The 66,080-nt window shown below is 44.1% G+C and overlaps 1 long non-coding RNA gene and 1 other non-coding gene across 3 annotated transcripts; both read left to right on the top strand.

The window, feature by feature from the left end:
• Window positions 1–13,257: 13,257 nt before the first annotated feature.
• LOC145721872 (uncharacterized) lies at window positions 13,258–42,537 on the top strand. 2 transcript variants are annotated; one of them, XR_014145859.1, is made up of 6 exons: window positions 13,258–13,991; window positions 15,468–15,544; window positions 17,374–17,559; window positions 30,795–31,087; window positions 35,911–38,799; window positions 38,896–42,537. It is a non-coding gene; the product is annotated as an uncharacterized LOC145721872 (long non-coding RNA). The 2 variants fall into 2 exon arrangements; XR_014145858.1 differs by lacking the exon at window positions 13,258–13,991 and having other exon boundaries at window positions 15,197–15,544.
• Window positions 38,077–38,149, top strand: TRNAR-CCG (transfer RNA arginine (anticodon CCG)). The gene has a single exon. It is a non-coding gene; the product is annotated as a tRNA-Arg (tRNA).
• Window positions 42,538–66,080: the final 23,543 nt, after the last annotated feature.

Below are 66,080 nucleotides of genomic sequence, written 5' to 3'. Positions count from 1 at the left end.
AAAAAAAAAAAAAGAAAGAAAGATAAATCGGTTTTTCCTTTAGCATGATTGAATATTTTTTTATTGTTGTTATATTAGAAAAGGTTTTTCCGCTGGTTATTGGTAAGTCATGTAAATTTTTAAGATTGTTGTCAAATTTGGGAAACCCTCTATCAAATTTCTTTCATATATGAGCTGTAAGATTTCATGCACAGGGGCGCCTGGGTGGCTCAGTTGGTTGAGCGATTGCCTTCGGCTCAGGTCATGATCCTGGAGTCCCAGGATCGAGTCCCGCGTCGGGCTCCCTGCTCGGCAGGGAGTCTGCTTCTCCCTCTGACCCTCCTCCCTCTCATGCTCTCTGTCTCTCATTCTCTCTCTCGCAAATAAATAAAATCTTAAAAAAAAAAAAAGATTTCATGCACATTTCAAGTTTTCTTGCACAGGAACTAAATTTAGATACTTTTTGAACTGATGACTCTCATTAACCAGTTTGCTTATGGTAACCCCATGGTGCTGGTGGCTTATGATGCCAGGATTCATGTTAGATCAAGAATAGACTATCAAACAATATAAAAGCCTATTCTTTACTTCTATTCAAAATGTATTTCTTCCTCTTAATGAATTCCTACTTTGGGTATAATTTGAAACAATTTATTATTTTGGCTTATAATGTGCTTCTCAGTGTCAGAATGGTTTCTATTGATTTTATTGCTTGTTTATGACCCCGCTCTTGTTCCCATTCCTAACTCCATCCCATACCATGAGAAATCTCTCACAAACATCTGTGGACAATCTGGCCCACACATCCAAGATATATCCATAACCTCCAGCAACCAGCCATGTCTTGGCCACCTCTTTGACCTAGAAGTATGGATGCATACAGCATGGTCCACTCTCAGAAGGCTGGACTGAGGGGAGAGGCCCATGTAGATCCTGGAAGCAGGCACAGGGCCATTTGGGCAGGGAATTCTAGGGTCCAAGGTACTCAAATATGGGCAAGAATGGGAGGGCAAAAATTCTGGGTGGGCATTTCCCTTTGACGCTGCATCTCATCTCAAGGGCAGGGGTGCAGCAGGAGGAGAGCCAGAGTGAGGCCCTCTAAAGTGTGGGGCCCAGGACAGGAGCCCCTGTTGCTCAGGTCCAAGGATAGAGCTGATACCCACCTCAACTTTCCTTTAACCAGATCTTCAAAATATCCACACCCTCTCCATTCCACCCCACATGACGGGAAGTGTGATACGAATTTTACTAGAACATGGGAGTGTGTTGAACACATTCTTAGGACCCTTCCAGGGGCTTGGAAGGTACCTGCTGTACAAGTAAGGGATTGCTTTGGTGTCACAGTAAGCTGCCTCTGGATAATGTACAGCAATCATCTGGTGATCTGGCACATTGAATGAGCACCAGTCTCAAAGTTCGACCTCAAATTTAAATTTTTGTCCTCATTTAGAATCAAAGTTTTAAGGTAATCCTTGTACTGAGTCTGGGCCTGCATGCTCAGAACCATTCCTTGCCTTTGATTTGCTCTGTATGTCAGGAAGGCAGCACGAGCCTGCAGGAGACCGAGGGGCAAGAAGAAGCCAATGTATTTCTCCCTTTCCCTTTCTGTCTGGGGCCTCTTCTTCCTGCCTCTAACTTTCACTGGACAGACCCCTCTGCCTCGTGGTTCCAGCTTTTCCTGGGTGACCCTGGATGACCCTGGGTTCTGGTAATACCACCTCCTCCTTTCGTCCCTTTAGCTCAGTGTTTCTCAACCGGTAACATTTCTGTCTACCCTCCTCCCTGTTCCTCCCTCCCTACAACTCAAGGGACAGTTAGCAATGTCCAGCAAACTTTTTGGTTGTTACAACTTGCATGGGTGATGCTTCTAGCACCTAGTGGATAAAGGCCAGAGATAAAGGCTAAACATCCTATGAGGTACAGGACAGCCCTCCACAACAGGATTATCTACCCCAAAATATCAGTAGTGCCCAGACTGAGAAACCTGCTCCAGCCTGAGACAGTAGTGGCTCCTTTGGTTGTTAATTTCAGGTTTGCCTCATTGTCCTATTTGGTGCTTAGCTCTCCCATTATGTGTAATCAGTTCCCTGTATTAAATTCTCTCTATTGTAAACACTCAAAGTGGCTTGTTTTCTTGGTTAGAGTGAGTAACGCCTCCCCAAAGTATGAACTTCTTATCTTTTTTCTTCTTTATTCAAATCAGTCAATGATAATTTCTCTGTCATCTCCCCATGGATTCTGGAAACTTTCACCTCCCCATATGTATTAGAGTTCTCAGAGAAACAGAAAAAATAGGAGATATATGTATATATATGTATATATATATAAAGATATATATAACAGATTTATTGTTGGAATTGGCTTATGCAGTTATGGAGGCTGAGAAGTCCCCAGTCCTGCTGTCTGCCAACTGGAGAACGAAGAAAGCCACTGTCTGAGTTCAAAGACCCAAGAACCAGGAACAGCAACCTCTGAGGATAGGAGAAAATGGATGTCCCAGTTCCTGTAAAGAGCAAATTTGCCCTTCCTCTGCCTTTTTGTTTCACAGAGGCCCTCAACAGATTGGATGATGCCCACCTGCTTTGGTGACTGCTTTACTCAGTCTACCAACCCAAGTACTAACCTCTTCCTGAAGCACCCTCACAGACATATCCAGAAATAATGCTTTACCAGCTCTCTGGGCATCCAGTCAAGTTGACACAACCTTTTTTTTTTTCTTAAGATTTATTTGTTTATTTGAGAGAGAGAGAGCAGGGGGGAGGGGCAGAGGGAGAAGAAAAGAGAGAATCTTAAGCTGACTCCCCTCTGAGTGTGGAGCCCGACGTGGGGCTCCATCCCAGGATCCTGAAATCATGACCTGAGCCAAAATCAAGAGTCAGCCACTTAACCGACTGAGCCACCCAGGCGCCCCAAGTTGATACAAACTTTTTTTTTTTTAAAGATTTTATTTGTTTATTTGAGAGAGAGAGACACAGCGAGAGAGGGAACACAAGCAGGGGGAGTGGGAGAGGGAGAAGCAGGCTTCCTGCTGAGCAGGGAGCCCGATGCGGGGCTGGATCCCAGGACCCTGGGATCATGACCTGAGCCGAAGGCAGACGCTTAACCAACTGAGCCACCGAGGTGCCCGATACAAACTTAACTACCCACCGTCTCACTGTTTCAGTCCAGAACTTTACAGTTTTTATAAATAACTTTTTTTTTAAGATTTTATTTTAAATAATCTCTACACCCAACGTGGGGCTCAAACTCACAACCCCAAGATCAACAGTTGCATGCTCCACCGACTCAGCCAGCCAGGTGCCCCCAAACTTTTTATTTAATACACTATTTTATTTAATAATGAGACTCATCCAAATTTATAAAATGAGCAGAAAAAAATGCTTAACTTTCTTTTACTGAATAAAAATATAGCATTCAAATTAATATAATCAGTTTCTACATACATTATCAAAATGCATTGAGTTAATTTAGTATCACTAAAAATACAAAATGTCGATTAATTTAAACCTGATTAAAAAAAGTCTTTGGAGATTCTTTTCAATTCCCAGGCAAAATTGAGGAGAGTGCTCTTTTTTTTTTTTCCTGTATTTTTTCATTCTTTAGCATAAAGAGTTAAGTTTATAGAGTGCCAAAGTGACAAAGCAAATTTGGGCTCTCTCCATGTTGGGGAGTGTATTCATTTCCCAGGGCGCCATAATAAAGTACCCAAAACCGGGTGGCTTAAAACAACAGAAACGTGTTGTTTCACGGTTCTGGAGGCCAGAAGTCCTAAATCAAGGTGTCACAAGGCCAGGCTCCCTCTGAAGGTGCTAGGGAAGGCACATTCCAGGCCTCTCCTAGCTTCCAGCAGCCTCAGGCACTCCTAGGCTTATAGATATTCCATTTTCACATGGCATTCTCCCTGTGGCTTCCCTCTGTGTGTATCTGTATGTCTCTGTCCAAATTTTTCCTTTCTATAAGGACTCCAGTTATATTGGATTAGGGCTCACCCTATGGGCCTCATTTTAACTTGATTACCTCTATAAAGACCCTATTTCCAAACAAGGTCCTGTTCTGAGGTATTGGGAGTTAAGACTTCAACATATTTGGGGGTTTGGGGGTGAGGGACACAATTCAGCCCACAGCCAGGAGTGTTGGTAGCTTTTAAGATGATTTTTTGAGTGAGGGGACTTGTATGTGTATTCAGGTTCAAAAGATACATTTTAACTTTGCTTTTCCTTTAAGAATTGTTAGAACTTCTATTTGAAATAATAGTCTTTAGGAAATTTATTCAACAAATACCTAGTAGGCATCTCTTGTAGATTAGGTATTATGCTGGGCACTAATGATGCACGGAACACAGTCCCAACTATAAAGAACTTCATAGTCTAATGGGTGAGATCAATCGGGAAACAATTCTTTTTTTTTTTTTTATTTTAAAGATTTTATTTATTTGAGAGAGAGTGCACATGCATACAAGGGGAGGGGAGGAGCAGGGGGAGGGGAGGGGCAGAGGGAGGGAAAGGGCAGAGGGAGAAGCAGACTCCCCACTGAGCAGGGAGGCCAATGTGGGACTTGATTCCAGGATCCTGAGATCATGACCTGAGCCAAAGGTAGATGCTTAACCGACTGAGCCACCCAGGTGCCCCAACTGGGAAACAATTCTAATGCAACCTGAGGAGTGCTGTATTAGAGAGCCAAGCAGGGGATTTTTGTGAGATCCTAGAGAATGGCTCAAACAACATGGTCTGGAGGTAGAATCAGGGCTGGGTCAGGGGGGCAGCATCCATCAGGAGACAGGCAGGTCCGCGCAGGTCCAAGAAACTGCACAGACCCAGAGAGCGGTGTTGCTAAGAGAGGCAGGACCAGCCTGTGGTTGCTGCTCAGAGGAAGCTTGGGCAAAGGAGTGGGGAATGAGAGCAGATGGAGGCCAAGCTGGGAAGAAGCAGGCCAATATGCCTTGCTAAGGAGTTGGTGGTGAGCCACGGAATTTTGTAATCAAGGGAGTAACATTATCAGATCTGTTTTAGAAAGAGATCAGTCTGCTAGCAATGCTGTAAAGAGTAGATTTTTTTTTCCTTCCTAAATGTAAAGCTCATTTCACTAATCTCTCACAGCTCATACCAGAGCCGACTGCTTCCTTCTTTTTGAAATATTTTTCTCTCTTGCTATCTATCACCTCAACTCTTCTCATTCCCCTCCTGGGTCATGGCTTCTCTTCCTGGCTAACTCTTCCTCTATGAGTCTCAAGGCTCATGCGGGAGAGCCTCGAGGCTGGGGCTTTCCCCCTTCTCTTATTTCCCATCTTTCCTGATGATCTCGTCTAGTCCCATGATCTGCAGTTTGTACCCTAGCCCTGAGCTCTCCCTTGAGACCCAGCCTTGTTCATCTGACTGTCTAATCCACTGCCACCTGGTCCCTATAGGCACCTCAAACTCAGTACCTTAAACCTGTTTCTTCCCAAGACTTCTCCATCTCAGTAAATGGTCCCACATCCGCCCAAGTAGTTGCTCAAACCTCAGAGTCAAGATTTATCTTTAATTCCTCCTTTTTCCTCCTCTCCCACGTAACAAATTCATCCCAGGGGCTTCCTGGTCCTACAACCAAAACATATCTCTAATCCATGCATTTCTCCCCATCTCCACTACCACTGCCTTAGGCTATGTCCCCACTGTCAATCACAGATTATCACAATGGTCTCCTAGCTGGTCTCCCTTCACATGCCCTTATCCATTCTGTTCTACACCGGATAATTCTAATGATCTTACTAGAATTTTAACCAGGTATATCACTGAGCATGGAACTTGAAACTCTTACTAAATCTTGGAAGGCCTTTTCTTTTTCTTTCTTTTTTTTTAAAAGATTTTATTTATTTATTTGAGAGAGAGAGAATGAGAGAGAGAGAGAGAGCATGAGAGAGGGGAGGGTCAGAGGGAGAAGCAGACTCCCTGCTGAGCAGGGAGCCTAATGTGGGACTTGATCCTGGGGATCATGACCTGAGCCAAAGGCAGTCACCCAACCAACTGAGCCATTCAGGCACCCTGCAAGGCCTTTTCTGATCTGTTTCCCATCTACCTCTTTAATCTCACCATTCCAGCCACTGGTCTTCCCTCTGTTCCTTGAATATGCCCATCCCTTTCCTGCCTCAGGGCCTTTGCCCTTTCTGTTCTCTCTAGAACCCCCTCCCCAAACTCTTTGTCTGGTAATCTCTCTGCCTTCAGGACTCAGTTCATATGTCACCTTCTTAGGGAGGCCATCCTGGTCTATCCTATCTAAAGGAGGCTTCCACTCATTATCAGATTTTCTGTTGGTGGTTTTCTTGTTTACTTCCATCAGAGCACTTTTCAGAATATGAATCTATGCTTGTTAATTTGTTTATATATTTTTTCTTCCTTTTGTCTCCAAACACCACTCCCTCCCTCCACCCCACAAGTTAGGAGCCTGTCTACAATATTTGTTATACAACATGATACCTCAGGGAGATTTCTAAATACTCACATCCACCAAGCACCTCCAATTCTCCCAGCACTGTACTTCTTTGTTTACATAGTATCATTTTATCTCCCCAACAATCTTGTGTAGGTGGAATTATTATCCCCATGCTACCAGTAAAGAAACTGTCTTAGAGAAGGTAGATGACTTGTTCAAGGCCACTAAGACATAAGGGAGACAGGATTTGAGTCCATGTCTGGGTGGTTCTGAAAGTCTCTCTCTAACGTGCTGTATGCTTCAGAGGAGCCCGATGCAACACAGAAAAAGCATAACTTACAATGCTACTTCTTTTCTTCTTTTACTTGACTGACTTTAAACATCATCCCTCTGACATTTTGGTGGACAAACACTGATTAGCCCATCATTCTTTCACTGGGGAAACTACCTTCTCCCATGCCGTGGTAATCCTGCTCAGCCATATGGTGCCAAGGAGACTAACACTGCCCCTCCCTTCCCCACCTAGAGAGTACACATGTGACCTGGTCTGGCCAATCAGATTATTCCTTTCCCAGTCTCCATACAAGTATAGGAATGAGCATGTGATCTCAACCAAGCCAATCATCTTCCCTGGGACTTTGCTGGAGTTTGGGGGATAATCGTTCCTCTGGGATCATTATTTATTAGCACCACAGTAGTCAGGAGCTGCAAGTGGCCATCTTAGTCACATAGGGAGAGGATGCTGGAAGAGGAAGCCAAGGAGAAGACAGCAGAGCTAAGAGATGGATGGAGAGAGACAGAATCAGAGACCTAATAATGTAATTTCAACACTCAGCCCTTACCATTTATTTATTTGATTATTTGGTTAACATCTATCTCCTCACTAAACCAGCTCCACGAGGGTAAGGATTATGTCTTGCTTTTGTTCACCATTGTCTCCCCAGTGCCAAGACAATACCTGTCATAGAGTAGGTGCTCCATATGTATCGAATGATTGAGAATATTGTTTCTACCAGCAGTGTCTGAGCTCACAGCATAATAATATCCAAGAGAAATCATTTCTATCTCCAGCTTTTGGAAAAAGCTGCGTGGGCATGTGAGGCTTGATTAAAATTGGAGGAAACTTGGGGCACCTGGGTGGCTCGGTTGGTTAAGCATCTGGCTCTTGATCTCAGCTCAGGTTATGATCTTGGGGTCCTGAGATCAAGCCCTGTGTCATGCTCCTCGCTCAGTGGGAAGTCTGCTTGGGATTCTTTTTGTCCCTCTCCCTCTACCCTTACCCCTTGCTTGCTCTCTCTCTCTCATAAATAAACAAATAAATCTAATAAATAAATAAGTAAATAAAAATAAAATTGGAGGAAACTTTAAAGTCACATTTGACCTTATGATGTATAATGGGTCCTTTAGAAAAAAATTTAGGCTATAATGCATTCTGGCTCTATTCTTTAGAAATGTATGTGATGTTTGAGGCGTCGTAATTTAATTTGCCTTAAGTGTGCCTGTAAGCAGACTGTCGGATTATAGCCTGATTCATCACTCACTTGGAGGCTAAAAATAGAGGCTGATACAAGAGGTTAAATCACCTAGCAATGAGCATTTTCTCAAAGGGACAGATGGACATAAATCAGAGGCAGCCCATCACTCACTCCTGTCCAGTGCCACAGGCTGGGTACGCCTCCTGCTTGGTAATTGTTTCAGAATAAAATGGACTCTTGCGCTAAAACTGCCGTCCCTCAGGAGAGGCAGTTTGAGGGGGTTTCAGAAGATGTGATGACTGGAAATCCAGGCCCAGCTGGCTCCTGCTGAACACTGTGGGCTGTGCAGGGGTTCCTGATTGCCAGCTGCCGCCATCTGGTTTCCAGAGGGAGCAGTTCGAACACTGGGAAGGACTGTGGGAAAGGAAGAAAATTTGGAATTTCTCTCGAATTTTCCCGGAAAAACCATTGATCTTGCATCGTGTCTCAGCTTTCCTCTTAGTAAAATAAAAATGGTTCACGTTTCCGTCTGGAGTCAGCCAGGTCCTCAGAGTCTCAGAGGACGGGCATACAAAACTAGAGGATGCAAATTATAACAGTGCTAGCAAAAGAAAGGAGAGTGCTGACCTTTGACAGCTCAAATCCACACAGCAGAATGAATGCAACTCAGCAATTTCTGCTCACATGGGGGCAGGCAGAGTGCAGGACTAGAATCGTGGAGGAGGGAAGGAAACCGACACGTGGGGAACATGGACCCGTGCTCCAGGCATGCTAGTAGGTATCGCCTTAATAGGGATTATCTGTTCCGTATTACCTGCTTACCTAATAGGTATTACAGGGCTTATGGTGTTACCTTATTGTTGATGGGAACCTATTCTTCGGCTGAGAAAATGGACTCTCAGGGACGTTAAGTAATTCCTCAGCTAGTAATTTAAAGAGGCAGCATTTCATCTCCAAGACTGGCTCTTAACATCCTTCCTCTTACCATTACATCGTGCTAGCCCTCTACGTCTATGAGACATGAAAATGGGAGACAGATTTGCCCGAGTGTGATGATGACTCCAGGCTAATTCTAGGTAGGAGTGGGCACCTGCTGTGCAGGACAGTGATAAGAATAACTATGGGGGCAACTGGGTGCCTTAGTGGGTTAAGCGTTGGACTCTGGATTTCGGCTCAGGTCACGATCTCAGGGTCGTGGGATCGAGCCCCGAGACAGGCTCCCTGCTGGGCGTGGAGTCTGCTTAAAATTCTCTCTCTCTCCCTCTGCCCCTCCCCCACTTGCTCTCCCTCTCGAAAAAAAAAAGAAAGAAAAGGAAAGGAAAGAAAGAAAAGAAAAGAAAGAAAAAGAAAAGAAAAGAAAAAGAAGAATTACAGGACATGAAATTTTATTATTCGCTGTTTCAGGGAGCACTATACTATAGGGGTGAAGATGTGAGCTTTGGGGCCTGACAACGTTAACATTAGCTCTGCCACTTCTAAAGCTTGGATAAGTTACTTAGTCTCTCTGTGCCTCATTTCCTGAGCCATCAGATGGAGATAATAATAGTCCTTACTTCAAAGGGGTCTCGTGCAGATTGCACGGTAGAATCCATGTAAATCCATGTAAAGTATTTGGAATGTTACCTGACACATAGTAGGTGCTCAGTACATGTAGTGATTTAATATCTGTTCTTTGTAGGCTACCCGTCGTATTCAAAACAGTTCGTACTTGGAATATCCAGCCAGTGGCTCATGGTATGACCTTTCGACAACACGCAGTGGCCCGACTTCTGCTTCCTGTTGCTCTCAACCATAGAAACCTATCCCTCAAGGTCCAGAACCAAGCAGCCTCCTCTGAGGGCCAGCCTTGAGTTTTCTTTCTTTCTTTCTTTCTTTTTTTTTTAAAGATTTTATTTATTTTACAGAGAGAGCACAAACGGGGAGTAGCAGGCGGAGGGAGAGGGAGAAGCAGGCTCCCCGCTGAGCAGGGAGCCCGATGTGGGGCCCAATCCCAGGACCCTGGGATCATGACCTGAGCTGAAAGCAAGCACTTAATCGACCGAGCCACCCAGGCACCCCCAGCCTCTAGTTTTCCATCAAAATCTCTGCCCATGCCCTTCAATTTCTGAACCAGGAGGCTGCAAGGTGAGCATAGAGGCTTTGAATCTATACACATCTACTTCTGTGATTCATCAGGTAGGTGATCCTAGACAAATTGCTTACCTCTCTTAAGTCTCAATTTCCACTTCTGTAAGGTGCCTTGGGAATTTCTGTGATGATTGGATATAATGTATTTAAAGTATGTAGATCAGCATCTGGACCATGGTGGCCAATCAATCAATCATGACTTTCTCTAGAAATACCTTAAATAAAGTTGGTATGTTTCCAAAAGTTGTCCTATTAAATTGATGCTAATCTATTTTGGAAAGCTTTAAGCTAGGCAGTTAAAGAGTTAATAATTAATTAAATATGATGCCCATCACTTTTTAAAAGTTTAGCTTTAGACTCTTGATCAGGAATGTCAACCTGTTATAATATACCTTCCTCAAGAAAATCAGGTGCAGGGGGCACCTGGGTGGTTCTTTCGGTTAAGCATCTGCCTTTGGCTCAAGTCATGATCCCAGCATCCTGGGATCAAGCCCTGCATCAGGCTCCCTACTCAGGAGGGAGCCTGCTTCTCCCTCTCCCACTCCCCCTGCTTGTGCTCTCTCTCTCTGTTAAATAATAAATAAAAATCTTTTAAAAAAAGAAAATCAGGTGCAACAGAAGGCTGTCCTTAAAACGCAAAGAATGAAACCTTTTACAATTTAGTTTACTGCCTATTTCTATTTTCATAACTTTGCTAGGTATAAGCCAAACAAATGATTCTAACTGGGAATTCTAGGGACCCTCCTCCTGTTTGTTGGGAGGGTTGCTGTTCTGCAGTGCCTAGGATGTTTCTATAGGAAAGGCTTTGAGTATGATTTATGAACAGGTTTAGCTCAACATTACTGTATCAAGGCAGGCCACATTGTAATAAGTCCCAATCATTTAGCGGCATGAATATGGAAGTTTGTTTCTTGCTCATGAAACTACCCGGTGTGTGTGTGTTCCCGGTTGGTAGGTGGCTCTGTTCCACAGAGTACTCTGGGACTTAAGCTCTCTCCACCTAGTGGCTCGCCCTATCAAAAGACCCATTATTGTCTGCATGGTCTGAGTGGCGTCTCCAACATCCAGATTCCAGCTGGTGAAAAGGAAAGGAGAATGTGACCGAATGTGATGGTTGCTTGCCCAGAAATGGTACACGTCACTTCCTGTCATACATTATAGGCTAATCTGACCATATCTAACAAGGGAGCCTGAGAAGAAACCAATTTTGTCTCTACCATAATAGGTAAGGAAGAATTCTCTCTTGGTGTCAAGGGTCCTCTGGCAGATCCCTGACCTAAGTTCTAGAACTTTGGCTCTGCCAAGGACAGCTTCATGCCAGGGCATGGGAGCAGCTAACAGGATACACACCCTCACTCTATAACCCCACTTCCAATTATCCCCCTGATACTTGTGCTGTGTCACCCATGGTAGCTCCCTTTGCTCTTGATGTCCTCTTTTTATAAGCACGGGCAATTAATCGTTTGTAGAACACCTGGTTCTTGCAGCCCTAAGAATGACAACAACAAAAAAAGAGGTAGGTATTAACTATTGTTGTTAGCCCCATGTTGTTGTTGTTGTTGTTATTATTATCATCATCATCACCATATTACAGATAAAGAAACTGAGGTACAGAACAACGAAGTCATTTGTGCAAGGAGAGTCTCCAGGGGCACTTGAAAAGGAATATTTTAATCCCTTTTGCTGGGTGAGGATTTTATTCCAGAATCTGGCAAGGAGCATGCTGTGAAAATGCTCCCCTTGCCAAATTAGCAATCTTTATTCGTCAAGGATTTCTTTTTTTTTTCAAATTTGCAGAAGCATTCTTTCCTAATTGTTGTTTACTATTTGACTTCATCTATGAAGAGCTGTTTCTTTTTCCCTGATGGATAGAAGTTTTATGTTTTTATGCAGTAAAAACTGCTGATCTTTTCCTTTATGATTTTTTTTTCTCCTTACTTCCAGGCATAAAAAAATCGCCCCCCCCTTGAGAATGATGATAAATAATTTTATTTTCTTCCAGGTTTTTACTGTTTGATTTTTAATATTATTTACTCTTATCCATTTTGAATTGTTTTTGTCTGTAGCTGTGGAAAAATGAAGATTCCTCTTGTATTTGGATTGGAATCTGCCAAAGTGTTTATTTCAGACAGACTTAAATGGCGGAAGCTAATACAGTGACTGACCACCGGGAAATCTATACCATACGGACAGTGGTAGATCCCTTCATACCAAGCTCGTGGGGTTCTAGACAGTGGGTTACTCATCCCCAGGCAAGTGCGTTCATTTTGCAGCTGTAGGGGGCTTACTGGCTGCTGCGGGTGCGCCCCCCACATGCCTTGTTTGGCGCGTGCCCCCCCCCACCAGGTGCTGTGAGCTGGGGCTGCTAAGCATTCCCTGCTGCCCCCTTCTCTGCAGAATTGCCCTCAGCCCAAAGGGAGCCACCCCACCCAGGAAGTTACACCCATCCCTGGTGGGAACCAGCAGCCAATGACCAGTTGACACAGAGGTGTGAAGGCCTGGTTCCCTGACCACAAAATGAGACCAACTCCGTGATGCAATTCACACTGCAGAGCTTCCTGTGGGATCATTCGGAAGCTCCTCTCCAGCTGAGACCCTGCCTTGGCTTAGCTCCTTCTCCTGCCCTGTCCTCCCTCCCTCCCTTTCTCCCAAGTGTACTCCTTTAGTAAACTGTGTGCTTTCCAATCCCTGTCTCAAGCTCTGCTTCTAGGGAGTATGATCAAAGACAGTAAGAACATCTGATTTCCCATAACATTCCAATGCATGTAATTTATAATCTGATACATATAACAAACGTGTTTTACAAACTTTGTAGATGTTATAGACTCAAGGTTAAAGGTTATGTGTATATTTTTAAAGATTTTTAGGGGCGCCTGGGTGGCTCAGTCGTTAAGCGTCTGCCTTTGGCTCAGGTCATGATCCCAGGGTTCTGGGATTGAGCCCCGCATCGGGCTCCCTGCTGAGAGGGGAGGGCCTGCTTCTCCCTCTCCCACTCCCCCTGCTTATGTTCCCTCTCTCGCTGTGTCTCCCTCTGTCAAATAAATAAATAACATCTTTTTTTAAAAGATGTTATTTATTTTGAAGATTTTTATTTTTAAGTAATCTCTACACCCAGCATGAGGCTTGAACTCACAACCTCAAGATCAAGAGTCACATGCTCCACCGACTGAGCCAGCCAGGTGCCCCTCAAAGTTATATTTTTGAAAGTATTCACATGTGTATAATAATTGTTAGCTATATTGGAGAGGTTTTTGTTAAGACTCTATTTATTTAGAGAGTGAGAGTGCGTGCGTGCACCCGAGTGTGGGTAGGGGCAGTGGGAGAGAGAGGGAAGCAGGCTCCCTCAGCTGAGGGTGGAACCCTACTTGGGGCTCGATCCCATGACCCTGAGATCATGACCTGAGTTGAAATCAAGAGCCAGAGGCTTAACCGACTGAGCCACCCGGGTACCCCCTATGTTGGAGAGTTTTTTACCCTGAAATATTGAAACTGTAGTGATCAGGATTATGGGAGATTAGATTTTTAACCTAAGATATTTGACCCACCTGGATGATATTTATTGTTCCTTGTTTTTCTGAGGTTTCTGGGGTATAAATACTCTCTAATCCCCTTTCCTCATTTTACTGAGAAGAGTAATATAAGCCCAGGATTTTGAATTCCCCATGTACTTTTGTCAGGGAGACAGAGGTAAATACTGCCTAGTGTGTTACCTGCAGTCTCGTAGTTTCAGTCAAAGCTGAATGAGAGTATTTGCACAGCAGCATGAGTTGCTTCGGTCCCAGCTTGTACCCTGCCCCAGCTGGAGAATAATACTTCCCTCCCCCTCACTGACTGTTTTCCAAAGCAATACCGCTCGGACTCCAGCCTTGCATTTTCCTTTTCATTCCAAGCTTGGCCTCCGAGGATTTTGCTTATTCTCTACCTCACATCTGAAGAAGCAGAGATGCCGTGACTTGCGGACTAGAAGGGCCCTTTTCATGCTCGGAATTGCAGGTTCCAAAGGTGCTGTTGATCCTTCCTAGCCCCAAACAGCACCTCCGTTTGCTGTGTTTGCCTGCTTGCGGATTCCGCCACTTACGTCCGTGTCATTGATCTGCCAAGCAGCGACCCTCGCCTCAGTTCCGTTCGATTCTATCTCACTCCACGGGTCCATTAAGAATGAACACTGCATGCACTGTGTTTTGAAAATGAACTTTAGCACTCCTGGGCTTTGTTTTGGGTTTCTCTCTCCATTCAGACAGAACAGCTGGAAGATGGTTCAGTATCGATTTACTTGCTTTTTTGATTTAGATTGTTTCTTTTTCCTTATCTCCAGGGTACTATTCAAAAATCTTCTTAAGCAGCACACTGGAGGAACATGAGAGGTGGGGATGGAGGGAGGGGAGAGCTAAGAGACGAAAGGGTTAGTTGAGGAAGGGAAGGAAGCAAGGCTAGTGATTTTCTTGGGTTGGCGATTGATCTGACCCCTTATTTCCGAGCGCTGTTGCATTTCCCCCAGCCAGGCCTGTCCTCCCTGCCCATCCTCCAACCCACCGGGCTGTGCAAAGAGAAGTGTATGAAAAAAAGCATCAAATTGGGCTTTGGAGTGACTTACAGCTGGCTTTGAATCCACTGCTTGCTATATGCTGACCTTTGGAAAGTTACTTACATGCTCTTGTATCTTTCGAGGTGCAAGTATATTATTTGGTCTTTGGTGTAGGTGGGTTCATGTTAGATGGACCTTTTCCAAAAGCGGTTAGAGAGGAAGTTATCCTAAACTTGCTGCTACCCCTGCCCTTAATTACTCAGCCACTCTGGTTTATGCTGCCGAGGCCCAGCCTGTTGGAGGCAGAAAAGGAACATCTGGACATCTCGCCCCAACTGCAAGTGTCAAAGGCACCTGCCTTGACATTGGCCTCACAGGCTTGTCAGTAGAGTCAAAGTAGGTGACGGCCTAGGAGATGACATGGGCACTGTTATTACCAGCCTCTCCCTGTTATATTTGTATAAACTGAGACACAGAAAAGTTAAGTAACCTGCCCAAGATCACACAGCTAGTAATGGACATAGTTAGGATTTGAACCCAGGCACAGCTCACAACAGACCCAAATTTAGAATAAATACTAAAAATAAAATAAAATTATGGGACAGTTTTATTTTTTCTTACATGTAAGGTTAGATTATCTAGGTTATTTTTGCATCCAGGCAATTTTCTTACAATGAAAAAAAAAAAAAGAAGATATATTTTGCTGATGTTTTTTTCATTTTATTTATCCCAAAATGGTATGATTAGCAGGATACATTTTATACTTAAATTGCCCAACACGATCAAAACAAGAATCAGTTTTGCAAGATTATTTGAGGGCTTCATCAGTTTTCCCAAGAGCCTCTTCTAAGGCTCTGGTACTCGAATAATTTTCTTTCTCTCTTTGTTTTTTATTCAAATAATTTTCTTTCGAGGCACTTGTGTGATTGGCTTGATCGTTATTTGCATTGCAGACTCACACAATGAGCAAGAGGCAGCTCTTGGCAAGATGAGACAGACGAGGACGTACACTAGCCTGAAGAGGAGAAAGGTTTGTTTGAGTGGGGACTAATTTAATATTAGTGAATATTTTTATCTTAAGATGACCTTTGGTTCCCTGTGCAAACTGACAACAGCAGGGACTTAGTGAAGTCTGAGCTAATGAGGATCCTCTGGCCTTTCTCAGCCATTAACTATTCTGCCTTCTTTAGAGAACGGCTACAGCTTACATGATGAGGGTATTTACTGGCGAATTATGGAAGCAGACAGACTCTAAGATGGTGCCCAATGATCCCTGCCTCTTTGTATCCATGCTTTTGTAGAATTCTCTGCCCTTGAGTGTGGGTGGGTCCTACGTTTTGCCTTTGACCAATAGGTAATGGAATGTATGTGATGACACATATATTAGTATGTTACGTAGGTTGCAATGTCCCTCTTCCTGACAGACCCTCTTCCGTGCTGGCTTTGATGAAGCAGGTTGCCACACTGTGAGCTGCCCTATGGAGAGGGCCACGTGGCAGGAGCCGAGGGTAACCTCCCACTGCCAGCAGGCAAGAAACTGGGGTCCTTAGCGCAACAACCCGCAAGGAACTAATTCCTGCCAACAGTCATGTGAGCTTACGTGTGGAGAGTCCCCCGGTCGAACCTTGAGGTAGGACTGCAGCCCTGGCCAAGACTGTGATTACAGATTCCAGGGGGAGACCGTGGTGTAGAGGACTCAATGAATCCATGCCTGGAATTCTGACCCACAGAAACTGGGAGATAAATGTATGTTGTTCTAAGCTGCTAAATTTGTAGTAATTTGTTATCCAGCAATAGATAATACTGATATATTCAAAACCAATGGGTCATGAATGCCAACATTTATTGAGATAATCCCAGGTGCAGAACCCTGCACTAGCTCAGGGGATACCTTGGTGAACAAGAGAGAAAATGGGTCTTCATGGAACTTAAATCTAATGGTATGGATGACTGTGATACTGTGATTTATATCAAGAAATATATATTTGGTCTTCATCTCTGGCTCCTAGTACAGAGCTCCTAAAACGCTTGGAATTTCCTAAGTGATAGGAGTGTCGTATTATTCATAAGGAGCCCCTTTTGAGCACACCGGAGTTGATGTTAAAGAAGTGACCTAGGGTGGGACCCCTAAATAGCCTCAGGACGGGGATGGCCACCAGAAAGACAAGTGATTAAAAGTCTGGAACTTTCAGCCCCGTCCACCAACCTCTGGGAAGGAGAGGAGGGGGCACTGCAGATTAAGCTCTGTGAAAACTGTTGAACAACAAGATTTGATGAGCTTGGTGAACACACTTATACCTGGGAGGATGGTGCACCCCAGTTCCACGGGGACAGAAGCTCCTGAGCTCAGGACCCTTCCATATCTCTCCTTATGTACTTCTTCCTCTGGCTTCCATTCATATCCTTTATAATAAGCTGGTAAATAGAAGCAAATGTTTCTCTGAGTACTGTGAGCTGTTCTAGCAAATTAGACTTGAGGAAGGAGCTTTGGGAACCTCTAATTTACAGCTAGTTGGTCAGAAGCACAAGTGGAAGCCTAGACTTTTGATTGGCATCTGAAGTGGGAACAGTCTTATGGGAGTGAGCCCTTAACCTGTGGGAACTGACGATTATCTGCAGGTAGACAGCATCAGAATTGAGTTAAATTTGTAGAACACCCAGTCTGTGTCTGCTGAGAATTGGAGAATTGGTTGATGGTGTTGGAAAAAATACATCAGAATGTCATTAAACAAATAATTACCATATGAACTCTGCACTTAATACTACCATCCACATTTGGGTCAGTGACCAATATAACAAATTGGATAACCGTAGATGAATATCACTGAACATTCACCACGATCATAATTTCTTTTTCAGCAAAGCATCCACAGAAAATCTACCTTTAAGCCATGCAGTTTCCTACAGCCTGAGATAATGCCACTATTCCTTGTAAAAATGTGAACACACTCGCCCTCTCTTCAAAAGGAGGGAACTAAAGTCACAGCAGTGTCTGACTCTGGCTCTGAGTTCAGGATTTCTGACTGGTGGACATTCTTTCTCAAGGTTAGTAACAAACCCATCATGTTATTCTGTGACCTTTGGAATACGTTTTAAGGTTAATCATCATTAATACAACCTATATAAAATAGTTGTATTAAAGAACTTACAAAAAGAACTTGTAAAAAGAACAAAAGGATATAAAATATAAAATCAGTTAATTGCATAAAAATATACATGATAAAGCAAGGAAGGTGATAATAGCAAACACTACCTTCCAGGTACTTTATCTGTGAGCTCATTTAATTTTCATAAAAATGCTACAAAGTGGGACTATCATTTTGTAAATGGGGAAATTGACCCAAAGACAAGTTAAGAAACTTGCCCAAGGTCTTCTGCTAAATCTGAGATTTGAACCCATGCAGTCTGGCTTCAAATCCTATGCACATACCCACTATCTATACTCCTCTCACTGTGAACAGCCACGACAACCGTCATTTCTGCAATATTCACAAAGGCACCATCGGTGTTTAGAACCTCCTGCCTCCACCACCTGTTTTCTGTTACTTCTCTCTGCAGCAAACATCTCAGTTGATGTATGGTGTATGGACTGTAGGTCTGCCTGGGTTTGAATCCAGTCTTACTGGCTAGGTCAACTTGGGCAAATTGCTTAGCTTCCCTGCACCTCAGTTTCCTCCTCTGTAAATGGGGATGATAATAGATCCTATATCACAGGCTTATTGTGAAGATTAAATGATTTAATATATACAAAGCACCTTTATTATTTCAGTATAGAGGGATCGTTCCAGAGACTTCCATTTAACCCTTCCTACCATAGTGAGATTCACATCACAGGTCAGGGAGCCAGCGGTGACTATTCTGCTAGGACTTCAGCTACAACTAAGCATTCAAGCACTGTGGAAATAACTATAGAATGGGTTCGAGGATCCATGAGTCTCACTATGAATGGTCCTGCTGTGAGTGAGCCCTGCTATCACCTGTTTTCCATAAATTTGCTTACACCTACCAGAGCTAACCAGAGGTGGCATTTGGAGGCTCTGGGGATTAGCATTAGCTAGGAGATAATAATAATCCTGTCAGGGCCCAGTTGCCCTGGTAAATGTGGTATATATATATATACACAATGGAATATTACTCAGCAGCGTCGTCCTCAAGAGCATCTGGTCTTCCCTTTCCTCAAGGGGCTCTGGGTCTGGAAGGTGCCTCAGGGCTGGGAATTGGGTGAAGACTGATTCTCCATCATCATGACTAAAGTCAGTCCTCTGTTCCCCAGACTTAGATTTTGTTGTTGTCATACAAGTTAATTAAAAAAAAAAAAAGTGCAAACATTTTAGTGCCTGTGTGTTTTAGCCCTAAAGACCCTGGGATCTATGAGGCACTGTCAGTCACACATGAGCCTTCTGCTTATTTCGGGAATCAGAACCCAGCTCCCTCGGAAGATTAACCCCTTCAGGAAACCCTTGTCTGTGGGAGCATCTCGAACTCTCATCCTTGGCCTACAGAGGGCAAGTATTTTTCCAGAATGCTAATACTCTTCTCACCACCATGTGGAGTATTTTGTTTTGTTGTTTTCCTCTTTCCAAAACTGGGCGAGTAGATCAGGTATTATGAATCCTCTCTACTAGTCCTTTCTCCTTAAGCCTTTGGATTCCCTTCTCATTAAGGAAGGCAGAGCATCTGAACTTCATGTGCATGGGCCCCCACGGATACTCCGTTTCAGACAATCAAGCAAGACGGGTAAACCTGTTCTAGTTGTTTCATATAGCATGCTGAATCCAGAAGTTTTGGTGAGGATACCTGTAACATAAATTTGATCCGATCTAAAATTATTTTCTTCTCTTGTCAACACTCTCAGAATTCTTCTCTCCCATAACCTTGTAATGCTTTTGGTATGTCAGCCCTCTTTTCCCAGGTCTGACTTTGATCTCAGGGTGTGCTGGAATCTGACTCTCGTTGTGTGTCTGGAGTCAATGAGCCGAGATGGGGTGGGCCATGAGGACATCTCCTTGCAAGGTGACCACTCGATGAACTTACAGTGTTTTTGAACCAGACAGGGCCAGCCTCATCAGAATGGGAGGAGAGGCTACTTTTGTTAGTGCAGGAAGCTCTGTGAGTTTCAGGGTTAGCTGATACCTACAAAATATCTCCATCCCAGCACTCAGGGGAAGAACCACTTTTTCACAAATACCCTGAAAGGCCTGGTGAAACTGTGAATTCAATCTGTTTTTTAATTCATCAGTCTTGAGGATCCATCTCTGCCTCTGATTTTCAGCTTCATTAGCCCTCTGCCTGAGTGACATAAAGACAATTTTAGGGAAATCACAGAAACCTCTTCATTCACTGATCACGCTTTGAAGTGAGAATTTAAATCCTAAGCCTGTGATTTCTTTTTTCTTTAAATGTTATTGTGCAGTTAAATGAAGCTGTTCACCTCATAGCCTTTATCTTCTTCCCTCCGCAATCCGCCAGAGCCTTGCTTTTACCAGGCATTTCATTCTCTGTGACTGTAGGGGATATTTCTGTTGCTCTGCCCCTGGGCGCCAGAGACTACCATGAGCACAGCTCATGATATAATCAAAATGCAATTTTATATTGGGGCAACTGGCTGGCTTAGTTGGTAGAGCATGTGATTCTTGATCCCAAGGTTGTGAGTTCAAGTCCCACACTGGGCACAGAGATTACTTTTAAAAAGTGCAATTTTAGGGCGCCTGGGTGGCTCAGTTGGTTAAGCAACTGCCTTCAGCTCAGGTCATGATCCTGGAGTCCCGGGATCGAGTCCCGCATCGGGCTCCCTGCTCAGCAGGGAGTCTGCTTCTCCCTCTGACCCTCCCCCCTCTCATGTGCTCTCTCTCTCTCTCATTCTCTCTCTCAAATAAATAAATAAAATCTTTAAAAAAAAAGTGCAATTTTATATTTCCCTTCCACTAATTCTTTAAACTTCATTCAGAGGCTGGAGGAGGAGAAGAGGATCCTCCTCTACATCTGGATGAAACTTCTGACAGCTTCTGCGCTTCTCTTTCTCTCCCCACTTACCTTCACATCTACCTGCTAGCTGTCATCTTCTTTCTCCTCCAAGGTTGGAGGTAGGGTAGAGATGAGAGGGAGAGAGGGGCAAGTGAGTGAGTGCTTGATCTGGTGGCTCTGTGTGCTCCAGGCCTTACGGATGATTAAAGCTGGTGACTCCTAGGGGGCCTTTAGGATGGTTCCAGCTGGTTCTTCTTCTCAGGGCTCTTGCATAGGAATTTTGGAGGTTCCCTGCAGGCCCTGTGGATGGCTCTCTATTCTGGGTGGTCTCTTTCAACTCTGCTTAACCCCTGGATATCCAGCTGTGTGTGCTTAGTCTCTTTTGGCTGAGGTCCAAAGAGGAGAGGCATTAAAGCAGAGCAAAAGCCTCTAAAAAAATCTCCTTGGGGCACCTGAGTAGCTCGGTTGGTTAAGTGTCCAGCTCTTGATTTCAGCTCAGGTCTCCATCTCAGGGTTGTGAGTTCAGGCCCCGTATTGGGCTCCACGCTGGGCGTGGAGCCTACTTAAAAAAAAAAAAAAAAAAAGATCTCCTCAACTGTCTTCTCCAAATCCTCTTTTTTTTTTTTTAAGATTTTATTTATTTATTTGAGAAAGAGAGAGCAAGTGAGAGAGAGAACACGCATGTGCACAAGCGGGGGGAGGGGCAGAGGGAGAGGGGGAAGCAGACTCCCTATTGAGCAGGAAGCCTGACATGGGGCTCAATCCCAGGACCCTGAGATCATGACCTGAGCCGAAGGCAGATACATAAACAACTGAACCACCCAGGCACCCCCAAATCCTCTCCTTGACCCCCTCTTATATCTTTGGATTTCACTCAGAGCTCTAGGAGATGTGGAACAGGTTCTCCTTCATTCCCATTATGAATCCTGTGTAGCAGGGAGGAGATTGGGGAGCAGGGGGTGGTCTCACTGTAATTTTGGCATCTCAAGATATCTGTTGCTGAATCTGTCTAAAGGGAGGCAGGAGTAGTACCCCCCCCACCTTCTATTACAATAGTTCTTGTGACTTTTTTTTTGCCACTGGGTCCCAGTGTTTATCCAGCAGGGAGCTGGTGCAGGGCTCGATCCCAGGGCCCTGGGCCATGACCTGACACTGGCATTGTTTTGATTGATTCTTCGATAATCTTTAATCTCCTGTAGTTCTTGTGGTATAAAAATAAGTGAGTACTGTATTTCAAACTCTTAGCATAGTGCTTGGCACATAACAGATCATCAATGCTGGTAATCCTCCCACTTGTCCTTTCCCTAAAATTATTGTTTATGGTTGTTATTCAAGTCCTGATTGTGAAGAACTCATTAAGACGTAGTGGGTGCCTTTCAGGGGCTTTCCAGCCCACATCCCCACAACTTAAATATGGACACCAATCCAAGCTAAGCCTGTTAGACTTTCTTTCTAGAGAAGGAGGTAGACACTTGAAAGGTAAGAGTACATATGGATGGGATCAGAGGTGGCACCAAAACAGTCCTTTACAGGCTAGCAAAAGAAAAGAGGTAGTAGAAACTGGAAAGTTATATAGTTACCCCTGGTTTCACACGCAGGCTCTCTAGTCAGGTTGCCTTAAATCCCTGGCCTGCCACTTACTAGCTGTGGGATCTTAGGCAAGTTACTTAAACTTGCTGAGCTTCCATTTCTTCATCTATGAATTTGGGATAACAGCGGTATCTATCTCATAAGGGTATGTTAATTGCTTTGGACCATTCCTATCACATAGGAAGTTTGATTTCTGGGTTTAGTTTACTTGAAAGTTTATGTTTGAAAAATATTTTAATTCCCCAAGTCTTCATCTTCCAGCGAGTGAATGATCCTGCATTTCATGTCTCCCGAGTGTCCTAAGGATAGCTGTAAACATAGTTCAGGTGTTTTAAAAGAAGTTTTTTTTGTTTTTTTGTTTTTATGACTAATCAGCTTCACTTTAAAGCTCAGTATCTCGGGGCGTGTGGGTGGCCCAGTTGGTTAAGCGTCCGACTCTTGGTTTCAGCTCAGGTCATGATCTTAGGGTTGTGAGACCGAGCCTTGTGTCAGGCTCTGTGCTCAGCAGGGAGACTGCTTGAGATTCTCTCCCTCTCCCTCTGCCCCTCCACCTGCTCGCCTGCTCATGCACACGCTCTCTCTCTCTCAAATAAATAAATCTTAAAAAAATTTTAAAAAATAATAAAACTCGGTATCTCATCACTTATAAGAATGGAAAAGAGCTTGGCTAGGTTGACGTCCATTCCATGGGTGCATTGATTTGCTCTGTGTTCAGTTGTGTTCATCACAACCAGGCTGTGGAAAGTATGTCATTTCACAATTGGGTCAAGCACTCCATGGGAGATGCAGCACTGAAAGTAAGCTTTTGAAAATGCCTGTCCTCTTCTTTCCCCAATGAGCTCAAGGAAAATTGGCAAGATTTCTGTGCCTATCTACCCAAAGATACTGATTTTATAAAAGTGACTTTCAGACCTATAACCCTGGAAGCTTTCTGTTGTTCCGTTCTACTTTGTTAATAGAAAAATCTCAGCATGCTAAACTATAAGCTATTTGTTTTAGTAGATGACATGTCATAACTATCTTGTTGTAGAGAAGGCTTTAAAGGAAAGTCCTATGGGGAATACCATTTTAGTTTTCCTAGGTTATCTTATTCCTTCACTTTTTAACTTTTTAAAGTAAATCTAATGCTATGAACCTGAATTTTCTCAGATTTTCCTGGGCAGTGGGTTGAAATGTGTCACGTTAATGATGATCACCGCCATTTTGCTGACTTTGTCTTACATCTTTAAGTTTCAGAGCTTTGTCCCCCGCCCCCATTCAGGTCTAACTCAGTGATTTTTGAGGGTCCCTGGGGGGGTGTACTGCAAACAAGTCTGTCCACTACAGTTACCGTGGGGCATTCATGATGTCTTCTTCCCATGCCCTGACCACCTCTCCCATTGCTATCTGTTGCCCACTGAGCCATTTGAGGATGGTGCATTTCCAACCCCCCTGCTACTGGTGTCCGTGGGGATAACACTGAAGGTTGGGCCAAGAAGGTCATCTTTCAGGGACTCCCAGCCAGCCCTGGAGATGTCAGAGCAGCCCCGTCTTTCTCCAATGTGCTGAGCCCTAAATATGAACCTTCAGTGTGTTGAAGCTGGGCAGCATCACTCACAGAAGAGGGAGAGGGCCCCGCCCTGTGTGGTACTTTGTCACTTACGCATAAACGCTGTGCTTCTTCAGGAAGGAGACTTTGTAAAATAGAGGCTACATCGTCTGTTTGCCCACTTCTGTTTGCTACACTGCTCAGACAGGACTCCCTGGGGCTGGCGAGTTCTCCCCAGTCCTCTCCCTCTTCCTGTGAAGGGATTCTTTTCTTCCTCCCATGCAAATCATCTCATGTAAATAGATGTCTTTTCTCTCTGTTCATCAGTGCATTTGTTGTAACTCTTTTGGTTTCAAATAGCAGGCAAAGGCTGGAGCCAGCAGAAGTGAATAAAAGGACTGCATTATAAAGCTCTCTGAGTGTCTGGTGAAATGAAATGGCAGGACTGCAGCTGGGTTTCAAAAATAAAATAGGAGACTGAAAAGTTATGTTTCCTCTCCCTCGACTGACTGGCTTTTCCTGATCCCTACCTACAGGGAGACAAACAGGGCTCTGTGTGGGCCTTGCTGGGGAAAGGCAGGGACCTGGCCACTTCTGAAGCATAAGGTGATGGTGAAGGGGGGGAGAGGGGGAGGGGCGGATGTAGATTTTGGGGATGTGGGAGAGGGCCAGATCAAGGTTGATTTTTATTAAGCTGGAACTTTATCTGAGCATGGCAATGAATGGCAGAGCCACTGAAGAGAGTAAACGAAATGCTATTGTAACATAAGAATAAAAAAATTAAAAAAAAAATGCTATTGTAGCTAGCTCATGCTGGCGGTATTCAGAGAATGGATTTGAGGGCGTGTGACCAGACATGGGTAGAGTAGTTACGACACTATCACAATATATAGTCTTGGAAGGAGATTCAGAAGTCCTGCTGAAGCAGGAACAGAGAGGAAGGGATGGATTGGAAAACTGTTAAGAGGTCGAATCCAGGGGTGCCTGAGTGGTTCAGTCGTTGAGCGTCTGCCTTCGGCTCAGGTCATGATCCCAGGGTCCTGGGATTGAGTCCCTCATCGGGCTCCCTGCTCGGCGGGAAGCCTGCTTCTCCCTCTCCCACTCCCCCTGCTTGTGTCCCTGCTCTTGCTAGCTCTCTCTGTCAAATGAATAAATAAAATCTTTAAAAAAAAAAAAAAAGAGGTCGAATCCATAGGACTTGGTCATAAATTGGCTATGAGGAGAGGGAGGAAATTCTAAGACTGCCAAGTTGTTGGCCTTACTGGGTAAATGGTAGTGATATGGACTGAGATGGGGCATACAGGAAAAGAAGCAGATTTTGGGGAGAAGGTAAAATGGCACATTTTCCACAGCCTGGATGGGATTAACCTGACTGGATACCTAGCAGATTAAGTCAACTTTGTGTTTGTTGAGTTTGGGATGCCTAAAGGATGCTCAAGTGGTAATGTCCAGGAAGCCATGCATGTTTAATTCCATCACTCTGGGAGAGTCAGCACTAGACATTTATGGTAGATCTGGGACTTGTCAGCATATAATATGGCCGTTCAATCATGACACTGAATAATATAACCCAAGGAGAATGTGTATTAAGAAGCACAGGTTGGAAGCCTGGTGAATATCAGCATTTCAACCAAGGGAGAAGGGGTGCCTGGGAGGCTCAGTTAGTGAAGCATCTGCCTTCGGCTCAGATCATGATCTCAGGGTCCTGAGATTGAACCCTGTGTTGTGCTCCCTGCTCATTGGGGAGTCTGCTTCTCCCTCTCCCTCTGCCCCTCCCCCCGCTTGTTCACTTTCTCTTGCTCCGTCTCTCAAATAAATAAATAAAAATCTTTTTTTTAAAGATTTTTATTTATTTATTTGACAGCGAGAGACACAGCAAGAGAGGGAACACAAGCGAGGGGAGTGGGAGAGGGAGAAGCAGGCTTCCCACTGAGCAGAGAGCCTGATGCGGGGGTCGATCCCAGGACCCTGGGACCATGACCTGAGCCGAAGGCAGATGCCCAACGGAGTGTCAATGAGATGACTAAATACAACAGAGTGTCAATGAGATGACTAAAAGATATCTGCTCATTCATTTATCCATAAAATATTTATTGAGTAGCTTGTATGTTCGACATGCTTTAAAGATTATTTATTTATTTATTTAGAGCATGGGAACAGGGCGAGGGGCAGGGGGAGAGGGAGAGAGAATCCCAAGCAGACTCCGCAATGAGCACAGAGCCTACCTCGGAGCTCAATCCCACAACCCTGAGATCACAACCCGAGCCAAAATCAAGAGTAGGACACCTAACTGACTGAGCCACCCAGGCTCCCCTGTATTCATCATGCTTTAGCAATTAAGACATCAGGCTCCAGAGCCAGGCTGCCAAAATTTGAATCACAGTCTCACAATTTACTTGCTGTTTGACCTTGGGCAAGTCTCTGGGCTTCTCTTTTCTCATCTGTAAAATGGCAATGATAACAGTTATCACTTCATGAGGATTGAACAATAGATGGCATGGTAATCATATCATAAATGATCTCATCATCATATATTGGCCACTCTTCTGGACTGCAAGGATGCAGCTTGAACAAGATAGACTAAGTCCCTACTCTTACAAAATTTCCATTCTATTTAGAGGTGAGGGGAGTACAGACCATAAATAAACAATGACAACAAAAACAGAGGATGAGAAAATGGCAGATAAGCGCTAAAAAAAGATGATATGATGGGAGGCTGGGTCAGATGGGACACACTAGGCAGGATGGTCAAAGTAGGCTTTTCTGAGGAGGTGACATTTATGCTGGAACGTGAATGACCAGAAGGGATAAATCATGAGGGGCAGTGAGTTTCCAGTTAACAGAGAACAAATGCAATGACCCTAGGGAGGAACACATCTGGTGTGTCCAAAGAAAAAAAGAACCTACATTTTTTTAAATCTTTTTTTTTAAAGATTTTATTTATTTATTTGAGACAGAGAGAATGAGAGGGAGGAGGGTCAGAGGGAGAAGCAGACTCCCCGCTGAGCAGAGAGCCCGATGCGGGACTCAATCCCGGGACTCCAGGATCATGACCTGAGCCGAAGGCAGTTGCTTAACCAACTGAGCCACCCAGGCGCCCAAGAACCTACATTTTATCTGGCATCATGGCCCATGATCTTTTCACTATACCTCATAGTCTTTTTTTTTTTTTTTTAAGTAGGTTCCAGACCCAGTGTGGAGCCCAATGCAGGGCTTGAACTCACGACCCTGAGATCAAGGCCTGAGCTGAGATCAAGAGTCAGACGCTTAACTGACTGATCCACTCAGGTGCCCTACCTCATAGTCTTTCTGATGCAGGTCATTTTAATAAAGCCACAGGCAAATAGAAAGCTCTAAAATTCACATAGCAGATACTATGAGTTGGCTCACTCAAACATATTCTAACCCCTTTCTTTCAGGAAAGCTAAAAACTACATTCTTAGACTCTCTTCCATTTAGATTGAGGTCTGAGACATAGTTTCTGCCAACCTATGAGGCACAGAAGCAGGATGGTGGTTGAGCCCAGAGAAAGAGAGCAGATTCTCTGCTATGCTCTGTAGTAGAAGCATTTGGTTCTTCTGGGGGTGTGCATTAAAACAGTTCCATGTTGAAGTAGGGCATTTTTTTTTCTGGCTGCACTCTCACTGTGTAGCATTCAAGCCTGGTTCTCTGGTCTTCTAGAACATTCTCTGAGCTTTCTCCTTCCTTTCACGTATTTATTTCTGGTTAAACTAGCTGGAATGAATTCTGTTGTCTGCAACAGAGAACTTTAACGTATAATGTCCTACTAATTCTGAACTCCCACCAGCTTCTCAACCTCTTCTTCTACCACACCCCGTACCCTTCATCTTTGGTACATCTAGCTTTGTCTAAGAACGGGAATCTCAACCCACTCCAGAACTGGGCCTCTTCAGCTGAATCCTCCAAGATGATTTCTCTTCTGTTTGACCGAGTACTTCTGGGTCTGGTACAGAGCTAGGAACAGTGAAGGCTATAATGGTGTATAAACATTGCTCTTGTCATGGGAATAGGAGATCCCAAGACTTAAAATGAAAACAGTCATCACAAGATTATGTAAAAGTGATTAGAGAATAATAATGATTAGAAAATAATAATGATCATAACACAGTAGTTCTTTGTTTAATGAGTGCTACGTAGGTACTAGGTCATAGAATAAGAGCATTACATGCATTCTCTAATTTCATCCTCAAAGTCCTATGAAACAGGTATTATTATCATGCACTTTAAAAGACGAGGGGGGGGGGCGCCTGGGTGGCTCAGTCGTTAAACATCTGCCTTCGGCTCAGGTCATGATCCCAGGGTCCTGGAATCGAGCCCCGCATCGGGCTCCCTGCTCAGCTTCTCCCTCTCCCACTCCCTCTGCTTGTGTTCCCTCTCTCGCTGTGTCTCTCTGTCAAATAAATAAAATCTTTAAAAAAAAAAAAAAACACGAGAGAGGGGAGGCTCAGAGAGGTCAAATGACTTTCCCAAAGGCACACAGCTAATAAGTGGTAGAGGCAGGATATCACCTCCCAGTCTAACCCCAGAGCCATGCCCTAAAAACCACGTGGTTGCCATGTGCTGGGCAGGGAAACAAATGTTACCTTATTTCATTTTCTCAGTGATTATGTGAGGTGGATACTATTTCCCCAGCATAGCAGATAGGGAATTGAGTCTCAGGAAGGCCAACATTGCACAGCCCTTAATGGAAGAGCCGCAGCTTGAACCAGCATCTTCTGCTCCGAGGTCTAGGGTTCTTCCTGCTCAACCCCACTTGTCTTCCAATTTAATGCACCAGTTTTAGTTAGGATTGAATTCAGCTGCACAGTCAAAAATAAGAGTGGCTTAAGCAAGTGTGGCTTATAAAAGAGGATCAGAAGCAGGCAGTCCAGGCTGGTGTGGAGGCTCTACAAAGGCAGGGGCCCAAGCTCCTTCAGGCTTTGCAGCCCACCATCCCTAAGGTGCACCTTCATTCTCATGGTCCAGGACAGCTGCTGGAGCTCCAACCATCAGAATCATGTCCCAAGCAGTAGGACAGAGGAAGGAACCCAGAAGAAAAGGCCAGATAACATGACCTAGGTTTCTTTAAGGTCTCCCAGAGGCTGCTGTATTTCACTTCTGCTTATATCTTACCAGAACTAAAGTCACATGGCCACAGCTAATTGCCAAGGAGGCTGGGAAAAGAGGTCTTTATTAAGGGTAGCCACCTGCCCAGCTAAAAATAAAGTGTTATTTTTTTTTTTTTTAAGATTTTATTTATTTACTTGAGAGAGAGAAACAGAGATACAGTCAGAGCACAAGCAGGGAGGGGATCCCCACTGAGCAGGGAGCCCGACGCAGGGCTCCATCCCAGGACCCTGGGATCCTGACCCGAGCCGAAGGCAGACGCCCAACCGACCAAGCCACCCAGGCGCCCCAAGTATTACTTTATTAAGGCAGAAGAAAAGTAGATATTGGGGCAGGCAGATTAGCAAGCTCTGCCTGTCCCCTTTCGGCATTAGTCTCTGAAGGCTACCGTAGCTGTCAGAGTCCTAGCAGAAACAGAGGGCATCTCAGAAGAACTTAACCGAAAAGAAGTTAATGGAGAGATTATTTTCAAAGGTCTGGGGAAGAGTAGGGACCTTTAAAGGGAATCATCGAGAGATAAGGAGACATCCAGAAGCTAGCAACAGAAGGAAGCTGCTACCGGCCCTAGCCCCAAAAGGAGAGAGACGGGCCAGAGATCAAAGACCCCAGCCTGTCTCTTCTCCTGCCCTCCCTTTTGCAGGCAGCCCCCTGGGTGGCAGTAGGGGCAAGGGAGTCTGGGTGATGCAGCCCTAGAGGCGAGCCTTCCAGGGGCTCAGGGCCAAGAGAGGAAGGCAGAGGAGGGTACAGGACAAATGGGGAATAGCCAGCAGAGAGTCATCTGTGCAGATGCCCCTGAGCCCTGTGTCTCTCCACATGCCAGGGCGACGGGCTAAGCGAATCTGCAGCCGTTTGACTTGAAAGAAAGACTGAAACTTCCAGCAAGGCTATAGGAGGCTCCGGAGAGGCCCCAGCTGCGGCCTGTGGATGATTGAGGAAAGCTGCGTGCAGAAACAAGACCACAGGCTGCCCTCGCTCTGGCCGGAGAGGGCACGGCAAGTTCCCTCTTTGAGAGCCGCCAGGGGAGCTACAGAGTGTGCAAGGGTGAGGGGGCGGCTGGCTGCTCGGAAGGCGGGCTTTGCACCAGCCGCGTGCGCGCAGCGCAGCGCGGTACGGCCGGGGCGGCCGCACACTTTGGCCTCCTCCTGACTCCGCATGGCGCTTGTATACGGTCTCATACCGTCTGCTGTTGGCTCGGAGCTGTTTCTCCCCCTAGCCTTGAGCAGGGGGTCGTCTCCGACCCCACCTCCGCCCTGCACCGAGGTAGGTGAGCACGTAGGACTGCAGTCCACAACGCTGGGCTCAGGACCCCGCTTGGGAAGAGCCCATACTGTATGGTTTCATTCACAGGCGTCCTGAATCGGCGACTCTATAGAGACATAAAGTAGACGAGTGGTTGCCAGGGGCTGGGACAGTGGGGCTTGAAGCGGAATGACGCCTGAAGGATACGGGGTTTCCTTTGGGGGTGAGGAAAACATTCTAAAATTGAGTGTGGTGCCGATTGCACAGCACTGTGAATATATTAAAACCATCCAATGTTCCTTTTAAAGGGCGATGTCGGCGCCTGGGTGGCTCAGTTGGTTAAGCGTCTGCCTTCGGCTCAGGTCATGATCCCAGGGTCCTGGGATCGAGTCCCACATTGGGCTCCCGGCTCAGCGGGGAGCCTGCTTCTCCCTCTGACCCTCTCCCCTCTCATGCTGTTTCTCTCCTGCTCACTCTCTAATAAATAAATAAAATAAATAAATAATCTTAAAAAAAAAAAGGCGATCTCTGGTTTGTGAACTGTATCTCAATAAATCTGAAACAGAAGAAAAAAAAAGACCCTACTTGGCAGGTATTTGCCGCTTCTGCATCTGTCGAATGGGCGTAGTCCCGTTACCTCACGGAGCTGCCTCACGATCAAACGACACACTGTGTGGAAAGCAATTGTTCTCGTGCCTCGCACATAGTGAGCGCTCACAAAAGTTAGAGCCTGCCCATTACATGTTTGCCAGCTGCCTCTTAACCATTTTTAAAGTCAAAGTAAATTAGTATAAAGCCGGACGTTAAAGCTTACAAATCCATCTCATTCTAGCCTCTCATTCAGCAAGTGAGAAATTAGTGGTAAACCCAGAAGATTACCACTGACAACAGAAGTTCAGAGGCAGTTCCGAGAGAGCGGGTGAGCGCACGAGTGAATTCGAGATCTCAGCAGGATAGCCATTCTGCCACATGGCTTACTCGTGGGTGCTCTGCGGAGGCGGTCACCGAACCTGGCTTGGCCTGTGGCAAGAGGAGTGAGCAGGAGAGCCGTGACATAACTCGTCTCTGCCTTAGAGAACCCAGTGTGTGCTCGCTGGAGTCTAAAACAGAAATAACTTCATACAGGTGATAATTTAAAAATTCTATTAAAATTGCTTCAAACTACTGACATGAATAGTCTGTACGTAATTCACAATTTTTTTTACAACTTAACATCTCTGATCAGGACACATAATCAGTGGCTTGTTCTAATTTAATTGACAGCATCATTCTCTTTCTTAGCTTTACATAAAATAATGGTGCATCCTGAAATGGATGACAAATTAAAGTAAGGTGTACATATACATATATATATACTTAAAGGATGACCTAGAAATCTGTGCTGGCTGAATGTTCAGAAATATTAAAGAGGTCATGTCCGATTGCAGTGTCAGAAAAAAGCACAGAGTTCAAGCAACTCGGGGGGGGGGCGCCATCCTCTTTACCAGAATGGGATGTACATCCTCGAACCTGGGACCCATTAATAGGCAGACTGGCATTACTGATAGTTTTGCTAGTATAATTCTGGAGAAATGACTAATCAGCTATGATTAGATATACCTGAATCCTTTTTTAAAAAGTATTTATTTATTAGAGCAAGAGAGAGCATGAGAGGGGAGGGGAGGAGAGGGAGAAGCAGGCAACCCCGCCCCGAGCCTGATTCAGGGCTTGATCCCAGGACCCTGAGATAATCACCTGAGCCGAAGGCAGCTGCTTAACTGACTGAGCCACCCAGGTGCCTCTGGATATACGTTTAGATGTTATGTGTTCAACCCTTGGAATGTTCAGTGTTCATCCTAGGCTTCTGTAGGCCACACTTGAGCTGTTAGGAGATGCTGCAGAAGCCAGAGGAGTGGATGAGGGCTCCCAGCTGAATCAGCAAAGCCTTTTTCTAATAACCTTGATTATTTTAGGGTGAAGGGATTTCTGCAGCTGAGAGGCTGAGTACTTGGCGTGGTTTGAGGCTTCCTAATGGATGTGCCAAAGGGTCTGACAGGCAGACGCATCACATAATAATAATTGTTTAGATGCTGCTCAAGATAATTAATTTGGGCTTTGGAAAAGCTTCCTTCTCGGTACATTCAATTCAAAAGCCCTCCTCCCGGCGTGTGCCTGCAAACACAATCCCTGGAACTAAAGAGAATATAATAAAAGCCGAAAGTATTGCGAGCCCTGGCCTTCTGAACTCACTCGGAGTTTCCATGGAAGTAGGCATTGGGGTAGGTGGATTCGTTTTCCTCTCTACTTGAGCCTTTAGAATGGTGTCCCCAGACACGTTGTCATCAAGAGCACACGGAGAGCCCGAGACACGTGGGGAGACTTGCACGTGCCTCTGCCCACCAGCCTCTTCTGCCAAACCGAACCAAGCAGAAATACAAGACACAAAAGCAAGCCAGCCAGAAAAGATTTGTTCAGGATCCTCCTGGAATTTTGATTCCTGAGGTAGAAAGGCATGCAGAATGGAGAGGCTTCTTAAAGCCTGATTTTAGGGTAGGGAAGTTGAGGCAGTCAGCAGGAGTGTTACGTTCAGCAGGCACCAGAATGTCCAGAAGGCTCACTCCATTCACTCATTCACTATTTATTGAGTACCTACTGTGTGGATGTGTTCTTCTAGACACTGAGGATATGGAAACAGCAGTCAGTTAAACAGACAAAATCTCTATCCACATGGATCTTCCCTTCTAGAGGATGGAGACAATAAGCAAACAAATGAATAGATCACATATGATACTGATAGGTGATAAATGCTGTGGGGAAAAAAATGAGTCGGGTGAAGGGAGAGCAAGTGCCCAGGTGAGGGTGTGGCCGCTTTATGCAGGTGGACAGGGTAGTGCTCTCGGACAGGGTGAGACTGGGCAGTATGGAGATTTGAAGGACATTAGGGAGTGAGTCACAGGGACACTGCGGTGGGGTGTGTGCAGGAGAGAGAAGAGCCAGTGCAAAGGCCCTAATGCAGGAGCCTGTGTGGCAAGGACTGACTTGGTGGCCTTGTGGCTAGAGCCCACGGAGCTGGGGACGGTGGTGGGAGGGGAGATCCGGGAGAGCTGGGGGAGGCCTTCAGTTCAGGGCGGGCTCTTCAGGTCATTGTAAGGACTTTACTTTTCTGGAGATGGGAGGATTTGGGGGAATCTGAGAAAGGAGTGAGGTGATCCACATGATGTTTTAATGAGGGATCTCCAACTTCTGTGTGCGGAACACATCACTCCTGGGTAAGGGGGTGCAGGGAGACCAGCTGGGGGTCCACTGTGGTGGTCCCGGGGAGGGCAAGCTGGCAGGGACCTGGGCTGGTAGGGATGGGATGGGGGGAGATTCTGGGTATGTTTTGCAGGTGGAACCCATGGGATTGCAGGAGGACGGAGCTGATGGCCTCGATATCAGAGGCACAAGGAAGAGGGAAGTGAAGGACCACTTCAAATCTTTAGGTGTGCACAGCCGGAGGAATGGAGTTAGCGATGTTGAGCCTGGGGCACTAGAGGTGAAGCCTTTTTTTGGGTAAAATCCTGTTTGAGACTTGCTAAGTTTGAGATTTTTTTTTTTAAGATTTATTTATTTGAGAAGGGGGGGGAATGGCAGAAGGGGAAGATCTCAAGTGGACTCCCCGCTGAGGGGGGGCGACCCACTGGGGGCTTGATCCCATGACCCTGAGATCATGACCTGAGCCGAAATCAAGAGTCTGTTGCCCAGCCGACTGAGCCACCCAGGTGCCCCTGGGATCTTTATTAGATACCCAAGGAGCGGCTGATTAGGCAATTGTGAGTCTGAGTTCAGGGAAGAGGTGGGTGGGGCCATAAATATGGGAGTCATCAGCCTGTAGATGGTATTAAAGGGACTGAATGGACTTAGCCAGGGCCAGTGCGTACATGGAGAAGAAAGTTGAGGATGGAGTTCTGGGACACAGCCCTGCCTTGTAGTGCCTTCGTGCTGGCGGGTCCGGCAGAGTGCGGGCTCGGGGCTTTCCATCTCCTGTGCATCTGCCTCGAGAGGTCACGAGAAAGGGCGGTCCTGGTCTGGTTGGCAAATGCTTGGTAAGGTCTGTAACCACACCAAGGGTCCTGTCCCCTCTACCAAATACACCAGTCCAAACTCCTCCTGACACCCCTCCTGCCCGACTCTATGGAAGCAATGACCATAGAGGGAATTCTGTCCCCTCCCTGAAGACCTACCACCTTGCCACCTGTGTACTTTCCAACTGTTATCATCTTAACATTGGGTAATCAAGAGAACAGTGGCTTAAAGAGAAAGAGAGAGAGAGTGAGAGAGAGGGAACAGTGGCTTAATACTGAGATTGGTACTTAAATCTTGGTTTTGCTGCATGTTAGCTGTGTGACCTTGGACAAGTCTCTTAACCTCTCTGAGCCTCCATTGCCTCCTGTCCACATAGTTCACAGGCTTATTTTGACAATCAAATGGGACTCTATGTCTAAAGAGGTTACCCCTGTGTCTAGCAAATAAGAGGTAATTATAATAGTAAATACTGTGTGCCAGGCACTATTTCATACATCTCTTACATACTTACTTCATTATCACAACAACCCCATGAGGCAGGTATTGTTTTTATTCCCACTTCACAGACAAGGTTAAGTAACTTGGCGGGCTAGTAACTCAAGCAGCCTGACTCTAGGAATTTATTCATATGACCACTATGCCATATTGCTTCTTGAGAATACTTTAAAATTTTCTTCTCTCTTATTTTCAAGTGTTCTTATTAAATGGCTCAAGCTTTCAATTTGTAGTTTTGTATTTTTCCTTGTTATTAAATTGCAGTCATTATCTGACCCCAAGATAATTGTCATCCCCTTCATACTAAAAGAAGCAATTTAATGCAACAGCAAGAAAAGAAAAATTTGAATTTTCTGAACTACAAGAGATAAGGTCTTCTTGCCAACATTTTCGGTGGGAAGCTGGTTAGCGTGGCTGGGCATGCAAAGCAAGCTGGAGATACGACTTTCTTCTTGAATAGGCAAGAACTGACCAAAAAGGATAATTATATTTTTAGAAAGCTATGAAAATCTGAACAGAGAGTGAGGGATTTGCCTTTTAGAATGGTAAGAGAAGCCCATTTGTACCCTGTATTATGCATTTGCATACATATATGCAAAAGTGTGTTCACGAGTGTATTGGAAGGTGTGTGAGTTTACGTGAATGCTGGTGCATGGAGCGTGCATGTGTGCACTTGGCATATGGAATACTTACTGGTTACCAAAGGAGGGGGCTCTCTGGGTGTTTGGCACAAAAGGTTGGGCTGGGATTCATTTTCTGGTTTATACTTCTTCAAATCAATGAGCCGATGATGCTCAGAAGGGAAAGCAATCCCCAAGGAGAAAATAAAATCGTTTCCCATGAAATAGAGCATGTTTAACAAATAAAAATACAGACCTCCCAGTTAAATTTGAATTTCAGATAAACAGTGAATAATATTTAAGTATCATTATGTTCCATGCAGTATTTGGGACATCTTTGACCAAAAATTATTTGTTATCTGAAATTCAAATCTAACTGGGCATGCTGTATTTTATCTGGCAGCCTTACCATGAAGACAATGAATTTAAATACCTGCCGATTTTTTAAAATGTTTAAAATCCACAAACCACTTTTGGACTGGCAAAAGACTTTTGGTTCTGGCTGAAGGCGTCAAGTCATTCTTCTCTCTTTCAGGAAGTCCTTAATGACTTGGCACCACCATCTGTGAAATGGGGAAATAATCTGATTCTGTCCTCACCCCCAGGGGAAAACCCTGGAGAATTTCACATCCTTAGCCTCACTCTAATGGCCTGGGGCACCGCACAGAACTTCATTCTCCACTTCAGTAAAAAACCAATTAAGAATTGTTTCAAAGGATTCTTATGACACGCCTTAATAGCTAGCCAGTATCCTGCGGTGTTTAATTTCTTCTTTTTCCCTCTCTCTAGCTTGCATGGGGACAGAATTCTTCCTGTCAGACGAGTAGCCAACTCTGAGTCTCTGGAGGGATGCAGAGAGGACATTTCCCACAAGTCTGACCCCTGGGAAGCTCGAGGCAGGCACAGGGGAGGCCCAGGATCCGGAGCGCTGGTGGGGGTGTGGTTGGAGCAGAGCCCTTGGTGCCAGGCGAGCATCTGGACCGCACAGGACTTCTTCCAACTGGAACAAAGAAGCACGTGGGGGTAAACGTCAGGCTGTCAGGTAACAGTCCCTGGGTTCATACTGTGTCTGTCAGTCTCTGGCTGGCTGGCTTAGAACCTCTGCCTTCTTCATCTCTAAAATACCTGATATGCTGGTGCTGATATCACAGAGTTATTCTAAGGACTAAATGGCATTAATAAAACCGTGTCTGGCTCCCGGGAAGCACTTAATAAATGTTAGTCATTATTATTATTGTTGCCTGGGACAATTCTTCCTTACCAGTTCAGTTATAATTTTTATTAATAACCTCTTCTGAAGGTAGATAGGATGCATGTTCATAGAATATGTAAACATATAGAAAAACCACAGGAAAAGAATTAAATCAGAAATCCTTCATAAGGCTATCTCTGGTCTTTTTTTTTTTCCCTCTGTATATATTAGTGGTCTCAGTTCTGACAGTGCATCAGAACCACCTGGGAAGATTTAAAAATACAGATACCTGGGCCCCAAACCAAATCTAATAAATCAGAACCTCTAGGGGCAGGGGCGAGGGATCTGTAGTTAAAAAAAAAAAAAAAAAATTCCAGAACATTCTATTGCAAAATCAGGCATAAGAATCCTGCCACTCACTCACACCTGTGCTCTCTTTTTCTCTCATACAGTCCTCAAAAATTGGACAATATCGTACATTCAGTTTTGTAACCTGCTTTTGTCCAGTTGCCTTATCGCTCATCATTCTTCCACAATATCTTATTTTTTCTTAAGGCTTTGGCTGTGGTTTCTAGTAAGTGCTGCTTTTCACCCAGCGGTTCTCTCAAAATGGATCCATTGAAAAATGTCATCCCTCCTGCCTTCTCGCGTCCCGCTAGTCTGCCCCAGCTGATGAACAGAGACCCCTTCACCATTACTCTTTCTCCCCACCTCTCCGATTTCAGCTCCCTAACTGATGGCCACAGCTGGCTCTGGCCTTCCTCCCGTCGTCTCTGTGCGGCTTTGTGGCTCAAGCTGGAGATCATGCCAACAGACCTGCTGGTGCGGGTTTGCACCATTTCTTCCCTAAAATATTAATGCGACACCTAATGCTATTTTTCACTTACTGCTCAGCCGACCATGGTGGTGGTGATTTCAGTTCCAAACAACCTCCAAGGACTCTGGTGGGAAATTTCCGTGGCTGTCGGCTGACATTTTGGGATAATAAAATGAGATGAAAACACTGCAAAGAATCCCGCATAGACGGCGGTCTCCAGTTCCTGACTAGGGAGACTGGACGTGGTGTGAGCAAGGGCCTTACGCCAATAAGAAGCAAATGCTCGAGCCCTTATGCCCGTCCTGTTAGCAACCGCTGAGGTCGCCGAAATCCATGCAGTCGCCACAGGACAACCCTGACTCTCTGTGTCCTTCCAGGCTGATATTCCAGCTGCAGAATGGAAGCTCGAGTGATAGCTGTCTGAAAACTCTTCAAAACCGTGTAAACCCCGGGGTTCTCAAGAAGCATGGCGTGGAAGTGGGCGTCTGAGTAGCATCTGTATGGACTGGCAGGCAGAATGGGCAACGGCAGGTTTCTAACTGGTGCTCAAGTGAGGAAACCTGAGGAGGCTGCGGGCCCCTCCAGCTGGGCCATTCGCTGGGCCATTCGCTGGCCAGGCCGAGCGAGGGCTGATGAGAAAGGCTGCAGGCCCTGCTGAGCACGGAGAAGTCTGAGTGTTCGGTGGATGCACAGATGAGAGTGAGGGCAGCTTCCAAAGCCTGAGGAATGGTGGGCCAGGCACTCTTTAGGTTAACTGAGGAAGCGTGGGGGACAGACGGCCTCTCCTGTCCTGGGAGAGTAGAGATTTCGAAGGGTGCTGATAGGCAGCTTTCTATTTAAGAGTGAGAGAGACGAAGCCCACACAGTGAGTCAGACTGTGCTGGCCTAGTCCCCTCTTCTTGGGCCCTAGGAACACGAGTCTTCAACACGTGGAAGTTGTCGGGGTGCCTGGCTGGTTCAGTCAGTAGAGCGTGTGGCTCCGGATCTCAGGGTCGTGAGTTCAAGCCCCACGCTGGGCATGGAGCCTGCTCAAACAGAGAATAATTTTTAAAATACTAAATAATACATACATACATACATAAGTGGGAACTTTCTCTTGCAGGGGAAGAATGTGGGTGTTGTAGTCACATAGAGCTGCAAGCTCTTCCACTTATCAGCCGGTTATTTAATCCCTCTGAGGTTCAGTTTCTTCTGCTCTGTAATGGGGACAGGTACCCACTTCACAGAGTGGGGACAGAATGAGATAAATCCTTGTACAATGTCCGGTACGTACAGCGCTGATTTCCCATAGCTGGTGGAGCCGGAAGGGAGAAGAAGTGAAAGTCTCACGGCCAGGCTGAGATGGGCTGATGCTACTGTCAGGAGTGGAGGGAGGTTTTGCCTGAGGGGCAGTGTGCCTCACATCTGTCCGTGGCAGGCAAGGCCCTGAGAAGGCCTGAGCTGAGGCAGGCCCATAAGTGGGATGGGTTAATGGCCTGCCAGGCTGGTGTGAGCACTGCCCTGCTCTGGGTGGTTGTTTAGCAAGACAAAGCAGATGACAGAAGCTTCCTCTCTGTGTGGCAGTTTGTATCGCAACTCTTTTTGATCCCAAATGATGCAAACTGCAGGATCCCAGGAGGCCGAGACCAGTACCTCCCTCATCCCTTGTCACATCAGACGCACCATCCAGGTAAGAACCCCATTGCTCCTGCCTTCGGCCTGAATGTGGGCTCGTGCAGTTTTGCAAGTCATCCTCACTCCAGGGGTCGTGTCTCCCGTTTGGCAGGGATGGTGGACAGCAGAAGCGTTGCTCAGGACCCGGCCGAGTCTGCAAGCCCATCCAAGTGACTGTGCCAGGGAAGGAAGCCTTGCGAACCCTCTTCATTAGTTTTCTCGGCACAGAAATTGAGCGCGCGTGGTGACACTTCCTCTCAACACTCCTTACTGGACGCTGAAGAGACCGTTTCTGCCCATTCTTGAATTGAAACAAGAAAGGTCGGCAAGAATGATTTCTCTTTGGAGTGTGATTTTAAGCAGAGGATTCATGAACGTGTGTTCTCCTCCCTTGTAGAGAGGCAGACTTTCTCCAGGAGGGGACTAAGATCTTACTGCGAAAACAATAGATATTGGTCTCAATCTATTCATTGCTTCTGCTTTTCATAAGAAAAAGGAAAAGATTTTTATATGGAAGCCTAGGGGAGGGCCTCAGGCACCATGCAGAAAATTTTCCATGACAGGAGCTAATATCCCTAAGCACCTACTACTGCCAAACAGTGTGCGAAGTACTTCATGAAATTATTTCACAGAGACCCTTCCCATTTTAAAGATAAGAAAATTGAGAGTTTTAGCTGGGAAAACCTGGAGGAGCGAGCAGGGAAAGCATATGTCTGGGTCATGGGAAGTTTGGGGATGAGAAGCCCTGCCCTTCCTGTTGTCTGAAGAGAAGAGGATCAGCAGCGTCCATTTTGGAGGATGAAAACAGCTCCGGGCCTCGGTTCCGTTCCGGCCAAATTTGGTCAACAAAGGACACAAAGAGACTTGTGAGCCTCTGCGTAAATCCAGATTCTTGGGTGCACGTGACAGAACTCAAACTCAAGCTGGCTTAATCTTAATGAGAAGAAATCTACGGGCTCATCCAACTGCGGGCTGGCATGGGCTGACTCGTGGCTGGAATGAGGCATTGAACTAACACTCACTTGCTCTCTTTTTTGCTCTCCCCTGTGTGTCAGCCTCATTCTCTCTTACTACAGTCAGGCTTCCTACACTCTGCTGGGCTTTTATGATCCTAGCTCAGCGAGACTAGCAGAAAACGCAAGTTCTCTCCGTGAATAATAAATATGCATGGTATGCACTGAATAGAACTGTAGAGAAAGGCTCGGATGAGTCCTGCTGGTGTCGCGTGCCCGCCAGTGTGCCAGGTACCATCACCATCGTCGGGGTGCTCGGGTGTGATGATGAGGGAGCCCGTGGCCAGTGCAGGGCAGCAAGTTGTGACTGACGGTTCTACGTGAATTTTATAGACTGGGGATAAAAGTGTCCCCCAAAGGAAGTCAGGGAGGCAGAGCAGACAAAATACCAGATGTCCATGAGGCCCTGGACCAGACGGAGACTTGGAGAGATGCCATCTTCACATGGATCCTTTTGTGCCCCTGATGACTCCAAACATGACAAACGACCACCTTTATTCATTCGCTAGGGCTGCCATAACAAATTACTACAGACCAGGGAGCTTAGAAGCAACAGAAGTTTCTCTCTTGCAGTCTGGAGGCTGGAGGTCCGAGCTCAGGGTGCATCATGGTGGGGTTCTGGTGAGAGCCCTCCTGCTGGCTTGCACAGGGCTGGCTGCCTTCTTGCTGTGTGCCCCCGGGGCCCTTCCTCAGTGCCTGCCGAGAGCACGGGCGTCTCTTCTTGTAAGGACCCCAGTTGCACTGGGTCAGGGCTCTACCCTTCGGCCCTCATTTAATCCCCCTTCAAGGCCTCATACATACGCTTCAACATATGCATTTTGAGGGAATACAGTTCAGTCCACAGGGTCCTGGGATCTAGATACTTTTAGAAGATGCAGTTTCCCTCTGTTCTACACAAATCTCCGTGTTCTGAAAAACATTTCTGGCTTGGAAATGATAGAAATATTTGAAATTCTAGGTAAATTGGGATTCAAAAGGAGAGAAGTTACCTCGCCTCTAGATTCTAAGCCCCGGGAGGGCAGGGACTGTATTTCCGTATGGTTCTGAGAAACACGAATCGAGGAAAGGTGGCCTTCTTTTTTTTTTTTTTAAATATTTTATTCATTTACTTATTTGACGGAGCCTGACATGGGGCTCCATCCTGGGACCCAGGGATCACGACCTGAGCCGAAGGCAGACTCTTCACCGACTGAGCCACCCAGGCGCCCCAACAAAAGCATTTTTTTAACAAAATAAAGTATAGCATATGTACACATGCACACAGGATCAGTTACTTTAAAAATAGCCTCAGAAACACTCTCATTTTCATATGTTTTAGGGTTTTCTTCCTGAAATCTAGGGCAGCTTTTACAGTTTTGTTCAGGGGCTTGTCTGTTTATTCTTTTTTTCTGGGTTTTGGATTTCAGACCCAGTCACAGTTTTGTAGGTGCAGAGAATTTTTTCTTTCTTCTAGGCTTTTTGGCTGGCCAAATAATTAAATTGACATAAGGTGGATTAACAGGAGAAAAACTAATTTAATTTTATACATTAAAGGAGCCCCATAAAATTATGAGACTCAAAGAAGTGACCCCAGCAGGCAGTTTTTATACCTTTTAGATGGAGCAGCAGTACATTTGTAAAGAATTAGCAAGACAAAGGGGTTTGGGTTTGGGGTAGTAAATTGGTGAAGAAAGAACAAGTTTTGTTTATATTGACTTCTCAGCCCTAAATTCCCTCTTCGTGATAAGGATCCCTTCTACCCTCCTGGTACCCCTTTCACATGGGAGATTTATCTCCTGCTTTCAGGGGCACAAAGGAGGATCAGAATGTTCTTCTCCCACTGACTGTCAAATAATGTTAATTCAAAATAACGTGAAAATGAATAAAAGGAAACCTCATCTAAAATGGAATCAGGAGGCCAGAAGGCGGAGCCCTCGTGCACTACCACTTGGACACCAATTCCAGACCCCAACAGGAAGCATTGTCCATACGGAGCTCGACAGAAGATGACTCACCTTGCAAGCTGAGACCGCTTTCCTACTCCAGCAGGGGGAAGGGAGAGTCCCTTCCTTGCCCAGCAATTCAGTGAGAAACCATCTCCACCCTGAACCCTTGCCTGCCTCCAATGGGCTTGCACTCAAAACAACCCCTCTCACCTTCCTCCTTTTTCTCTATAACTGATGTTCCTCTCCTTTTCTTGTTGGGCTTGCCTATGGCTTTTGCTATAACTTGCCTCTCCTGAATTGCAATTCCTCCGCTGTCCCCGAATAAACCCATTTTGCGGGTAAAATTACTGGCCGTTTTACTTTTAAGGTCTACAAATCAATACGCCAAAGTGGGGGACTTCCATTTGCTGCTGGGTTAAAGCCTCTGTAAGTATTTCCCGAAAATTTTAAGAATACACAGGACCAGCTGTGACTGCTTCTGGATAGAGTCCATTCTTATGGAGTGCCGTGGTGGCTTTGCTCTGGAGAGGGCTGCCTGGGGACCAGGTTGTTTATCGGCTCTGTGGCTCTGGGCTGGTTAATCTTTCTTAGCCTCGTAAAGTGGAAGGATATATGGAAAGTGCATATAGCACGGTGCCCGTCCAGAGTAGATGCTCTGAAGTAATAACTATTATAATTATCCCTCCCTTTTGTAAATTGCTCAATGTTCCAAATGCAGGGGTCTACACCTCAAATGTCTGCAGGAGCTAGAAAGGTAATTTACATGTATAAAGCTAACCGGTGTGGGACGATGGGTATGGAAGAAACCATGATGAACTGGGGGGAGTGCATGATCTGCTAAAAGAAAGTCAAATTTTATAACAAAAAAAGGAAAGGGAAGGGAAGGGGGAAGGGAGGGAGGAAAGAAGATAACATTGTACATGTCTGCTACCCGGATTTGGCCCTGGAGCCACCAGTTTGTAACCCTTGCTCTGATTTAAAGGAGCTGAGTGAACTACATTAGGGAAACAAAGGCCAGATTTTAGGATTTGTCTTAGGATTTTCTCAGTTTTCAACTGTTAGTGACAGAGGAAACTCCCTATCAAATTTCTAATCAAAGAGAAATCAGGTCACTCTGAGTATTTCAGGGTAAAGGATTGCTTTACCCTATAACCAGTGTGAATGAGATAGTCAATAATTTTCAGTAATTTATTATCAATGACAACATCATAGCAGCTCTGTCTTTATTGTTGTTTATTCTCAGGATGAGACTAGATTTCGAGACAGGCATTTTTCTGGTAATTGAACAGAATGATAATGGTTTCAAAGGTGAGGATGTGAGTTGCTTTGTCAGAGACTCTCAGGAACCAAACCTAAAAGAACTCTGTGGGCCACAGATAGTATTTATTAATATTATTTGTAATCTATAAACATTAATTTGTATTCTTCAAAGAACCTGTGTTCCGGCTTTCTTATACAAAGGCATCATAAGGAATGGTATGATTTGGGGAGAATGACAGATATTCACATTCTTTTTTCAAAATCTCTTTTCTATGGTGCCTAAAATTGCCATATTACTGGTTTTCAAAAGAAGACAATAAGAAGGAAGTGATTTTTGTTGAAAGGAAGAAACTAAGGAGGATACGTTCTCAAAGCCACACATTGATTCATCCATCCATCCATCCATTCATCCATCCATCCATCCATCCATCTATCCTGCCAACATTCATTGAGCACTGACTCTGTGCCATGCCCTGGGACAGAACATGGGGTCTAGTCGGGGAAACACACTTACAGAGCAGTGAGTGTGCTGTGGTAGAAGTATGTGTATGTATTCACGGGCCAAATTCAAAGGGCATCATCGTGGTTACTTGTATATATCAATTTGACTGGACCACAGATCACCAGATGTTGTCCATGAGGGTCTCTCTGGATAAGATTATCATTGAATCTCTAGACTAAGTATAACAGATGGCCCTCCCAGTATGAGTAGCCCTCATCCAATCTGTTGAGGCCTGAATAGAAGAAAAGGCTGAGAATTCTCTCTTTGCCTGATTGTCTTTGAGCTGGGACATCAGTCTCCTCCTGCCTTTGGACTTAGACTTGGGTTGGAACTTTCCTCATTGGCTGTCCTGGTTGTTGTCAGGCCTTTGGACTCAGACTGGAACACCACCATTGACTTTCCTGCATCTCAAGCTTGTTGACTGCAGATCTTGGACTTCTGAGCCTCCATAACCATGTGAGCCACTCCTTATAGTAAATCTCCTTAGACAGGTAGATAGATAGATGATACAAAGATAGATGATAGATAGATAGGTAGATAGATCGATAGATAGATAGTTGGTTCTGTTTCTCAGGCTTAATATAGGCATCCTCCTCGGTCTGGGCAGGAAGGCTTCGGAAGAGAGGGGAGTTGACAGGATAGCTTCCTGAAAGCGGATACTGGGCTGAATTCTGAAGAATAGAGCAGAATTAACAAGGAGGGAGATTGCTTATTGCATGCGTCAAAGCCCTGTCCTCAGATCTTTCCAGTTCAAAACTTTAATCAATTCTTTGGATGAATATATAGAAGGCTTATTTATTATTGGCAGAAGGCACAAAGTTAAGAGAAATAGGGATTACTTTTGGACAGTGGCAAAATCAGTGCTCAGATCTTGGCAGGGTAGATGATGGGCCAAGTCCAACAAAATAAAGCTGAATAGAGGTAAATGGAAAGCCTTGCACTCGTTAAAAAAGCAAAACAAAACAATAAAAACAAGCTGAGCAGGGGGTGAGAGGTGGGGAAAATTTTTAAAAAAGTTTTTATTGAGATATTGACATACAACATTATATTGGTTTTAAGTGTACAACATAATGATATATATATATCAAGATAAGTTTAGGTAATATCTATGACCACAGTAAGTTTAGGTAACATCATTTTGACCACACAGTTACAAATTTTTTTCTTATGATGAGAACTTTTAAGATCTACCCTCTTAACAATTTTCAAATATACAATACACTATTGTTAACTATAGTCATCATACTGTATATTACCTCTCCAGGACTTATTTATCTTATAACTGGAAATTTGTGCCTTTGGCTTCCTTTACCCATTTTGCCAACTCCCAACCCCCACCTCTGGCAACCACCAGTGTATCTTCTATACCTGTGAAGTTTTGTTTTGTTTTGTTTTTTATTCCACATATAAATGAGATCACACAGTAGTTGTCTTTCTCTGACTTATTTTACTTAGTGTAATGCTCTCAGTGTCCATCCATGTTGTCACAAACAGCAAGATGTCTTTTTTATGGCTGAGAATTTTCCATTTTATATATACAAATAAAACACGTTCTTTTTATCCATTCATCCATCAATGGACACTTAGGTTGTTTCTATGTCTTGGGTATTATAAATAATGCTGCAATGAACATGGGCATGCAGATATCTGTTCAAGATAGAGATTTTATTTTCTTTGAGTGAATAACCAAAAATGGAATTGCTGGATCACATGGTGAAAAAGACTTATTTATATTATGTGTTTTAGTTCAGAAGTTGGCAAACTATGGCTCATTAACCAAATTGAGCTAGTTGCCTGTTTCTGTAAATAAAGTTTTACATATTGTCTATAGCTGCTTTCATGCTACAACAGCAGAATTGAGTAGTTGCAACAGAGATTGTATAGACTACAAAGTCAACAATATTTGCCATCTGGCTCTTTACACAAAAGTTTGCTGACCCCTGGTCTAGTCCACTGTGAGTTCAGTGTAAGTCAAGAGTGTGATGTGTGCACTAACAATGCCAATTCTCCCTTGGGAGCTATTTATAAAAATACAGATGCTTAAAATCATGTGTGAATGAGTCAGTGGATGAACAAACAATCAATCAGTGGAGAGGGTGGTCTACCCTGGTTTTTGTGGACCGGAACCCACCAGAGTCCTGGACTCCATACCGGGGATGTAGTTGAATACAGGCTGTTGGAGCTCAGTCTGGGGAGAGGGCGGAGGGGTGTTGAGAATTGTGTTAGGAACAAACCAAGGAAATAAGAAAGTTTAGCCTGAAGAAGCAAGTTCCCAAGAGGGATATCAACAGCATCAGTTCTTGATGACATTCATTGAGTCTTGTGTATTGGGCTCGTTAAGTATAGGAACTCATTTAATCCTCACACCAACCCTATGAGACTGGTAGTATTAGTATGCCCATTTTGCAGATGAGGACTCTACGCCATGGAAAGATTAAGTTACCCAAGGTCACACAACCAATAAACGGGGAAGCTGAGGCTCAATCCGTGCAATCTGCCTCTAGAGCCCATGAGCTTAATTGTATACCCTTAGCTGTCCTTCGTTATTGAATGGGATATTAATAATCTTGTTATTTCCGATTCCATGAGACACAGCAACAGCCAGAGGAAACAGGGAAACAGACTCCTGTTCGAAGCAAGGGAGACCTTTCAAATGCCCAGAGATGGAACAGGTTTTACTGTAGGGTGGAAACCCTGTCATGAGGGTATGTACAAGTAGGGGCCAGAGGACTTGGCCAAGATTTCAGAGAGAGGATTCCAAAATGGATAAGGGCAGAGAGCCTCCAAGATTCCTTTCCCCTCTTGATTCTATCATGATCTGAGGCTTGGGGCACTTCCTAGGATGGGTGGCTCAGGTCAACAAGAGGCAGCAATAGAATGGGACCTTTTCTAAGTGCTTTGTATATGTTAACTCATTTGATCTTCAAAAGAGATGAATGAAGAGTTACCACAAGTGTCATCATTCCCATTTTACAGATGCACAAAGTGAGTTATAGTGTGGCTACATACTTTATCCAGGGTCACACAACTAATAAGTATTAGAGCCAGAATTTGAACGTAGGCAGCCTGACTCCAAGGCCTGTGCTTTAAACCATTTCCATATGAAAATCTCTTATGAAGAAGGGATGTGTAATTTGAAAATGTTCCTTTTATTTCCCCTGCCTCCCCACCAAGATTTTTGATGTGTCCTCTTCCCATGTTGCAAAACACTATACTACTAGAAGTTAATGCTAGCAGCTGCCATTGTAACATTCTCATTTTGTCCTGTGATAATTTATAGGGACTGATTCTTCTGCTTCAGAACAGGCTGCAAGGTAGGGGGTTCCCAAATGCATCATCAAGTCCTACAGATAACCACGCTGCTATGATTGTGTTCATTTTCTCAGAAGTCCCATCTGAAGGTATACACAATAATGTCCTACTCACAATATAAATTTGGTTCCTGTTTAAGTATTACCTCTGCTGTGGGAACTATTGGATTTCTTTAACTTTTCTACAGAGGCAAAGCTGAGCTCTACACCAAAGATTTCTGCATATTGATTTCCTTGATGGGCAAGGTGGAATTTGGTAATAGTAGGGACTACACTTGACACCTAGCAGGTGCTAATACCTATTTGCTTAATACATGTGATCAATCGGGATTTATTGACTTCGGGGGAATGAAGGTATCAAGGGATTTCTTTTCCTTTCTGGTGCTTTCTGGGCTCTGACAATGAGTGCTAGTCCTATTTGATTTTTTTTTTCCTCCAAGAGATTTGTGCTTCGCAATAACTGGGCAAACAAAAATTCAAGCATCTCCTCAATTGCATTGCATTCCTGAGTGTAAAAAAAATCTTTAAGAAACACTGTTGTTATTATTTAGACAAATGCTATGTTTCCAGCCGGCTTTTCTTCCAGATCTCTTTTTCCTCCATATTCAAAGAAAGTACCGCCAATGCAATTAGGACACAGAACATGAATTGTTAAGTAACTGATTCACTCTATAGATAAGGATACATCCTTTTGTGTCTAAGGAGACTGCTTGATTCGTTGTGTACAAGGACAGCGTGTTCCTTGCCTGGCTTACTTACCACGTGTTTTAATTAGCTGCCAGGCCTTTTACAGCAGTCCCTGTTCTGAAGGTAGAGAGATTTGAGCTTGTTAAGGTGATGGCTTAAGCAATGCTTTGTCATTAGGTCGGCGTTTTTCTATTTCCTCCCATTTCTGCTCAGGGACTGAGCACTCTAACCTAATATGGCAGAATTGGCGTCCTCCCAGTGGCTAAGTGGCCCGAGAGAGCACAACATTGTAGGCTCCTCAGTGGCAAGAACTTAGTCTTGCTGTCTTTGTGCCCCTTTCGCTTAGCATAGTGCCCAACGCACAGGAAGTGCTGAAGAAACATTGGTTGCGCTATTCAGCGGAGGTCCATTTGGAAGGCACACACTGTTGTCATCTTCTCTCTCACTTCCCATGTACCGTCAGCCTCCAAATCAGTGGAGTCTAGTTGGGGCAGTATTCAGTAAATGTAACCCAGCATGGGTTCGGCATGGGCACTGACTAATGAGCCTTTCAGCTAGAACAGGATCCTGAAGGACCCCCGTCCTGTGATAGACGTTAACTCTTTAGTTCTTGTGTCACTCGGGGGGCAGAGAGAAGGGACACTCAAGGGAGTGCACCAGGGGTTAGAGCAATGGCTACTTGTAAGTTGAAATGGAAGTATTTAAATATTTTATATATATATATATATATATATATATTTTTTTTTTTTTTTAAGTACGCTCCATACCCAACATGGGGCTTAAACTCATGATCCTTAAATCAAAAGTCACATGTTCTGGGGTGTCTGGGTGGCTCAGCTGGTTAAGCATCCAACTCTTGATTTTGGCTCAGGTCATGAGATCGAGCCCCACATCTGGCTCCACACTCAGCAGGGAGTCTGTTTGTCCTCCTCTCCTTCTCCCTCTGCCTTCCCTTGCGCACGCTGTCTCTCACAAATAAATAAATAAATCTTAAAAAAAAAAAAAAAGTCGCATGTTCTATGGGCTGGGCCAGCCAGGTGCCCCCTGTATTTAAATATTTTAACAACGGTATAGCTCTACTAGTGCTTACCAGCTGATCACACCTGTTTAATTCTCCCATAGCCATCCAATACGATGCAGCCAGACATCTTTTTTCCCCCCAAATAGAAATATCAGGGGTTTTCTCCCCAGATCAACATGGTTGTTTTAAAAATACAATAAAATAAAGTGAGCTGGGAAGTTGGTAGCTGCAGCACAGTTTTTGAAGTTTCTTTAAGTCCCTAGATAAACACAAAACAAGTAGATGGCTAAAACAAAAACCCTAAACACATTTACAACCAAAGCAGGTGACTAGAGAGCCCCCAAATACACACCGACCTGGATAGTATCAACATCTATACAAAAGAAAGCAGAGGGAAGCAGTGGGGCATCTGATGGGTCTGAAATCTTCTTTGAGAAGAATCTCAAAACAGTCCACTGACACTCACTGGAAAGTGTGGTGGGCCAGTTTGAGAATAGCTGCTGTAATTGGAAGAGGTTTGCCGACGCCAAGAGCAGGAGAGCAGTGTAGGTTTGCAGTCAAAGTGCAAGGAGCTGGAATAGTCTAGCCTCTGTGCACTTTCAAAACTGACCAGCCAGGGATCCTTTCCAGGACAGGATTCTACCTTGAGGAGAAATTGTGGACGTAAACATAAGTGAAGGGGGGAAAGCCCGGATGTAAGTGGAGGAAGGTAAGAGGGCCAGGAAATGTCAGAAAGCAAGCTGCCATCTTTTCTAGATCCTCAATAAAAACATCAGAAGAGGGAGTTGTACAAAGGTAAAAAAAAAAAAAAGTTACCTTGGGCCACGCTTCTTTCTAAATTTTCAGGAAAACTAATTTTACATAAAAATAAGCAGTAAAAAGTATCAAGATGGAATTCCACACTAAGTTATTTTAAGAAAAAAGATATATGGAACAGAGCATCCGTTCAGACAATGAAATTACATCAGAAAAACATGCCCACAGAATAGAACAAGACTATAACCTATTTAAAAGCCAGCTAAAAGATATGAAAGTGATAGAAGATATGAAAGAATCACATAAATCAGAAGAAAAATTTTAAATGAGGTGATAGAACCTAGGAAAGAATTAGGAGTAAAATAATACTAAACTAAAAACTAAAAACAAATGAATGCAATCAATATGCCCTTAAGAAAAACAGAATGTGAAAGGAGGATGTTTTTAAGTCAAAAAGAAATTAAGAGGGGGGCGACTGAGTGGCTTGGCCTGTTAAGTGTCTGACATCGGTTAAGTGTCTGACTTCTGCTCGGGTCATGATCTCAGGGTCCTGGGATTGAGCCCCACATCGGGCTCCCTGCTCAGTGGGGAGTCTACTTCTCTCTCTCTCCTTCTGCCCCTTCCCCCATTTGTGCCTGTGTGTGTGCTCTCTCTCTCTCAACTAAATAAATAAAATCTTAAAAAAAAGAAATTAAGAAAGAAAAAGATTTTAAGAGAAAGTGACAAATATTAAAGATAGGAAAAGAAGATCCAACATACAGACAATAGAAATTCCTGAAGACAAAAACTAGAGGAAGAGAATAGAGCACCTACCAAAATTATAATTCAAGAAAATTTTCCCGAAGTTAAAAAAAAAAGATTTGAAACTACATGTGAAAAGAACATACTGCACACTTCAGAATATAATACTAAAACTATCAACACTTAGATATATTCTGATAAAATTATTGCCCTTTAAAGAAAAAAAATTCCTTTGAGCATTTAGGTAAAACAGCAAAGGAAAGAAAATTATATTAGTATCAGACTTTTTGAGAGCAATGATCTACCCTAGAAGAAAATAGAATAACATATTAAACTAATTTAAGGAGGGAAAATGTGAACCAGGAATTTTATATACAGTAAAACTGACTTTCAAGTATTTAAGTATTTTACTTGACAACTGTTATCAATAGGCAAACTGTTCTCAACATTAATAACTCAGGGAATATTGTTCTTTTTCAAAGCATTCTACTTAAGAACAAGCTTCAGGTGAGAGAGACTGGCAAGAGTTAAAAATGTAGTTGTTTTTGATTAAGATGAAACAGGTGTTAAAACGAAGAGAATATAGGGGTGCCTGGCTGTGACTCTTGATATTGGGATTGTGAGTTCAAGCCCCATGTTGGGTGTAGAGCTGACATTAAAAAAAAGGGGGGGGAGAGACTATAGTCTCTAGTTCCTATATGATCAAATAATGTAGATGAAGCACAACTATTTAAAAATGAGAGGCAGAACAGAGAGTAAATGCAAAATGCAAAAATGTCCCCAAATGTTTTCAGTAATAATATTGAGCAGTATTAGTATTGCTATTTTGCAGTAGTTGTGGAATAAAGTAAATGAGCAAGGATATTCTATCATCATCTGTATTCTTAAGAACCAGATTCTCATTTGGATGAAAGAAGATATGAATATAATACAAAAGAAGTTAAGTAAACACACAAATTTAAACTGGAAGTATTTGTATGATATCTATATCTGTGTTTGTATTCGTATTTGTGTCTACATCTATATCATACAAGACCTCTCTGTCTCTCTGGAGTCTATAGTATGTATATATAGTATATATAGTATGTGTATATGTATGTAGATACATATGCCCATGTATATATATACACACACATATATATATGCACATACGTGTGTGTGTGTGTGTGTGTGTGTATGTGTGTATAGTCTTAGTTCTGTTCCCTGAAGAAGCCTAAAATTTGTGACCAAAACAGCAGCATGGAGCATCCCTAGTATCAATATTGTGGTCTTGAAATACCATTTAACACTAAATGAAATTAAGACTTCTTGGAAAAATGGATCATTCCCAGAGAAGTAGCTGGTTCCTATCTGGGACAGAAACTATCCAAGATTAGTCTAGAACATTTTGTCATACCTGATAGCAAGGAAACTATTGAACACTTCTAGGGACATAGCAAAAACAAAACCCAAAACCCTCAGAAGCCAAATTGAAGAAGCTCTCACTGGTCAAAGATGGAACAATTTGAGCTTTCAGAAAGAATAATAATTACTATTGATTGAAACCATCAAATATGCTTAAATCCTTGTTTTCATACAAATATTTTAAAAAATAACTGATTGCCTTCAGAGGAATCAACGGGGTTCCAATTCATTGGAATAAGGATAGAGAACCAATTTATTATCTTGAAAACTGGCAAAGAAGGAGAATTCAGCATAGAATCTTGCCTTTTCTGTAAAAACTGTAACCAACAGGGGGAAATGTATCTCTTTATAAAAGCATTTCAAGTAACGAATGAAAAAGAAACATAAAATTAGAAATCTTTATTTTGCAATCCTTAAAATGGATTGAGGCATTCATCAACAGCTGCTAACATCACCAAAAGAGAGACAACCAGACATGATATGGCTCATGATAAAAAAGCAGCACCACCTGTGGTCTTGCCAAGGAGAAGAATCTGGATCCAGCGGTCATTTTGTAGGAAATAAACAGGACCAGGGAACAAATTGAAATGCACCATAACTACACAAGCAGCAAAATCCAGACTCTGGGAAACTGGACAACACAAATGCCTTGGGTTTCTTCAACAGATACAGGAAAAGAAAGGAATGGAGGGGGAACCTGTAGATTAAAAGAGACTTAAACAGGGGCGCCTGGCTAGCTCAGTTGGTGGAGTGTGAGGGTTGTGAGTTCGAGCCCCACATTGGGTATAGAGATTACTTTAAAAGGTTAAAAAATCTTAAAAAAAAAGAGAGACTTAAACAACATATCAAAGTGTAAAAAATGGATACAATATCCAGAAATGCATGTGTACTTGAGTGATAAAACTATAAAGAAATATAAAGAAATTAGTCCTTAAAAAGTCAGGATAATGTTTACTTTTGTGAGGAGGGAAGCAGATAGGGAACAAGAGTTTTTGGGTTATCTGACAGGGTTGTATTTATGAACTTGGGTGTGGTTGCAAGGATGTTCACCTTAGAACTTAATAAACCACACATTTGTTTTTTTGTTTGTATATCTGTTTTATTTTCAAATAAAAAGGTTTAGAAGATGATACCAAGAAATGATGAACCATCCTCTTAATTCTCTACCCCAACTTCAGAGATAAATACTGTTAACATTTCTGGTGTTTGACTTTTTAATGTAAGCATAAGCATGTATGATATTGTACATTTTACCTAAGTGAGATTAGACGGTAGATGCAATTTTGAAACCAGCCTTTTCACTCAGCAATATATCATGGAATCTTTCCATATCAAATCATATAGAGCAGCATATTCATTTATATTAAAAAGTAATTATTTTTATTTTTTTTTAAAGATTTTTAAATTTATTTGACAGAGAGAGACACAGCGAGAGAGAGAACACAAGCAGGGGGAGTGGGAATCAGGCTTCCCGCCGATCAGGGAGCCCGATGCGGGGCTCGATCCCAGGACCCTAGGATCATGACCTGAGCCAAAGGCAGACACTTAACTGCCTGAGCCACCCAGGCAACCCAAAAAGTAATTATTTTTAAATATTTTTAAATAAAAATTGACAAAAATTTCAGCAATATAGAAAATACGAAGAGAAAAGCAGCACATTCCTCAAAAATCTCACCACCCCCAAAAAAGGAAATCCTGCCGTTGTAATCATGTGGGGTGATGGATGTTAGCTTATTGTGATAATCATTTGGCAATATGTTACATATATCAAATCAGTATGTTGTACACTATAAACCAATATAGTGTTATGTCATATCTCAGTAAAATTGGAAGAATCTCACCCCCCAGAAATAATGAATGTTAACATGAAGTTTCTCAGGACACCTGGCTGGCTCGGTCAGTAGAGCATGTGACTCTTGATCTCAGGGTCCTGCGTCCCTACTTATATGTAAAAGTAAAATATGAGGGAGAGAAAGAATTTTATGATTATATAAGCAATTCAGTTTCAGGTAACTTTTTTTCCACCATGGAAGAAGTGTTTTACAAGATATTCCTGAGGCTAAGAAAAAAAAATTAGGGAATCCTTAAGACGTTGAAGTTGTATTTTTCTTGATTCATGTTTCAATTTCATTTAAAACTTTTAAAATTTATTATTTATTATTTCTGTATCATTATGTTTCAATTTTAGATGATTGCAGGTAAAAGATGAGGGCATTAGCATCTTACTTCCTCCCTCTCTCATTCTCCCACCTCCCGATTTTAAAAATCTATTATTTTTAAAAACTAATGATGTTATGTATGGTGATTAACATAACAATTAAAAAGTAAAAAAAATAAAGATCTATTATTTTTACTTTGTCAGGATTCATAACATTTACATTTTGTTCCATAGCTAGAATTCCACTAGTTTTTGGGTCTTAGTTCTGTATTTAAATAGCTTACCTGCCTATCCGTAGCACTTTTACCTCTTATTTTGGTTTCTTTTGTTCCTGAAAAAAAATTTTTTTTTTTTAATTTGTCTCCTGGTCCTGACTAGTTAAATTTTTTTTCAAGAAGGACTCGTGGAAGTTTTACACTCTTGAGTTCTTTCATGCTTAAAATATTCCTAGGTCATACTTTTTTCTCTCCAAATTCTGTAGGCATTGCTACCTTGTTTTCTGGAAATTTTATATGTGTCTTCATGGATGATTTGCTTTTTCTGCCCAGATGTTTAAATAATTATTTTCCAGGGCACCTGGGTGGCTCATTCATTAAGCGTCTGTCTTCGGCTCAGGTCGTGATCCCAGGGTCCAGGGATTGAGCCCCACATCAGGCTCTCTGCTCAGTGGGAAGCCTGCTTCTCCCTCTCCCACTCCCCCTGCTGTGTTCCCTCTCTCGCTGTGTCTCTCTCTGTCAAATAAATAAATAAAATCTTTAAAAATAAATAAATAATTATTTTCCTTTGAAAATTAGGAACTTAACTAGGGTATGTCTTGATGTTTGTTCAAAGTTGTTTTTTCCTGGCATACAGTAGACATTTTCCTCTGCAGATTTAGTTCGTCCATTTTAGGAAAAACGTTCCTGTACTGTGTTTCTGAATGCATATTTTGTTGCATTTATTGGATTCTCTACACCAATTAGGGACACCAATTATCTTTATGTTTGATTATCTCTTGGTTCTCTTATTATCTTCCCCCTAATTGCTTTATTCTCTCTGTTTTGCCTTTGTATTTGCCATAATTATCTCAAGCCTTTTATCCATGCCATTAATTCAATTTTCAATCATGTCTTTCCTGCTATTTGGCATATCTAATCTAGATATATAATGGTTTTGTTTCAGTACTTGATTCATTTCCTTAGTTCTGAAATCTCCTTTTTACTCTCCTGCTGTCATTTTATCAGCTCAATTTTGAGGTCTTATTTTCTCAGGTTCATATTCTTATTAAGGTCTTGAGAGTGTAAGGCACTCCCTGGGGATCTCCTGTATCTTGAGGTTATATTTTCTTTCAGACTGGTTTCTTCATAGTTCACTCATTATCTTCTTTCTTGCCCATCCCTCTCTTTTTTGACTGAACCACATTTACATGTTCACTGTATAATTTCTTTCCTCTCACTTTTGTTTAAGAGGGGTAACTCCACTGTTATATAGGGTGGCTGTAGTTTCCTTGGCCCTCTTTCCACCTTACCTAGGACGAGTTTGTTGCCCTCTCTTCAAGCTCATCTTTGGTCATTACATTAGGTATTAGGAAAAGGGGAATCTGTGATCATGCTTTGTTCTGCGATCTTTACTCTAAAATCTTTGGATGATTCGAATGATTTTTCTAAAATGCAGATTTTATCCCCGTCACATCTTGCTTAAATCTCTTCAGTGATTTCTCATAGCCTTGAGGGGAAATGTCTAAACTTGTTAATTTACATACAAGATCCTTCATTGTTTGGCCCACCTACCTTCCCAGTCTTAGGTCTCCCATCAGCCTCCACCTCATTTACTTACTGATCACACAGGAGGCTTTTTGCTGAGCCTGCATCTGGCCTCAGAACCCTTCTCAACACAGGGCTCCAAGTGGCTTATTGGTCCTCTGCTCTAGCTGAATAACATTCAGCCTTCAAAGCTTAGTTCCAGTGTTCTTTGAGAAGCTTTCCTGGAATACTCTCCCTTCCTTGTCCTCCAAGTACTTCAGATATCCCTTTTTTTGTGCTTTTTCTCTCATAACGTTTATTATACTTGATTGTAATTGTCTTTTACTGTATGGCGTATTAGGTTCTGAAGCCCAACTATCTGGGTTCAGGAATTACCTCTGCCACTTGCTATCTGTATGACTTTGGGGGACACTGTATAACCTTTCTGTGCTTGTTTCCTTATGAGAATTAAATAAGTTAATGGCATATAAAGTTGTCATTGAGCACATGCTCAATAAACATTTTTTTGTTTATATTTATTATTTATTTATTTTATTACTCTTGCTCGGACAGCAATAATGGTCCCATACCACCCAGAACCCCTCCCTGACAATCCAGGACCTGTCCGTGGTGCTAAAATAACTCTCTTCATCACAGGAGGGTCGCTACCATCTGTCATACATTTAGCCGCATTGTGGGTAAATCCGTGGTTACATCTTTCCAGCTTTAGCTGCGGATGTAGAAAGTGTCTCTCCTTTCCCACTTCCACAACCACCATCCTAGTCCTGACCCTGGTCACCTCATCAGCTTCATTTTGTGTGACTGAGGTCATCCTCCTAACTGGTCTCCCTTCCTCTGGACCATTTGATCCACCATGTTCACATTATCCTCTTCCAAATTTTTCTTTACATCAAGTCATGCCCTACCTACTGACTCACAAGGAATTCTGAAAAAGCAGAAACAACTCAAATGGTAACATGGTTAAATAATAGATCAGTGATGTGCATATCAAGCAGCCAATCAGGTAATTATTAAGGCCATGTTAACATAAAGTAATTATTAAGAACATATAACATAGAAAACTATTTGTTGTAAAAATATAAAAAATATAGAAAACTATTTGTTGAGGGGATATAGACTATAATGTGGCTTTAACATCATTTATTAAACATGTATTGAGCACCTATTTTGTGATAGGCCCTAGATATGTAAGAATTATTAAGACCATTCCTTCTTTAAAGGAACTCAGAGTCTAGCAGGAGAGATAGCCATGTGAACAAACATGCATTTGGACAAAGAGCAGAAAAGAATATGGAAATATCAAAACGGTATTAGAGGTGGGAGTGTGGGTGAATTTTGTCTTTCTGGTAGGGAGTGAACCTTAGCACAAAACCTCAGAAGCAAGAGCAGAATCAAATTCCTCTGACAAAGATGATACACAGCTCCAGGTAAGCTCTTCCCACTCTACCTCTGCATCTTCAGGCCACACACGCGAATCAGAGGAGTGCTCAGGGAAGTCCAATAGGCCTTGATGAGGGCAAGAGGAGAAGAAATGGCATAGCAACCACGCAGACCTTCTACAGCAAAATAAATATTTTGCATGACTTTAATAATGTGATAAAGAATTGGAAGGGCAGGATGCCTGGGTGGCACAGTCGATGGAGTGTCCAGCTCTTTTTTCTTTTCTTTTTTTTTTTTTTTTAAAGATTGTATTTGACAGAGAGAGCACAAGAAGAGGGACAGAGAGGGAGAAGCAGGCTCCCCGCTGAGCGAGGAGCCCGATGTGGGACTCGATCCCAGGACCCTGGGATCATGACCCGGGCCGAAGGCAGCTGCTCAACAGACTGAGCCACCCAGGCGTCCCTGGAGTGTCCAGCTCTTGGTTTTGGCTCAGGTCGTGGTCTCAGGGCCATGGCTGAGCCCTGGATGGGGCTCCACGCTCAGCCCGGAGTCTGCTTGAGAATCTCTCTCCCTCTCCATGAGCCCCTCCAGCTCATGTTCTCTCTCTAAAATAAATACATAAATCTTTATGTATTCTAGGATTCCCTAGGAGATCTGGTCTTTTTACTGTCATGACCTCCGTGTTGTTGGTCATGCTGCTGTTCCCTATCAAGAATATTCTTCACTCTTCTAATTCAAATCTTGTACATTTTTTAAAGTTAAGGACTCATTTTCTTTAAGAATCCTTTCTCACCTAATTTCATTCTATTCTAATATAAATACTTGAAAGTCAGTTTTACTGGATATAAAATTCCTGGCTCACTGTTTTGAAGACGTTCCAGAGAGAGAAGAGTTGGTGATCCATTAGCATGCACCTGTCACTGGTTAATCTCATAGGCTCTAGGAATCTGACGGATTTGGGTTAGATCTGCAGCACTTATTAGCCATGTAACCTCTGAAAAGTGTTTAATCTCAATATATTTTGGTTTCCTAATCTATCACATGGAGATAATAACTATCTGGTAGGGTTCTGTGAAGATGAAACAGACTGATACATGTGAAATGGCTTGTCACAGTGCTCGGGACATAGAATGTGCTCAGTACATATAGTTGTGATTGTTACGTTCCCTTGAAATCATCCTCAATCTGTTTCAGGGAACTATGGCTTGATTGAACCATTAATTATGTCCCCTGTAGTTAGTATTTAATAGATAACTTCTTAAGGGTTCTAACTTAAGAACATGGCAAAGAAAGACAGTATTTCATTACTAATGCATTTCCAAATGGAGGATGACAGACTGATAAGTTATGCTAATTGGCTAACATTTCTTACCTACAAAAAGTCGACCAAATTTTTCATTGCTTTTTTACTCTTTATGTGAAATTGTAAACTGGTTCATTTTTGCTCAATTGTTATATCCAATGCCCATTTATATTAATAACTAATGAAATAAGGTTGACCTACTGTACTTCCTGTTGCATTTAAGACAGTGACTTAGGAATTCAGCCTAGAGATCAAAAGGGCCGAGTATCACTGTTTGTGACTGGTAGAGATGTTGTTACACAATTAAGAAAAAAGAAAAAAAGGAAAAAAATGTACATATTCTCAAATAATAGGTGGTTTTCAAGGAAACAATAATGTCAGAGTTTAGAAGGCTAATCAAGCTGTGACAATAACAACTGGAGACATAACGTTATCTGATCATTAAAACACTTTGAAGATTCTTTAAACGTACGAAAAAAAGAAAGACCCTCCTTCCCACCCTCGAAAAAGAAAAATCTGACTCAGTCTAGTTTCACTTTGAAATTGGTTCTTCAAGTTGGTTAATGATAGCATTGGAAACGCGGGGATTTCCGTAGATCAGCAGTAGGACTGTGTTCCATTAGCATCTGATGTGTTGTCATTTATTTTATACAGTTGAATAATTGTCTTGGTTTCTGAAGGGAGTTTAAAAATTATTCAGGCTAACTAATGCTTGAAGATCGGCCGAACAATTCCTTAACAGACACTGTCTCCCTCACACCAGGGGTCTTAGTGGAGTTAAATAAGAAATTAACATTAATTGGATTAGTGCATTCACAGAGGGGAGAACATTAATTAGAAGGAGGAAGAGGTAGTGTTGCTGAAAGCAGCATAAGCAGTGTAAGGCAAGGGGCTGCAGTAAGATATTATACAATCCAATTAAGTGACTAACACTGTACCTGCAGGTTAGGATTTCCCACAATACCAAGAACAGAATATTCACATGGTTACACTCTAAAACTAGAACTTTACTTCTGGATAGGTCCTTCTATCTATTTAATCTAAGTTCTCATTCTACAGATGAGAAAGCTAAGGCCCAGAGGTAGGAAACGACTGATTTATTCAGAGTTCATGTTTTTATTTTAACATCTTTCCACTGCTGTACCTTTTCTATGAGGCAGAGTAAACTATGGGGATTAAGTGGGTGGACCTGAGTTCAAATCCTAGCTGTGTTATTAACAAGCTGTGTGACCTTTGGCAAACTACCTACCCTCTCTGAGTCTTAGTATCTCTGAAAAACCATACAATCATAGTACTTACTTCATAGGGTTGTGTGGACTGAAAGTGATACCATAGGTAAAGCCCATGGTGCATAAGTAAGTACACTTACTAAAATTGTTGTTATTTCCCCAAAAGCAAAACATCAAAGGCCAATCTGAAGAGATTCATTATCAAAAGAAGAAAAAAACCCACTGTATGCAGATCATAAGTTAAAGTAAAAAGGGGGTTAGCAGGCTTCATTAATTTCCTTCTTTTATCCCCCTCCCCCCAATATATCAGCTACTCCTCCTCTTATATGTGCTGGTAGGCACCAAAGAGAAATCCAGAGAAAATGTAGATCATAAAGGTACTTAGTCTAACATTTGGTCTCTATAGTACTGCTGACACTCTATCAATGTTAGAAATTATAACCATATTCCTTTGACAGCGCTGATAAATGGTGATCTGCCACAATAATTGGCAGCCAAGCAATGTAAAAGCCGCAACATTTGTCCTAAGTGTTTGCCCAGCACAAGCCTCTGCATTCCCACTGCTGTCTGCCTGCTTACCTGTCACAGCCCGGTTTGAAAACGCAGGCGTCCTTGTATGCTGTTCAAAGGATCCTTTGGTAAACAAGGGATATTTTTTCCCCTCCACATTGAATTCAGGCTGCCTTGAATTTTGTGTTATTTGATTTACTTTGTTCAGCAGAAGCCAAATCGGGAAAAGTCCAGGTTTCTTCCTGAAAGACTCTCACATCAATTCCATCCTACTCTTGTTCTCGAGGATTTGGATCCTGCGATCCCCTGGCTCGGTAGTGTGCAGTGTTTTCATAATTAGGAGGAATATAACCCGCCTCCCTCATCTTTTTCTCAGAGGCATTAGCATTTGGGGATGGGATTTCCCTGTTTGGAGAAGTTGGGGTCGGGGTGGGGAGGCCGTTTGTGAAGAGGAAGCTTTGCACGCAGATCTTTACCAGGAAGACCTGTGGGTTCTGCAGTAATGGGGATGTCGACCCCTTACCCTGCTGAGCTCCTCTATCTGGATAAACCTAGACCATTTCTGTTCCATGAAGTTGTCTTTCCTCCAGCTCTGGGTTGATCTGCTGTTTCCCATCCTTAACCCTCACCCCATCCCTCCTCCAAAACTGTTTATGAACGCTCAGGTCTTCCAAAAGACAATCACAGAATCTAAAGAGCAGGATGGGACACTAGCGGGCCATCCTCCCAACCAACGGGAAGAAGAGATGTACTTTTAAGGTGGTGAGAACTCTCACCTCAGTCCACCAATCCCCTCTGGCTCCTCGAACTTGGTTCCTCGCAGGGTCGGCCCCAATGTTCCACTCCAACCCAGTCGGGCGGGAACTCCAGGAGGAGAGGAGCGAAGTGGCCCGGGAAGGTGGGAAAACCGCGACGCGGGAAGAAAAGCCCGCGGGCTGGGAGGGCCCCGAGCTCAGCACGCCGGAGGCGGGCCCGCGGACCCCGCGGCCGGCGCGCCCCCGCCCCGCCCCCGCAGAGGCCATCGCCCGCTCGCCCGCCGCGGCGCACGCGTGTGCGGGAGGGGGCAGCGCGGCGTTCCCCGGCCGCCTGCGCCGCCGCCGGCCCTGTCCACCCAGCGCCCGAGCCCGCGTCGCGGAGCCCGGCTCGGCCCGGCAGCATGCGGAGGGTGAGTGCGCGTCCCCCGGAGGCGCGAGGGGGCAGGCGGCCGGTGTGCCGGCGAGCGTGAGAGCGCGTCTGTCCCCCCGGGTCCGGGCCGCGGGCGGGGAGGGTTGAGGGCGGGGGCGAGGCGTGGCCTCGCGGGGCCGCGACTACAGCCTGGGCGAGTTGCGGGGGGCGCCCCTCGGACGACTGTGGGGGTGGGGCCAGGGAAGCCATGGGGCGGCTTGCAGCGGCGGGAGGGGGGAGCACTCGCCCCGCCCCGAGCTGCCACCGGTGGCGCGGACACGTCGGGCCTCTTTGCCTGCGCCTCCCCGGGGCGGGCTATTCCCACCCAGCACCCCGGCCTCCGGCTTTTAGGGGAGCCCCTTCCCGGCGTCCCCGCCGCTGGCTCGGCTGGTCTGGCCGCTGCGTTGTGCTGCTCAGCGCCGCGCTCCTTCTTTGGGAGCCTCGTAAACTTTGCGGCCAGCGGTCGGTTGGGCTCCATAGGCGCAGCACCCGGGGAGGGGCGGGCCCCCATCCGAGGCGGGTGGGTGGCGGGAGGACGGGCGTGTGTGTGTTTCGGGGAGGTGGGCCTCACCCCTCGTCTAAGCGCCTTTCCAAACTGGAGGGAGCGGACTCCTCGCGAAACGAGCCGAGGTGCTGCCCGCCGACGCCAACCCGTGGGGGTCCCGAGGCGGACTCCAGGCACTTGCGCCCGGGGGGCGCCCTGGTTGGCGGCTGCCCCCTGAACTGCAGGGGCGCCTGCGCTCGTGGCTCTTAGCGGAAAAACTCCCCCTTACAGGCTGAACGGCAGGGTTTATTCCCCTTCAAGGGACAGCCTGGGAGGTTGGGACTGCTTGTGGCAGCCCGGGAGAGCGCGCAGGCAGGCCCCGCGCAGCTTGTCTAGGGAAGCTAATTTACACGAAAGTGTTGGTAGTTTCTAAGTTACCAGTCCCAATATGCCGCTTGGATTTTAATCTGGGGAGTGGGACCCGCTTTAATCAAATGCGGGATCTGGGCACTTACAGGGTCGAGAGAAGTAGAGGAAACTTAAGTCTAAGGAAGTACCCTTGACATTTTCCCAGACCTCCTAAGGCCAAGGCTAATGACAGTTTGGGCGCCAAGGAAAGGATGTTGGGTTTTTTTCTGAAGAGACAAAGCTGAGAAGAAATGGGAGAAACAGAGTAAGACTGTTTCTCGCCAGAGCTTGAGAGTTTCTCTGGGTTGGAGTTAGGGGTTGCCTTGTACGAAGGCAGGTATCTCTCTCTCTCAAATAAATAAATAAATAATAAAGTTTGATTTGCATCCTACTTGTTTTAGGATGAAAAAGACGGATGCTTGCTAGAAATGCAGATTCCTGAGCTGTATTTCAGACCTGTTAAATCAGAATCACTAGGACTGGAGCTTGCAGTTTGCATTTTGAGCACCACGGCCACCACCATAAGGCAGGTGTATTAAGCACCTACTGTGTGTAGGCAGCATTCTAAGTTCTAGGAGTACAGTGGGGAGATGATGGCCAAGGAGCCTCATACTCCTGTACTCTAGTTGAGAAATTAAGAAAGAAAGTAAACATATGCAATTAATTTTAGATAGTGGTAAGTGCTATGAAGAACATAAAGCAGGATAATGAAATGGGAAGTAAATCCGGGAGTGAAGCTATTTCAGTTTCTGTGGTCAGGGAAGACATTTCTAAGGAATTGCTATTTGAACTATGAATTATATGATGAAAAGAAGTCAGCTGTGTGAAGGTTTGGGGAAAGTGTTCCAGACTGAGGAACATCAGGTGCAAAGGCTCTGAGGCAGGAACGGACTTGGGCTGCTTGAGAAACAGAAAGAAGATACTGAGGCTGAAGCAGAGGGGACTGTACATGGGGTGGAGGGGGTGGAATGAAGTGAGGTTGGAGAGAGAGAGAGGGACCAAATTCTGTGGGGACTTGTCGGCCATGGTAAGAAATTTGGATTTCCGCCTAATGCAGAGGGACGTTATTTAGAGAATTTTAAGCAGAGGAATAGAATGATATGATCTAGTTTACTTTTTTGAAGATCTACTTGGCTATTGTGTGTAGAATGAATTAAGGAATGGGGATGGTCATGGTAAAGAGAGACCACCTTTGGGGCGCCTGGGTGGCTCAGTCGTTAAGCGTCTGCCTTCGGCTCAGGTCATGATCCCAGGGTCCTGGGATCAAGCCCCGCATCGGGATCCCTGCTCAGCTGGAAGCCTGCTTCTCCCTCTCCCAATCCTCCTGCTTGTATTCCCTCTCTCAGTGTCTCTCTCTCTGTCAAATAAATAAATAAAATCTTTAAAAAAAAAAAAAAAGAGACCACCTTTGTATGCAATGGTAATGGAGAGAGGTGGAGAGACTGGATGGATCTTGGAGGTAGAATCCATTGAACTTGCTGATGTGGAAGGGAGAGGTGGGAGTCCTTTAATGTACACCGAAGGTTGCTATTTGGTGTGTGTGTGTGTGAGAGAGAGAGAGAGAGATGGAGAAAAGGTGGTTGGACCTTAGTTGGAATGCCCCCAATGACAATGAAGATAGCTAACATGTAGTGAACATTTACTCTGCACTTGGTAGTGTGGTACATGAGTTCACAGGAGTCCTGTGAAACAGTAACTGTCAGTCACGGTTTTACAGATGGGACACTAAGCTCTGAAAGGTTGAGTCTTTTGCTGTAGCCCCTCAGCTAAGTGTTGGCGTTGGGATTTGCACCTAGGTTTGCCTGGCTCCAAAGCCCTGGCTCTGGCCATTACTCTCTGCTGCCTTCTGACGGCCCGCTCCTGCCCCACATCATGTCTGGTTCTAGAGAAGCCGATAATTTAGCAGTCTGGCACACGTGTGCGGCAGCATTTCCACTGTTGTTCTTTGGTAACTGCAGAGGGAGGCAGACGCACTTTTAGAATAGAAAGCAGTTACTTTCATTTGATGCTGCTGAATGAAAGAAAAAGGGTGTAGAGGATAGTACAAAGTCAGAGCACAGGGGATGCCCAGTACTTGGGTTTCTCTGAGGAGAGGCAGAAAGAGGGCTTTGCCCAGTGCTTTGGACCTCCTGTCATGACCACCGGGGGAGCCATGTGTTGGGTCCTTCTCTCACCTGTCCTCATAGCTAGCTGAAGTTTCCTTCTTTACTCTGCATCCAAAATGAACTCTTTCCTGTGCAGAGCCAGGAATTTCAGAGGATTGGCTACTTTAAAAAATTATTTGTATTAGAGTTAGAAATCATTTGTGGAAAAATAATTACAATGGTAGCGACTATTGATTGACTGCTTTTTCTTTGCCAGGCTTTTATTGTCACCCTTCGTGTTCATAACAGCCTTTTTAGTTAAAATTAATAGGTGATACATTCATACAGTATAAAAATTCAAAATATCTAAAAATATTTACAGTGAAAATTGTTCCTCATTTTCTGTTGCCCAGCCAGCTGGTTCTGTTTAACCAGAAGTCATTGATGTTAAACCCATTTCTTGTGTCCTTCCAGAGATAATCTGTGCATTTACGAGCAGTTACATATTCATACTTTTCCCCTTTTTTTTATACACAAATGTGAATGTAAATGTAACATATAAGTGCACTTCGCTTTTTTCTTCCTTGTACATAAGATCAGTATTTGTTGATCTATCCAGTTCTTTTTATGGCTGCATATGGGATACCTTTATATGGATGTACTAGGATTGTTTGTACTAGTCTTTTGCTATTATCTGCAGTGCTGCAGGGAATAATCTTATACCTATGTGATCTTATACGTGTGTGAGTATATCTGTATGAAAATTTCTGAGTCACCTGATGTGAAAAAAACATCTTTACTTTTGTTAGGTGAAGCAGCATAGTATAAAGAATATATAGAGGAGAAATATATATATATATATATATATATATATTTGGAATATATATTTAGGTATATATAAAATCTCCAAGTAATAGCATGGACTTGGAGCCAGATTACGTGGGGTTGAATCTTAACTCTGCTGTTCACAAGCTATGCAAGTCACCTTCTCTTTGCCTCAGTTGCCTGATTTGTAAAATAGGAACAATAATAATACCTACCTAATAGGATTGCTATGAGGATTGTCTTAGTTTGTGTTGCATAACAAATCACCCCAAAACGTACCTGCTTAAAACAATCTGTTTTACTTAGCTCATGAGTCTGTAGGTTGCCTAGGTGGCTCCTCTTGTCTGGGCCAGTCCGATGGAGCGCTGCTGGGTTCTTTCATGCTTCTGTGGTCACGTGGTGGGTCAGCTGGGAGCCGGAGGATCTAGGCTGGCCTCACCCACATGTCTGGTAGTTGACAGATGAGTTGGTCTGTGGGGACCTCATGGAATGGCATGTGATCTCTCATACTGCAGTCAGCTCAGGTTTCTTTATGTGGTAGTCTCAGGGTTTCAGAGAGCAGCAAGAGAGGGCAAACCCCAGAGCACAAGCATTTTTCAGATACCTGCTCGTGTCCATTTGCTGTTGTCCCACTGACCAAAGTCAGTCTCATAGCCAAGCTCAGAGTCTGTGTGGGAGAGGACTCTCCAAAGACAAGCATACAGTGAAGGGAATCATTGCTACCATTTTTGCAAACAGTCTACCACAAACGTTGAATAAGTTAGTGTATTTTTAAAAAGATTTTATTTGAGAGAGAGAGTGTGTGCATGGGGGTGTGCGGGGAGGGGCAGAGAGAGAGAGAGGGAGAAGCCTGAATAAGGAGCCTGAGAACAGGGAGCCCTGAGGCGGGGATCTGGATCCCAGGACCCTGAGATCACGAGCTGAGCCGAAGGCAGACGCTTAACGACTGAGCCACCCAGGCGCCCCAAATAAGTTAGAATTTTTAAAGTGACTAGTATTGTGCCTGGCACATTGTAAGTTGGTTAAATTGAAAAGAGAGAGAGATCGCCTAATTACCCTCAGTTTACACCTCCATGTGTGAGGGTGCCTGTCTCTCTGTTTCTTCTTAAAACTGCATCGAAGTTATATATCTGTGAAGAGGCGGGTGTTATCCATGGAGAGGCTGATGTTCTTGTTCCCTTTTGGCAAATGACAAAAGTGATGCGCAGGGATGTTGTTTTTCTCATGTGACAGGTCAAACAAGAATTTGGATCCTGTGTCTGACTCCAGAGCACCCCACCTTGTCTTGCCATTCTAGACAGATGTATGATTTCGGTGTCCCTAGTGCTGCCCTCCACGGCCTCCCTGCCCGCTCTTGGAGTTCATGTCCCATATTCCCATTTCCCATTTG

Source organism: Leptonychotes weddellii, chromosome 5, assembly GCF_054177405.1.
Source record: "Leptonychotes weddellii isolate Sample4059 chromosome 5, ASM5417740v2, whole genome shotgun sequence".
Taxonomy (NCBI): Eukaryota; Metazoa; Chordata; class Mammalia; order Carnivora; family Phocidae; genus Leptonychotes; species Leptonychotes weddellii.
The sequence above is the reverse complement of the archived record's forward strand: the minus strand, read 5'-3'. Positions and strand labels throughout refer to the sequence as shown.